General features: G+C 41.8%; 1 protein-coding gene across 1 annotated transcript; it reads right to left on the bottom strand.

The window, feature by feature from the left end:
- Positions 1 to 1,189: 1,189 nt before the first annotated feature.
- sult6b1 (sulfotransferase family, cytosolic, 6b, member 1) lies at positions 1,190 to 37,246 on the bottom strand. The gene is made up of 7 exons (XM_020477829.2): positions 36,324 to 37,246; positions 35,767 to 35,879; positions 34,976 to 35,065; positions 19,439 to 19,565; positions 17,822 to 17,916; positions 15,690 to 15,846; positions 1,190 to 1,847 (listed from the first exon to the last, which is right to left on the bottom strand). The coding sequence occupies exons 1-7, from the start codon at positions 36,514 to 36,516 to the stop codon at positions 1,720 to 1,722; spliced, it is 903 nt and encodes a 300-aa protein (XP_020333418.1). The 5' UTR covers positions 36,517 to 37,246; the 3' UTR covers positions 1,190 to 1,719.
- Between the last annotated feature and the right edge of the window lie 24,629 nt (positions 37,247 to 61,875).

Genomic DNA, 61,875 nt, shown 5'->3' with positions numbered 1-61,875 from the left:
CGCATGATCCGTTTTTGGGCTACTTCCCATATTTTGTATTTATTGCATGGAAAACCATGGTAGTTGAGCCTACTTTGTAGAGTAAAGTTTATTTGACTTCAGAATCACTTTCAGCATCAGTCTACAGCATTGCTAATCACAGTGCCATCCGTTTTGTCATCAAAGCCCCATATACCACCCACCACTACGACCTGTATGCTGTCATCAGCTGGCCCTCGCTACATATTCGTCGCCAGACCCACTGGCTCCAGGTCATCTACAAGTCTTTGCTAGGTAAAGCTCCGCCTTATCTCAACTCACTGGTCACTATAACAACACCCACCCATAGCACATGCACCAGCAGGTATATCTCACTGGTCATCCCCAAAGCCAACACCTCTTTGGGCACCTTTCCTTCCAGTTCTCTGCTGCCACTGACTGGAACGAATTGCAAACATCGCTGAAGTTGGAGACTTATATCTCCCTAAGCATCAGCTATCTGAGCTGCTTACCGATCGCTGCAGCTGTACTCATCCCATCTGTAAATAGCCCATCCAACTACCTACCTCATTCCCATATTGTTTTTATTTACTTGTTTTGCTCTTTTGCACACCAGTATTTCTACTTGCACATCATCATTGGCACATCTATCAAGACAGTGTTAATTTGCTAACTTGTAATTACTTCGCTACTATGGCCTATTTATTGCCTTACACATCCTTACGCCATTTGCACACACTGTATATCGACTTTTTCTATTGTGTTAATGACTGTACGTTTGTTTATTCCTTTGTAACTCTGTGTTGTTGTTTGTGTCGCACTGCTTTGCTTTATGTTGGCCATGTTGGCCTACCTGGTTAAATAAAGGTGAAATATATATTTTTTTTTAATGGTTAAGAGTGTTGGGATGCAGCCCATACATGTTCTTAGTGCAGTTGCATTAACACGATTCTCTGGATAAGAATAAAGCAACAGTCTATAAAGCTAGTCCCTTCTTTCATCCATTGCATAGCTACAGTTCCATTGGGTTATTACAGTCTGAAGTCAAACAAGCTAAATCAACATTTATGGAGACAGACATAGTTTCTGTAACACCCAACAAAATTAAGTTATGATTTATTCCAAAACTAACTAAATTATTATGAAATTCCTATCAATTTACTATTCATATTCTGGTCAAAATAGAAGAAAAACACTGCAAATACCGCTGGAAAATTTGGTTGGTTATTCTGTTTATGTTATTTTTCGACAACACAGACCTCAAAACAAATAAGGGGGAGAAAAATATATTAATTCAAAAATAACAAATCATAGTTGTTATGCTGGAAAGTGGATGGTTGATGTTCATTCTTCCCTGTTCTTGTTGTTTCTTCATTGAACAAAGAGACAGGATGTAGTTTATACCAAAACCTAGCCTGTGGTTAATAACCAATTAGAATTTGTTGCAGTAAAATTGTCCGAATACAAAGGATCCCGTTTCAGGCTTTAATGTGTAGATAGTTTGGACCAATGAACTTGCCACGTGTAGCTATGAGTCCAAACTGGAACCCCTACACAGATTCTAAACAGATGGTGAACTGAAAAACAACTAGTTGCATTGATCTCTAGTTATCTGCGTTATAAATGTATCTTTAAGTATTCTTACAGAAGGTTTAGGCCTACTGTAGACATGAGCAACATTTTTCTATTTCAATTTTCTGAATATGCTCATTCTGCATTGGATCTGGAAATTTCAACTCCCTACTTGCAGTAAATATCATATTTTAACTTAGCCCCCAGTTTAGTATGAGCCAGGTGCTTCTCAAACTTCTCGTCCATCTGTTTACTTTGGGCTTCACTTAGATGGTTCTTCCAATCTCCAACTTCACCTAGGCAGAAAGGCAAGGGGGACAAATCAAAGGCGAAGATCAACTTTTTGAACCTGTGAAAACATCAACAACTGACATCACCAATATCCTTGTATATTCATTTTGAAATGTTTTAAACAGCCTTTACTACAACCCTTTTCAGTTGTTGTTTGTTTTGGGTGGTTTCAGTCTCCTCTTCACCAATTGAAATGTTTCCTTGATATTACTAAGGGTGTCCTAAAGGGGTTGATTTTGGCCCTGTACTTTGACTTTTCTATAAATACAAACAACATTGGTTGGGTCTGCAGGTAATTGCAACTTCCACTTGTATGCAGATTATTTGGTTGTGCATTCTGTTGACAAGGCTGTCTTGGAGCTACAATCTGCCTTTTTGCTTTGCAGAAAGCCCTTGTTAAACTGAAATTGGTACCTGCAGGTAAAACTAAGCATATGTTATTTTCCAAAAAGCTCTGGTAATTTATGCATTTGTACCTCAGATGGTGCCCACATTTATTGTGTTCCCGCTAAAAATATCTGGGTATCTGGATTGACGAGAAGCTATCTATCAGAAAGCATATTGATGAATTAGTAAAAAAAGCGAATAATTAAAATGGGCTTCCTTTATAGGAGTAGGGCAAGCCTTTCATTAAATAGTAGAAAACAAATCATTCAATCAACATTCACATGGTCCCGTGTGGCTCTGTTGGTATAGCATGCCAGGGTTGTGGGTTTGATTCCTACGGAGGACCAGTATGAAGATGTACTCACTACTTTCAATTGCTCTGGAAAAAATAAAATAAAATGTAAAATACTGGTTATATTATATTATATATTTAAAACTATTTTTCCCAGAAAGGTGAGTTCCAGTTCTTTCTAGAACCTTGTAGCATTACTAGTAAAAGAGAATAAAGTAGATGGCGTGCGTCAAACGTCTGATTTATGACCCTATGTCTGGATGACGCATACATGCCCAAATATGGGCATCCGGCCAGGACATCCTTGCGGGAAGGTGTGACGTGGTTATGGCCATATAAGTGTATCCTGTTCCTGTTGTCACATGTTAGAGGGTGTGTTATTTTATTTCTATATTGCATCTATTCCTTTGAAGTTGTCATGATGATTGATGTGTAGGGACCTGGTTGACCTGGGGGGGGATGTGTTTGAACATTTCAAAGAGGATGGGGGCGGGATTGTGTTGGCGGCAGACACATTATAAATAAGACCCAGAACAACACATGCGGCCCCAGAACACTAAACAAGATTTAAAAATAAAACCCAGAACATTAAACAGATCATTATGTCTCCTAGGCCAATTCTCGGAGTGCTATGCGTCTCTTGTCACGAACCCAATGATAAAGGCATCGAGGACATTTTATGTGAGGCCCCTGACTGTTTTAAAAAGGAGTTTTGGATACGAGTGATGTACATATGGTTTACATATTCCAACCTGATGATTCAACTGTGAAGTTTTTCACAGACTGCGGTCCCAAATCCCTTTATCATGAAAAACCCAGGAGTTTTTCTCCTGCGCTGCGTATGAGAGAATGGCTTAAGATATGGCTAGCGCTCTGTCAAGTTGAACAGGCCCTGAGTGGTACAAACCTGCCTGGCTATGCATTGGAAGAGCTTGTGTCCGGGCACAGTGATTTGAAAGCCATAAGGATTTCTTCAGTGTCGTATAGCCCCGACTCCAAAGTGACAATTTTAGCATGTGAACAATTTGATAGTACAAATGTGACGAAGTCTGTCAGTTCATATGTATTTTCCAAAGCCTGCAAGGATGTAAACTTTTTTATGCCTGTGTTTATCTTTAAATGGATTGATTACCCTATATTCATAACCCTGATGAATAAGCTGGACAGTCTTTTCCAAAATCGTGAACAATTACGGTGCTGGCTGCTTCTATCATTAAGACATACCCAGGGTCTACATGCCAGACGTTTGATCTATCCCTGGAGTGAAAACTTACGGAGCCTTGACGGAGTTTGTGTGGGATATCCTGCGGGCAATAGAGTCTGTCTTGACGATGTTGAATTGGAAACTGACGGGTGTATAAACCTATAGACGGCCCCTTTATCTGTAATAAAGGAATAGTAAAAATGTTTAAATAATTATAGCATGTTTTAAAAAGGTCTGTACTAAATATGATGAATTAAATAAATGGTTTTAAAGAGGTATCTCACCTTTAACGAAGGGGCTCTGTCTTTTAGCTCTATCATCATGTATGTCCCGGAGAAAAAGGATTTCGGAAAGACGTGTGCGTGCGCGGGGGTGTGTGCGTGTGCGGGAATGTATGTGTGTGTGTTTCAAAACAAAAACGGGGGTGGGTGTGTGTGTCTCTGCATGGGGCGTTTGAAACCAAAAAGGTGTGTGAGGCTGTTTAGGATTTTGTGCGCGTTTCTTCAATAGGGCTTGGCACTTTCGATTAATTCAAATACGTATTTATCTCACCCCCAAGGACGTGGGAGGCTAAAAAGTCAAACAACCCTGGCAGAATATATCTTGTCGAGACAACCTCCTACGGTTTAACCTGGATAATACTCGCCAGTCTAGCTTCCCTGCCCCATCCACCGCTGCCCCCTGGACACTGATCACTTGGCTACATAGCTGATGCATGCTGGACTGTCCATTAATCACGGTACTCCATTCTGCTTGTTTATGTTTTATCTGTCGGCCCCAGCCGCACTCAGGCTCTGTGTGTAGTTAATCCGACCCTCCCTGCCTAGTCAACGCCATTTTACCTGCTGTTGTTGTGCTAGCTGATTAGCTGTTGTTGTCTCACCTACTGTTTTAGCTACTGTTTTAGCTAGCTCTCCCAATTCAACACCTGTAATTACTGTATGCCTCGCAGTATGTCTCTCTCAAATGTCAACATGCCTTGTATACTGTTGTTCAGGTTAGTTATCATTGTTTTAGTTTACAATGGAGCCCCTAGTTCCACCCTTCATACCCCTGATACCTCCTTTGTCCCACCTCCCACACATGCGGTGACCTCACCCATTACAACCAGCATGTCCAGTGATACAACCTCTCTCATCATCACCCAGTGCCTGGGCTTACCTCTGCTGTACCCGCACCCCACCATACCCCTGTCTGCGCATTATGCCCTGAATATATTCTACCATGCCCAGAAATCTGCTCCTTTTATTCTCTGTCCCCAACGCTCTAGGCGACCAGTTTTGATAGCCTTTAGCCGCACCCTCATTCTACTCCTCCTCTGTTCCGCGGGTGATGTGGAGGTAAACCCAGGCCCTGCATGTCCCCAGGCACCCTCATTTGTTGACTTCTGTGATCAAAAAAGCCTTGGTTTCATGGGGCGGAGCTGTCTGTCAATCTCCGCCTCTGTCAATCACCATATTCTTATCGGCAGACTCAGTAGCCTCGGTTTTTCAGATGACTGCCTTGCCTGGTTCACCAATTACTTTGCAGACAGAGACATTACTTTGCAGACAGAGACAGGCATGCTGTCCGGTCCTCTGGCAGTCTCTATGGGGGTGCCACAGGGTTCAATTCTCGGGCCGACTCTTTTCTCTGTATATATCAATGATGTTGCTCAGGCGATTCCCTGATCCACCTCTACGCAGACGACACCATTCTATATACTTCCGGCCCGTCCTTGGACACTGTGCTATCTAACCTCCAAACGAGCTTCAATGCCATACAACACTCCTTCCGTGGCCTCCAACTGCTCTTAAACGCTAGTAAAACCAAATGCATGCTTTTCAACCGTTCGCTGCCTGCACCCGCACGCCTGACCAGCATCACCACCCTGGATGGTTCCGACCTTGAATATGTGGACATCTATAAGTACCTAGGTGTCTGGCTAGACTGTAAACTCTCCTTCCAGACTCATATCAAACATCTCCAATCGAAAATCAAATCAAGAGTCGGCTTTCTATTCCGCAACAAAGCCTCCTTCACTCACGCCACCAAACTTACCCTAGTAAAACTGACTATCCTACCGAACCTCGACTTCGGCGATGTCATCTACAAAATTGCTTCCAACACTCTACTCAGCAAACTGGATGCGGTTTATCACAGTGCCATCCGTTTTGTCACTAAAGCACCTTATACCACCCACCACTGCGACTTGTATGCTCTAGTCGGCTGGCCCTCACTACATATTCGTCGCGAGACCCACTGGCTCCAGGTCATCTACAAGTCCATGCTAGGTAAAGCTCTGCCTTATCTCAGTTCACTGGTCACGATGGCAACACCCATCCGTAGCACGCGCTCCAGCAGGTGTATCTCACTGATCATCCCTAAAGCCAACACCTCATTTGGCCGCCTTTCGTTCCAGTTCTCTCCTGCCTGTGACTGGAACGAATTGCAAAAATCGCTGAAGTTGGAGACTTTTATCTCCCTCACCAACTTCAAACATCTGCTATCTGAGCAGCTAACAGATCACTGCAGCTGTACATAGTCTATCGGTAAATAGCCCGCCCATTTTTACCTACCTCATCCCCATACTGTTTTTATTTATTTACTTTTCTGCTCTTTTGCACACCAATATATCTACCTGTACATGACCATCTGATCATTTATCACTCCAGTGTTAATCTGCAAAATTATTCGCCTACCTCCTCATGCCTTTTGCACACAATGTATATAGACTCCCCTTTTTTCTACTGTGTTATTGACTTGTTAATTGTTTACTCCATGTGTAACTCTGTGTTGTCTGTTCACACTGCTATGCTTTATCTTGGCCAGGTCGCAGTTGCAAATGAGAACTTGTTCTCAACTAGCCTACCTGGTTAAATAAAGGTGAAAAAAAAAGAAAAAAAATAATATGTTATTTCTAATCAGTGCATATACAAATGGCCCCCACCCAGGTCTATACATTTATATTGGACACCCCCCAAACGGCTACCCATGAGGGTGTAGCAAATCAAAAGGAAATACCGGAAGACAGAATATGTCGAGACAACCACCTGTGGTTTTGGGGTCTCTAAACATTCACAGGTACTATACGGCCATTTTTTGCATACGGGATGCCGCCTGAAAAAATGGCACCCCCGCTCTGTAAGATCATTACAGAATATCTCTCCTTTGAGCCACGACCACGGAGCGAGTGACAACAGATACTATCCCCTCTGTACGAACGGCAAAAGCGCAACTCCAGACAAGGCCAGCAACCCAGAACAGCTAAAAGACCATCTGTGAATCCGTCCTAATGGAGCTTTCTGAAGGTGAGTTAGTGGAAATAATATATTAGATTTGAAGGCGTTAGGTATTGTATGAAAAGTATTGATATGATTGTAATATTAAACAGGAGTTATATGTTTTTTTAAACCGGGGACAACGATTTTGTAAGTAACATGTCAAATACGCGTATTCTTATAATTTAAAATGTATATATATTGTATAAATATATGTTAATATTATCTAACGTTTGTAGTGTATCCGTCCTTTACGCAGTTGCTCCAGGGAATAAATGATTTGGAACTGCCTTCGTTAGAAGTCGATTCCGCGGAGCTAAACACGTGCAGCCAGCCCCCATCACACTATTGTCGACGTAAATCCAATAATAAAATCCATAAGAATATTTATACATTAAAAACAAAAAGTGTGCGCCCTATATTAAAAGCTATTTTTGTGTTTACAGCTGACAGACCGCCACGAAGGATCACGGCTGCATTATGGACAAGGGATGAGTAGAAACAACTATAGTTCTCGGAAATTGTTTTCGTACAGGTTTATGTAGAGTAAAAGCATCCTGCTCTGCTAACCACTCATTCGCTTGTGCAGCGCTTAACTGGCTACCTGTTTCTCCGGCTATAGCTCCTTACCCCCATAAGATCCAGGTTTAGAGGGGGTAAAATAAATGTTTTTCAACATCTGCTCCACCATCCTTCTTGCCTCTCTGAGGTACAATAACGTTAATGAGCCACTTTCAAATAACGACAACATTTCATTTTCATTTTGAATTTTTATTTTTGCAAACATCAAGTATTACGTATACAGACAATTCAGGATTCGTTGCAGGATACTTGTCCCTGTTTTCTCAACGATCCATGCATGCAACACCTTGTATATTTGGTTAAGATTTACAGGCTTGTATTTGCTGAATTTTTAAAACACACATCCGCAATATAAGTATATAAACAACAAATATGATACATGGTACAATTAAACAGTGTTTCAAACAAATGAAGTAAAATCAAAGTTGTTTCTAGTTCTTCAGAATCATCCACAAGACGGGATACCCGTTGTGTCCATTGTAGACTCTTGCCCATATGTTGTACATGATTCATGATTTGCTCCATTTTTAGCACACACTCTAAATTTGCACAGGTTTTGTTTGTTGTGTAGAACGATACATTGTTCACTTTATTTTCAATAATTTGATGCATAACATTTGTAAGTTTTCTCAAAAGAAAATTTTTATTTATTCTCTCTAACATTGTATGCATATAGTTACCCATTGCTTTACATCTAATTAACAAATATGTATTGTCACTCGGCCTCTTGGGGTTTATTGAGCCAGAAAGTCATCACATCAGCCACCACCGCTTCCCTGTATTTGTTGTCGTCCACCAGGGTGTCTCGGATTTCTTTGAGTTTCTTGTGGATGTAGATCGCCTCCTTCAATTCATGTAGGAAAGCCTCCGTTACCCTGTAAACTCTGGGAATAGATGGCACAAGACCCATAGACTCCAGGGCTCTGACCAGCGAAGGTATAAACCTGCAGGACCAGTCTTTTCACCAGCTACTCAAAATGGTTGAAGAAGTAGTATCTTGGGGGCTCGTATAGGCACGGATGACTGCGCTGGCTGGGGTGATTGATCTCACAACCTATGCATTTTTCTCTTATATACTCTCCAATCACCACGTCTAAAAGTGTGGCTACAGAGGCCTTGATGATATCCACAAAAATAGTACTGACCACCCCATCAAACACATCCTCAGGCTGTGTACATGTTGGATGTTTCGGGGGTCTTGCCTGGGGGGAGTAGAATGGTGGGCTGCGTGGCATAGAGTCCTTAGGGTATGGCCCCCATGACGTATCAGAGTCCTGGTATGTTGTATGAATATCCATGGTATATGCTGAAATGATGACTTTATGGGCACTCCTTTTATTGGTGAACCAGTCCTTTGGGTATCAGTGTGTGGTTAATGCTGCCGCGTACTTAGTTTTCTTCAGGGGCTGACCCTTCTGAGGATGTACCTTCTTGGGGTTCCTTTGAATCATAATCCTCAGGATTCTTATTTATTATGCACTTCCTTAGCCGAAAAATGCTCTGCCGCTGTTGGCTCTGTACAGAAAGAGCGTCCAACAACTAACATTTTCAATTCCATTAGATCCCAACTTTATAAGGAATAAGCATGCGCAACCTAAAATGCCCAGTCAGGCCACCATCAAGAATGATTTTGTTGTGGGTTTCCTCGCTGCTGATATAGAACTCCACGCATCCACATGGAAGTCCATTCTTTCTTTGTATTTTCACCCTGAGGAGTCAGGGGTACCTTCCCAACGGGTCTATTAGCCCATGAACATGCTATACCCCTTTGTGATCACTTTCAGTTCGGGACACACAACCTTGTGAATAACCGTCCAGTCTTCAAGCCCGTAGTCCACTCCTAAAGTCTGGTCTGTATATTATTCTCCTTCGGCTACGGAATAGAGTTTTACTCTACAGGCCTGGTAATCAAACTGATACCCCCAATGCTGTCCATTAGACATCATCACTTGATCTTTCAGTGCAGTTGCGGGCATTATTTGGATTCTATACACACTTAGAAACCGCTTTTTTGGTGCATCATATATCGATGCTTTATACTTGGCCCTTTCTCTATGTTTCAGGCGCGGTCCTACTTCCGTTGTTACGGTCATCACTGCTTTGCCACTGATCACAAAATCCATGTTTATTTTTAAAATCTTGTTTAGTGTTCTGAGGCCGCATGTGTTGTTCTGGGTCTTATTTATAATGCGTCTGCTGCAAATACAATCCCCCTCCCCCCCCCCCCCCCGGACATTCCTGCTTCATAGACAGCAGCCCTAAGGGTAATAAAGTAGGTGGGGTGTGGGGCCAACCTCTTTGAAATGTTCAAACACATCCCCCCCAGTTCAACCAGGTCCCTACACATCAATCATCATGACAACTTCAAAGGAATAGATGCAATATAGATATAAAATAACACACCCTCTAACACGTTACAACAGAAACAGGATGCACTTATATGGCCATAACCACGTGACATCTTCCCGCAAGGATGTCCAGGCCGGATAACCATATTTGGGCATATACGGGTCATCCGGAGATAGGGTCAAAAATCAGATGTTTGACGTGCACCGTCTACTTTATTCTCTCTCTAGTAATTGTTTTTGGCCATCTCATCAAAAATAATTACTTTTGGGTCAGAGTATTTAGGTGGAAATCATACAAGCTAGCAGACCCGGTCTCAGGGAATTCTAATTTGGAGATCCCGTTGATCTTCACTGAGTTATAGTGTACTCTTGAGTATACCAAGCATTTGCAACACCTGAATACTTTTGGGTATGTCAATTTAGGTCAGAAATCTACATTTTTCTATTATCATTCAAGAGGTTAACCGGTCAATTGCAACTAACACAAGGTGATTTTTTGTCATGACATTAATATGTGCTAAAATCACCCACACTGCTAATCTCAATTGCAACCACTTTTGGCCACTGTATTAATGCTCACAAAAGTGTTACATTTTAGTCCTGGATGCTGCCAACATTTTTCAAGACTATTTGGCAGGTTTTATCTTTGGTATAAACTAAAGCTACTATTTGAGCAGACTAAGCAAAGACTTAACTATTGACAATCATTCCGTACAACTGAATTAAAGTATTTCCTTGTTTACCACAGATAATCTACATTAGCAATTTACTCTACACATTTTATGAATAGAAGCTCATGTTGGTGTACTTATTTTCTCATTTCCAATTAATGTAATCCATGAAGAACTAATACAGTACTGTCATTTCTTATTTAAAAAAATATATCTCTGAACTGTCCACATCTAAAATTGGTATCTAAATCAAGCCAGTCATGATTGAGTAACCTCTTGGAACACTAGGGGCAGTAATTCATTTTTGGATGAAAAAACGTTCCCGTTTTAAACAAGATATTTTGTCACGAAAAGATGCTCGACTATGCATATAATTGACAGCTTTGGAAAGAAAACACTCTGACGTTTCCATAACTGCAAAGATATTATCTGTGAGTGCCACAGAACTGATGCTACAGGCGAAACCAAGATGAAACTTCAAACAGGAAGTGAGCCAAATGTTTGAGGCGCTGTTTTCCATTGTCTCCTTATATGGCTGTGAATGCGCCCTGAACGAGCCTACACTTTCTGCCGTTTCCCCAAGGTGTCTGCAGCATTGTGACGTGTTTGTAGGCATATCATTGGAAGATTGGCCATAAGAGACTACATTTACCAGGTGTCCGCCCGGTGTCCTTTGTCGAAATTGGTGCGTAATCTTCAGCTGCAAGCATTCTTCCATGTGATTCAGAGGAGAGAGCAGACTTCCACGAACGATATATCATCGAAGAGATATGTGAAAACACCTTGAGGATTGATTCTAAACAACGTTTACCATGTTTCAGTCGATATTATGGAGTTAATTTGGAAAAAAGTTTGGCGTTTTGTTGACTGAATTTTCGTTTTTTTTTGGTAGCCAAACGTGACGAACAAAACGGAGCGATTTCTCCTACACAAAGAATCTTTCAGGAAAAACTGAACATTTGCTATCTAACTGAGAGTCTCCTCATTGAAAACATCCGAAGTTCTTCAAAGGTAAATGATTTTATTTGAATGCTTTTCTTGTTTTTGTGAAAATGTTGCCCGCTAAATGCTACGCTAAATGCTACGCTAGCTATCAATAATCTTACACAAATGCTTGTTTTGCTATGGTTGAAAAGCATATTTTGAAAATCTGAGATGACAGTGTTGTTAACAAAAGGCTAAGCTTGAGAGCTAGCATATTTATTTCATTTCATTTGCGATTTTCATGAATAGTTAACATTGCGTTATGCTAATGAGCTTGAGGCTGTATTCACGATCCCAGATCCGGGATGGCTAGAATCAAGAGGGTATTAATATAATCTGTTTTAATTCAATTATAGTTTAATCAACGTATTTCAAGTGACAAATTATATTGTAATGTTTCAAATTTATATTTTAATCATGTTTACATTTAAGATTAAACATTTGTATGAATGTTTAATCCTATATTCTTACAATAATCCGTTTATATCAATTACCTGCCTTGCAATTTCCAATGTTACTTATAGGTCAATATATCATTGGCAAGGACCCATGCCAAATATTTTTCCTGTAGTCCACAATCATCTCCTTTGTCTTGATCATGTTGAGTGAGAGGTTGTTGTCCTGGCACCACACGGCCAGGTCTCTGACCACCTCCCTATAGGCTGTCTCGTCGTTGTCGGTGAACTTAATAATGTTGTTGGAGCTGTGCCTGGCCATTCAGTCGTGGGTGAACAGGGAGTACAGGAGGGGACTGAGCATGCACGCCTGAGGGGCCCCTGTGTTAAGGATCAGCGTGGCGGATGTGATGTTACCTACCCTTACCACCTGGGAAGCCCAGGATCCAGTTGCAGAGGGAGGTGTTTAGTCCCAGGGTCCTTAGCTTAGTGATGAACTTTGAGGGCACCATGGTGTTGAATGCTGAGCTGTAGTCAATGAACAGCATTCTCACATAGGGTTTCCTTTTGTCTAGGTGAGACAGGTCCATGTGGAAGGCAATCGAGATTGCATGATCTGTTAGAGCGGTATGCAAATTGGAGTGGGTCTAGGGTTTCTGGGATAATGGTGTTGACGTGAGCCATGACCAGCCTTTCAAAGCACTTCTTGGCTACAGATTTGAGTGCTATGGGTCGGTGGTCATTTAGGCAGGTTACTTTAGTGTTCTTGGACACAGGCACTATGGTGGTCTCCTTAAAACATGTTGGTATTACAGACTCGGACAGGGAGAGGTTGAAAATGTCAGTGAAGACACTTGCCAGTTGGTCAACGCATGCTCGCAGTATACATCCTGGTAATCCGTCTGGCCCTGCGGCCTTGTGAATGTTGATCTGTTTAAATGTCTTACTCACATCTGCGGAGAGCGTGATCACACAGTCTTCCGGAACAGCTGGTGCTCTCATGCGTGTTATTTGCGTAGAAGTAGTTTAGCTCATCTGGTAGGCTAGTGTCACTGGGCAGCTCTCGGCAGTGCTTCCCTTTGTAGTCTGAAATGGTTTACAAGTCCTACTGGATTTAAGTTTCCCTGCATTAAAGTCCCCGGCTACTAGGAACGCCGCCTCTGGGTGAGAATTTTCTTGTTTGCTTATGGCAGAATAAAACTCATTCAATGCTATCTTAGTCCCAGGCTCCGTCTGTGGTGGTATGTAAACAGCTACAAAAAAATACAGATGAAAACTCTCTAGGTAGATAGTGTTGTCTACAGCTTATCGTGAGATACTCTAACTCACGCGAGCAATAGCTTGAGACTTCCTAAGATATCGTGCACCAGCTGTTATTTACAAAAATACATACTCTGCTGCCCCTTGTCTTACCAGACGCCGCTGTTTTATCCTGCCGGGACAGCGTATAACCAGCCTGCTGTATTTTAATAGTGTCATCGTTTAGCCACAACTCCGTGAAGTATAAGATATACAGTTTTGAATGTCCTGTTGGTAGTTTAATCTTCCGCGTAGGTCATCAATTTTGTTCTCCAAAGATTGCACGTTTGCTAGCAGAATAGAAGGAAGTGGGGGTTTATTCGATCGCCTACGAATTCTACAATTATGTGTGTTAACCTCTCTGAACCACCCATACCGGATCCGGGATAATTGTCATCAGCAACGCTGAATAGCATAGCGCCACAGTCAAATAATATTACTAGAAAATATTCATATTCATGAAATCACAAGTGCAATATTGCAAAACACAGCTTAGCCTTTTGTAATCCACCTGTCATCTCAGATTTTGAAATGATGCTTTACAGCGAAAGCAATACAAGCGTTTGTGTTAGTTTATCGATCGCTGGACAAAACAATAAGTACACTTAGCATCAGGTAACTTGGTCAGAAAAGCAATCAAATTAATCGTTTACCTTTGACGATCTTCGGATGTTTTCACTCACAAGACTCCCAAGTTAGACAACAAATGTTCCTTTTGTTCCATAAAGATATTTTTTATATCCAAATACCTCTGTTAGTTTGGTGCGTTATGCCCAGGAATCCACCGGAAAGAGCGGTCACGACAACGCAGACAAAAATTCCAAATGATATCCATAATGTCCACAGAAACATGTTAGAATTTTTTTACAATCAATACTCAGGGTGTTTTCCAAATATCTGTTCGATTATATATCAACCGGGACAGTTGGCTTTTCAATGGCCGCCTTTCTCTTTTGCGCACAATTCACTCTGAGAGCCCCCACCTATCCACTTACGCAATGTGGTCGTTCACGCTCATTCTTCAAAATAAAAGCCTGAAACTATGTCTGAAGACTGTTGGCACCTTGAGGAAGCGATAGGAAAAGGAATCTGGTTGATATCCCTTTAAATGGAGCAATGGGAGGCTATGGAACATGGAGTTTCCAAAATAGAAGCCACTTCCTGGTTTGATTTTTCTCAGGGTTTCACCTGCAATATCAGTACACTTCTTTTTGCCGAAGTTTACTAATACCTGTCAAATTCAATGGGTGTTGCACTTTCATAAATTCATATTTCATCTACTCTCTGGCACACTCTGAAATCAGAGTAGATAGCCAAAGTTAATTTAATTATGAATTTATGAACGCATCCGTTAATGAACAGAGCATTTGATCACCCTCACAGCAATCCACCAATCAAGGATTATGTAAATGTTGTCTTTCAAAAGTTCCTAGCTCACGTCTAAATTCTTAAAGTAAATGCATACTGCATTTCCAACTACTAATTTTGATTTTGATTTGATTTTAAGCCTCAAAGTACAACAACTTGCCTAGCTAACAGATAAATGTCTGTTTTTGTCTTTGTTACAAATTCTAATTCTATTTTTGAGGCGCCACATGTTGTCATGGAAAACATTAATGTTATTTTCAACAACCAATGAGCAACTCTGCCGTAAATCCAGCACATATTGAACATTGAGATTGCCTAAAGGCCAATCTCTTTGTCAATAACAAGGAGTGGCAAAGAGTGGAATTTTAGCTAAAGAGACTGGTACTCAGTCTAGAATGCAGTCAGGAGGCAAGATCAGGTGGGACCATTCTAGGCAATAAAGCTGCAATGTCACTTTTCGGGCGACCCAACACAATGCACATAATGGGAGTTATCGATCTGTCATTCTCATTGAAAATAAGTCTAAGAAGCGGTAGATCTTTTCTATTTGCGCTATTTCTATACTTCCAGTTCTTACATTTAGTTTTTGCGTCTTTTATTTTCAGTTTTTTTTTTACACGAGCTTCAAAAAGATGAAAATACAATATGTTAGGTTATGGAAAAGATATTTCACAGCGGTCTAGATGGTAAAATGATTCTCTACACAATGACGGCTTGTTTTGTCACATAAACTGAAATTAGGCAAACTATTAGAATTTTAGCAACCAGGAAATGGCGTAGCGATTTGACATTCTCATTGACCTCCATACAAAAACACAAACTGCTGGAAAGACAGAAAGACAGACAGCCCAAGTTATCCCTAACTTCACCTCTTCACTGGTGAGATTCAGTAAATTATTTCAGTAAATAACGGACTGAGACCATTCCACAATCCCCTACCCGATTTCATTGTGGGGGACAATAATGAGAAGAATAAAGTAAAGTTTCATCGTGGGGGACAATAATGAGAGGAATAAAATAAAGTGAATACAATTTATTTGAATTATTATGAACTTACCTTTTCGGAAAAACACATTGCCATGTTTTCCATGGGTGTTCTTGGAACTTTCCTTCATAGCATTGAAGGTGCTCTGCCCTGCAATTGTCTGGACTTGCTCTTCAGTCAATGGGAAATCAAAGAACTTGGATATCTGCTGCACCCCCTGACCTAGATTCTGAAGAATAAACAGAGTGGAGTTTAAACTTGTACATCCAACTTTGTGCATTCCACAACTCTCAAAAAATCCAGGAGGACATCAATATGATATATAATTGACAATAAGACAATGGTAAAAGTGAATATTAATGACATATAAATGTACATTACTCAGACATAATTAGGATTTTTTTTTTAACTCCCAGTTATTTACCACATGGGAAATGTTGGTAATTAAAATCCTTAGTGTCGATTGATGCACCCGTGAGTCAATTTAATTAACATAATACAAAAATCTGTCTATACTTGAATATTTTTATCAACGTCTTATTCCAATTATTTCTGGAACTCTTCCAACTATTGACTTCTCAGAACTGCCGACCGGTTCGGCCCAAAAACATTTACAGCAAAGATATATTGGCATAGTAAAATAAAATATAAAGGATATTCCATGCTGAAACCCTCTTGGTAAACAACAGTATTCAGTAAATTGATTGGTTAAATTTCGGATTATGTTATACAGCTTTGTGAATCAATTATTTTATATTAAAAACATTTCATTGTATTATTTATATCTTTAACATGTTATGAAAACTCAAAAAAATCTGTTAGTTAACTGGTACATTTCAAAAGTTAGGCCTAATATTTTCACGTCTACATCCGCTCCCACTCTCCGGCGCTCGACATGGCCGGTTTACTCATCACTGGTTCTGATTACCATCATTATGTACACCTGGCACCATCGTTACGCGCACCTGCGCCTCATCATGAGACACACCTGGACTCCATCACTTCACTTATTACCTTCCCTATATCTGTCACTCCCTTAGTTCCATTTCCCAGGCAGTATTAGTTATGTGTTTCATGTCTTGATGCCACTCTTGTTTTGTATTGAGCCAGCACACCAGTCCATTCAGCAGTCTGCCCAGGTCAGCGATGACAGTTTGTTTCTCCCGGACAAATATGACAGAACCCCATCTAAATGCAGTGGCTACCTACTCCAGTGCTCCCTCTATTTTGCACACCAGATGGGAATTCCCACCACTGAGAGGTCCATGGTTGCTACGGTTATTTCTCTGCTGACTGGGCGGGTGTGGGCTACGGCAGTCTGGGAGAGGGGAGAGGAGTCGCTGGCTTCGTATGAGGGGTTCATGGCTCTGTTCAGAGGTATCTTTGACCATACACTGGAGGACAGAGAGGGGAGTGAGCGCCTATTTCAACTACGGAAGGATGATCAGACTGCCGAGTAAGCGCTCACCTTCCGGACAGTAGCAGCATTCAGCAGATGGAATGAGCCTGCACTCCATACGCTATTCAGAAGAGGACTGCGTGAGGAGGTCCAGAAGAACTGGCATGTAGAGATGACAGCCTCTCCTTGGACGCACTCATCATGATGGCCATCCATCTGGCTAACCTACTTCGGGAGCGTTGGTACCCTCATCGCTTCTCTCCCTCCCTCAGTGACGACTCTGTAGCAGAGCCTGAACCAATGGAGGTGAAGGTCACATGCCTCCCCGCGGCTGAGCGACGCAGACAGAAACTGCTGGGGCTCTGTCCTTATTGTGGTCAAGGAGGCCCCCAATTTCAGCAGTGTCCGTTATGTTCCAACTCGGGATCCACAAGAGCAGAGGGACAGTCACATGATTTTCCACCTCCTGGGGAAGGTGTGAGTATCCAATCATCATAATTTTTTGCCAAACCCTTTTCAGTGTTGATCACACTAGCTGGCTGTCCCTCGTGTACTGTTTCTACAGTGCTAGTGGATTCCGGTGCCGTGGGGAACTTTATTGACTAGACCGTTGCCTCCTCTCTGAACATCACCTCATACCCGCTCTCCTCTCCGTTTCCTGTCCAAACACTTAATACATTGGCCACTAGGATCCAGAACCATCACACACAACTCACTGTAGAGTCCATTAAACTGAAAAACATTCCCTTCATTGGTGCATCAATATTCACTATTTTTGCAACACTATACATAATATGGGTTTTACCTCCTTCATTTGCTCATAAGTGACCATCAATATGTTAGGATTGTCCATTAGTTTCTCCCAGGCGAGGGCATGGTTGAAGTAAGAGCCCCAAGCCACTGTAAAAAAAAAAATATATATATAGCATAAGGTGAATCCATTCAGCAGTCATGTGACTGTACATAATGTTTTTGTAGTGCGCTGTATTGTACCATAACTATAGTGTGATTATCCATTTGTTAGTGCAATACTGTGGAAAGAATTTCATTTTCATTAATTGCATTTATCTGACAGGGATCTGACATTAGTGAAGACTTCTGTAAATGTGCCAGATGTAGCCAGCTAAAAAAAACATTTACACAGAGCAGCTCAAAGGTTTAAAAACTGAAATGTCTGTAAACATTGTGCTGATTGTCCTTCAGCCACACTCTGGGTTCAAATACATGTGTATTTAGATATTAGTATTTTTGTGGTAAAGCTAATTACTTCTATTTCAAAGTATTTCAAAAACCATTTCCTATAACTACTTTTTGAAACCTGTCTGCCAACAGCTAGTTTTCAGTTTTCTCCTAGCCACTCAGACCCAGTCATAGCTAAATTCGTGAGAATTATTTTCCAAACATTCTATGGATGTATGAAAATGTGAAAATGCTCACTTGTCAGAAAACGTAAAAACAAAAATGCATCACTCTTCCTGGGGGTGAATATGAACAAGATTTAATTTTGCTGAAATGAATTGTTACACAAGTGATTTGATATTCTTATAAAAACAGCTTCATTGAGCTTAAAGTTGGAATGTGAAGCTAACTGAAGCTAGCTAGCTTTAGAAAATCCCAAATAGATATAGCTAGTTTTGTAGTATACGTCTCAGCACTCAATGTTATTAATGTGCTTGTTGAAAGCAAGACCACTTTAGAACTCTTACATACTCTTATTAGGTGTGCTTGCAAAGCAAAGCACAATTCTAGATTTCTTTACATGATCATACTGTTATTTGATTTTAGTCAGCTTTAGAGCTAAACAATTTGCTAAACAAAACCCCTAGACAATACAAAAACTAGCATACCCACCCTCGTCACACCCTGACCTAACCAAAGTATAAAGAAAACAGAGATATTAAAGTTCAGAGCGTGACACAATCTAGCACCACACCATATTTTCTTCAGGAAATGTACTTTTCTAGTTATTATTATTTGATTTATTTGGCTGGCAATCTTTCCCTCTACCAATGTATTAAACCATAACCAGTCACTGCCATTACTACAGCGGTCACTACCACTATTAAAACTTATTTCACAACCATAAATAATTTAAGACCAGCTAGAAAGCACAGACATTTTATTTAAGAAATGTAATTTTCTAGTTGTGCTATTCATTACATCCAGCCTATCCAACATGACACTGCATTTCTTTCAAACAATACGAATGTGTTGAGTTGTTCTTTAAAACGGCAGGTAATCTAGGGGTATGATCATTGGACCTTGTCAGCTCGAATCTCTGAGCTGACAAGGTACAAATCTGTTCTGCCCCTGAACAAGAATGTTAACCCTCTGTTCCTAGGCCGTCATTGAAATAAGAATTTGTTATTCTCTGACTTGCCTAGTTAAATAAAGGTCAAATTAAATAAATAAAACATCTCACCTTCACCCTCCATGAAGTCTGTGAAAAATGAATCCCAGGATTTGGCATTAGGCAAAACAGGGTTTGTGTTCATGAAGTGGTAGTATGATACGACTGTATCTTTTGGGTTTCGGAACACAACCAGCATCTGAAAGTCAAAGTTACCACAGATAATTGTTATACTATTGGTGCAATTGAGTTGTAAAGTTTGATATAAAACCACAACATATTTCAGATGAACATGGACAGAATATTTTCAGGCATTTCACAGGAAAAATATTTTGCAGTGAACATGTTAGTTTAGTGAGTTGCCTACAATAGCAGATGAATAACATTATTAGCTTACTTATCTACCGTAAGTGCAGTCACTTGGAATCTGCATCCTAAGATGGAATTCGCAGTAGGGGAAAACAGCCACTGTCTGCCCCACCGAGGTGAGAAGCATTGTGTAACATGCAGTACATATTTTCTGTTCTATCACATGTGCAATGATGTTCGGAAAAAAATATACACTGCTCAAAAAAATAAAGGGAACACTAACATAACACATCCTAGATCTGAATGAACAAAATATTCTTATTAAATACTTTTGTCTTTACATAGTTGAATGTGCTGACAACAAAATCACACAAATATTATCAATGGAAATCAAATTTATCAAACCATGGAGTTCTGGATTTGGAGTCACACTCAAAATTAAAGTGGAAAACCACAGTACAGGCTGATCCAACTTTGATGTAATGTCCTTAAAACAAGTCAAAATGAGGCTCAGTAGTGTGTGTGGCCTCCACATGCCTGTATGACCTCCCTACAACGCCTGGGCATGCTCCTGATGAGGTCGCGGATGGTCTTCTGAGGGATCTCCTCCCAGACCTGGACTAAAGCATCCGCCAACTCCTGGACAGTCTGTGGTGCAATGTGGCGTTGGTGGATGGAGCGAGACATGATGTCCCAGATGTGCTCAATTGGATTCAGGTCTGGGGAACGGGCGGGCCAGTCCATAGCATCAATGCCTTCCTCTTGCAAGAACTGCTGACACACTCCAGCCACATGAGGTCTAGCATTGTCTTGCATTAGGAGGAACCCAGGGCCAACCGCACCAGCATATGGTCTCACAAGGGGTCTGAGGATCTCATCTCGGTACCTAATGGCAGTCAGGCTACCTCTGGCGAGCACATGGAGGGCTGTGCGGCCCCCCAAAGAAATGCCACCCCACACCATGACTGACCCACCGCCAAAACAGTCATGCTGGAGGATGTTGCAGGCAGCAGAACGTTCTCCACGGCGTCTCCAGACTCTGTCACGTCTGTCACATGTGCTCAGTGTGAACCTGCTTTCATCTGTGTTCTGTGGCAAATGCCAATCGTCCTGCATGGTGTTGGGCTGTAAGCACAACCCCCACCTGTGGACGTCGGGCCCTCATACCACCCTCATGGAGTCTGTTTCTGACCGTTTGAGCAGACACATGCACATTTGTGACCTGCTGGAGGTCATTTTGCAGGGCTCTGGCAGTGCTCCTCCTGCTCCTCTTTGCACAAAGGCGGAGGTAGCGGTCCTGCTGCTGGGTTGTTGCCCTCCTACGGCCTCCTCCACATCTCCTGATGTACTGGCCTGTCTCCTGGTAGCGCCTCCATGCTCTGGACACAACGCTGACAGACACAGCAAACCTTCTTGCCACAGCTCGTATTGATGTGCCATCCTGGATGAGCTGCACTACCTGAGCCACTTGTGTGGGTTGTAGCCTCCGTCTCATGCTACCACTAGAGTGAAAGCACCACCAGCATTCAAAAGTGACCAAAACATCAGCCAGGAAGCATAGGAACTGAGAAGTGGTCTGTGGTCACCACCTGCAGAACCACTCCTTTATTGGGGGTGTCTTGCTAATTGCCTATAATTTCCACCTGTTGTCTATTCCATTTGCACAACAGCATGTGAAATTTATTGTCAATCAGTGTTGCTTCCTAAGTGGACAGTTTGATTTCACAGAAGTGTGATTGACTTGGAGTTACATTGTGTTGTTTAATTGTTCCCATTTTTTTGAGCAGTGTATATATATATTTTTTTGCAGGAACTTCTTTGTTGTTGTAATATCGCAAATGGAAATGGCAGTTTCACCATTAAGGATTCCAGCTTTAACCTACAAATATGTGTTTAATTTTGAAGTCCAACACGCATAATACAAAAGTCAATTCAGATTCAGACACAAACTCCAGGGGATGTGTAATACCCCTGCCTGATTGGCTGGATTTATTCCACATTACTTTGAAGTATTTATTTTACACATCTCAGGATCATTTTGCCTATTTTTAGGAAAGCTCACTCTACCTTCCAAACTTTTATTTATTCTAGAATTGAGATAAATTGCTCTATAATTCCAACGCAAGACTTCAATTTCAATTGAAAGTTTCAACAGGATGTATAATTGACATCTGTATTGGAATAAGAGGAATACAATAGTTAAAATGAAAATGTGTCATTCATTCTACGCAGGGGCGCAACTTTGGTTTTAGAAGTAGGGGGAAAATATATTTTTTAATCCAGACCCATAAACACTCAACAGCCTACCCGACTGCTCGTAGGTGTCCGCATGGGCCTAAAGCACACCATTGCCTCATTTTGTATCACATGCCAATGATAAAACTGGGGGGTTGGGCAAAAATGCATTTTCAGAATGTGGGGGGACATATCCCCCATCTCCAGTGGAAGTTGCACCCCTGATTCTACACATCACAATACATTAATTAAACAAATTTGACATATTTCATAATTCCAAATACTATGTATCATGTGGTTCAAACATTTGATTTTAAAACTCATTATCCTATTAAAGGCCCAGTGCGCCATTTTTATCTCAATTTCAAATAATTTCTGGGTAACAATGCATGTATTTACTGTAACAGTTTTCCATAAAAAAAACACAAATAAAAAAAATATATTTCTCAAGCAAGAATTTTGCCCAAGACTGTCTGAGTCTTGGGCAAAGTAATGTGGGGGAGGGCACCTAAGCAGGCCATTACCATAGGTTGTGTTCAGCTGTTCAGATGCTGCATGCATCAACCAATGGTTGCATGTCACATCATCATCTGTGCCATCGGGTACCAGATTGCTATAACATATGATGTGGTAAAATACCTATCCAGGCATTTGTAATATATGGCATTCTTCCGCAACATCTGAGCAGAGGAACACGACTGTTGTGTGGATCAATCCACTAGACCGTAGGGGCATAATGAGAGGGATATGTAACCTGAAAACTAGCTGTTATTGGTAGAGGGGTTTAGAACTCTTTGTAATTGGTCTATAAAAAGGTCCAAAACAGATGTTTCTTTCAAATCATAATATCAAATCATTTCTGCTTAACATTGACCTTTTACTGCAGTGGGCTAAATCAGGGTCACAGAGTGTTTCTTGGTAAACACATCTACTTTGAAACAAAAGTATACACCTCACACACATGGTTATGGCCTTAAAAAAAACACCTGTACCGAGTTGAAATATAATCCATTTTGAGTTTGCATCCCAATATTACACTTTATATACAGTATCAGTCAAAAGTTTGGACACCTACTCATTCAAGGGATTTTCTTTATTTTTACTATTTCTACATTGTAGAATAATTAGTGAAGACAAACTGTGAAACAGCACATGTAGTAACTACAAAGGTGTTAAACAAATCAAACCATATTTTATATTTGAGATTCTTCAAAGTAGCCATCCTTTGCCCTGATGACAGCTTTACACACTCTGCATTCTCTCAACCAGTTTCATGAGCTAGTCACCTTGAATCTATTTCAATTAACAAGTGTGCTTTGTTAAGTTCATTTGTGGAATTTCTTTCCTTCTTAATGTGTTTGAGCCAATCAATTGTTGTGACAAGGAAGGGGTGGTAGCCCTATTTGGTAAAATACCAATTCCTTATTATGGCAAGAACAGCTCAAACAAGCAAGGAGAAACAACAGTCCATTATTACCTCAAGACAGGTCAGTCAATCAGGGAAATTTCAGGAATTTTTTAAGTTTCTTCAAGTGCAGTCGCAAAAACCATATAAGCGCTGATGAAACTGGCTGTCATAAGGACCGCCACAGGAATGGAGACCCAGAATAACCTCTGCTGTAGAGGATGTGTTCATTCGAGTTACCAGCCTCAGAAATTAAAGCCCAAATAAATGCTTCAGAGTTCAAATAACAGACACATCAACATCAAATGTTCAGAGGAGACTGAGTGAATCAGGCCTTCATGGTCAAATTGCTGAAAAGAAACCACTACTAAAAGGACACCAATAAGAAGATACTTAAAACACGAGCAATGGACATTAGACCGGTGGAAATCTGTCCTTTGGTCTGATGAGTCCAAATTTGAGATGAATGGTTCCAACGGCCATGTCTTTGTGAGATGCAGAGTAGGTGAACGGATTATCTCTGCATGTGTAGTTCCCACCGTGAAGTATGGAGGAGGAGGTGTGATGGTGTAGGGGTGCTTTGCTGGTGACATTGTCAATGAATGATTTAGAATTCAAGGCACACTTAACCAGCATGGCTACCACATCATTCTGCAGCAATACGCCATCACATCTGGTTTGTGCTTAGTGGGACTATCATTTGTTTTTCAACAGGATAATGACCCAACACACCGCTGGGCTATTTTATCAAGAATGAGAGTGATGGAGTGCTGCATCAGATGACCTGGCCTCCACAATCACCAGACCTAAACCCAATTGAGATGGTTTGGGATGAGTTGGACTGTTGGAAAAGCATTCCAGGTGAAGCTTCTACCCCCAAGCTATAAGACTGATGAGCAATTAATCAAATGGCTACCCGGACTATTAACATTGACCCCCCCTTTAATTTTACACTTCTGCTACTCACTGTTTATTATCTATGCATAATCACCTTACCCCAACCTACATGTACATACTACCTTGACAAACCGGTACCCCTGCACACTGACTCAGTACCGGTAACCCCTGTATACCGGTACCACCTGTACTCGGTATCGGTACACCCTGTGAGCCTACCAGATGAGGTAAATGCCTTTTATACTCGCGTCGAGGCAAGCAACACCAAAGCATGCACAAGAGCACCAGCTGTTCTGATTGACTGTGTGATAATGCTCTCGGTAGCCGAACAAAACCTTTAAACAGGTCAACATTCACAAAGCTGCTGGGCCAGACGGTTTACCGGGGCGTATACTCAAAGCATGCGTGGACCGACTGTCAAGGGTCTTCACTGACATTTTCAACCTCTCCCTGACCAAGTCTGTAATACCTACATGTTTCAAGTAGACCACCATAGTCCCTGTGCCCAAGGAAGTGAAGGTAACCTGCCCAAATGATTACTGCCCAGTGGCACTCAAGTTGGTAGACATAAAGTGCTTTGAAAGGCTGGTCATGACTCACATCAACAGCATCCTCTCGGACACTCTAGACCAGGGCTGCCCAACACTCTTCCAGGAGATCTACCATCCTGTGGGTTCAGTCCTACCCTAATTTAAATTAACATCTGATTATACTAATTAGCTGCTCAACAAGACCTTAACTAGCTTAATCAGATATGCTAAACTAGGGTTGGACTGAAAACCTAGTAGATCTCCAGGAAGAGGGTTGGGCAGCCCTGCCCTAGACCCACTCCAATTCACATACCACCCCAACAGATCCACAGATGACGCAATCTCAATCGCACTCCACACTGCCCTTTCTCACCTGGACAAAAGGAACATTATGTGAGAATTCTGTTCATTGACTACAGCTCAGCTTTCAACACCATAGTGCCTACTAAGATCATCACTAAGCTAAGGACTCTGGGACTAAACACTTCCCTCTGCAACTGGATCCTGGACTTCCTGACGGGCCGCCCCCAGTTGGTAAGAGTAGGCAACACCATCAAGTTTGCTGACGACACAACAGTGGTCACCGACAGCGATGAGACGGCCTATAGGGAGGGGGTCCGATAACTGGCCGTGTGGTGCCAGGACAACAACCTCTCCCTCAATGTGAGCATGACAAAGGAGCTGTTTGTGGACTACAGGAAAAGGCGGGCCGAACAGGCCTCCATTAACATTGATGGGGCTGTACTGTAGCAGCTCGAGAGTTTCATGTTCCTTGTTGTCTACATTACCAACAAACTATCATGGTCCAAACATACCAAGACAGTCGTGAAGAGGGCACGACAAAACCTTTTCCCCCTCAGGAGACTGAAAAGATTTGGCATGGGTCCCCAGATCCTCAAAAAGTTCTACAGTTGCATCATCGAGAGCATCCTGACCGGTATATCACTGCCTGGTATGGCAACTGCTCGTCATCTGACCGTAATGCGCTACAGAGGGTAGTGCGAACGGCCCAGTAAATCCCTGGGGCCAAGCTTCCTGCCATCCAGGACCTATCTAATAGGCGGTGCCAGATGAAAGCCCCCCCCCCCCCCCCACCACACTCAACTAACCTGTACCTCCACACACTGACTCGGTACCAGTGCCCCATTGTATATAGCCTCGTTATTCTTATTGTGTTACTTTTAATTATTACTTTTTATTTTAGTCTACTTGGTAAATATTTTCTTAACTCTTCTTGAACTGCAGTGTTAGGGCTTGTAAGTAGGCATTCCACAGTTAAGTCTACACTTGTTGTATAATCGGCACACGTTACAAATAAAGTTTGATTTGATATAGCCTCATTATTGTGATGTAATTTCATTGTGTTACTTTAAATTTTTTACTTTAGTTTATTTAGTAAATATTTTCTTAGCACCATTTCTTGAACTATATTGTTTTTGACGCTATCCATCCCCTTAGCGGGATAATTGTCATCAACAACTGCTAAATTGCATAGCGCCACATTCAAATAATATTACTAAAAATATTTATATTCATGAAATCACAAGTGCAATATAGCAAAACATAGCTTAGCCTTTTGTTAATCCACCTGTCGTGTCAGATTTAGAAAATATGCTTTACAACGAAAGCAATCCAAGCGTTTGTGTAAGTTTATTGATCGCTCGACAAAACATTATGTACACCTAGCATCAAGTAGCTTGGTCACAAATCAAAAAGCAATCAAATGAATCATTTACCTTTGATGATCTTCGGATGTTTTCACTCACGAGACTCCCAGTTACTCAATAAATGTTCCTTTTGTTCCATAAATATTATTTTTATATCCAAAATACCTCCGTTTGTTTGGCGCGTTATGTTCAGAAATCCACAGGAAAGAGCGGTCACGACAATCCAGACAAATTCCAAATAGTATCCATAATGTCCACAGAAACCTGTCAAACGTTTTTATAATCAACCCCATGTTGTTTTTAAAATATATAATCGATAATATATCATCCGCAACTGTCTTTCTCAGTAGGAGAGGGAAAGGTAATGGCTGCCCAAACTCTGTTGCGCCAAGCAAAATGCTGCTGGCACCCGGCCATACAATGATGCAATGTTGTCTTTCTCGCTCATTTTTCAAAATAAAAGCCTGAAACTATATCTAAAGACTTGACATCTTGAGGAAGTGATAGGAAAAGGAATCTGGTTGATATCCCTTTAAATGGAGCAATGGCAGGCTATGGAACATGGAGTTTTCAAAATAGATGCCACTTCCTGGTTTGATTTTCCTCAGGGTTTCGCCTGCAATATCAGTTCTGTTATACTCACAGACAATATTTTGACAGTTTTGGAAACTTTAGAGTGTTTTCTATCCTAATCTGTCAATTATATGCATATTCTAGCATCTGGTCCTGAGAAATAGGCCGTTTACTTTGGGAACATTATTTTTCCAAACCTAAAAATAGTGCCCCCTAGCTTCAAGAGGTTAATGGCTTGTATGTAAGTGGTTCACAGTAAGGGCTGTTGAATTCAGCGCATGTGACAAAAAACATTTGATTTGATTGAGAAAATGACAAGAGTGTGCAAAGCTGTCATCAAGGCAAAGGGTGGTTACTTTGAATATTCTAAAATATAAAGTATATTTTGATATGTTTAACACTTCTTTGGTTACTACATGATTCCATATGTGTAATTTCATAGTTTTGATGTCTCCACTATTATTCTACAATGTAGAAAATAGTAAAAATAAAGAAAAACCCTTGAATGAATTTGGCAATACATCCATCCTGCTTCACAAACACAGACCACGTGTAACCACCCCAGGCCAGGACCTCCACATGTGGCATCTTCACCTGCGGGATCATCTGAGACCAGCCACCCGGACAGCTGATAAAACTGAGGAGCATTTCTGTCTGTACTAAAGCCCTTTAGTGGGTAAAAACTCATTCTAATTGGCTTGGCCTGGCTCTCAAGTGGGTGGGCGTATGCTAGGCCCACCCATGGCTGCTCCCCTGCAGTGAAATACATGTGAAATCCATAGATTAGGGCCTAATGAATTTATTTCAATTGACTGATTTCAGTTGACTGATTTCCTTATATGAACTGTAGCTCGCTAAAATCATTGAAATTGTTGCATGTTGCATTTTTGTTCAGTATAATTACAAAATGATAAAACATATGAATAATATTCCATTAGGCCACTATGTCATTGTCTGCAGGAAAAGGCTATGTACCTTACTGTGATTGTTTTCAATTAAAATTGTCAAAAAGTGACAAAATAGCTTCTTAGTAAAGAACGATCTGGGAGTGTTCTGAGCGAGAGGCGTTATTGGACAAGTCTAATGGGAGGAATATCTAGTGGAAGAAAGAGAGAAGGTGATACTCGCAACTGGCGACTTGCTGGCGTGGGAGCACAACGTGATGACTCAATCATAGTTTATGACATTGTTTGGATGGCAGACCATTTGTAGGCTATCACAGTGATCAAACACATCTTATATGTGGCTTTCTCTGGGAAGGGACGTTCCCCCAGAACCCTGAGAGCATGGACACCGTTGGAGATGTGAAGACAGATGAAAATGTAATGAATGTTTCTGCGTGAATTACATTTATGTTTGGATTGTTTCAAGAGTTTATAAAGAGCTATACATTTTGACATGTTGTACTGTATGTTTATTGTATTGTAGGTTCTATGCATTTATTGTTACAGGGAAACAGTGTTATTTTGTTTGTCGGACGGTGGATAGTTCAAAGAGGAGCGACACAGGGGTCCGTTCCTGTCATTTGAATTGGAATGATTAGATTAGAATCTGGTTGTGTTTTCCTGTCTTTTGTTTTTACTAGCAAAGTGCAAATAAACTCAGCCAAAAAATAAATGTCCTCTCACTTTCAACTGCATTCACGTTCAGCAAACCTTCCATGTGTGAACATTTGTATGAACACAACAAGATTCATCAACTGAGACAAAAACTGAACAACTTCCACAGACACGTGACTAACAGAAATGGAATAATGTGTCCTTGAACAAAGGGGGCTCAAAATCAAAAGTGACAGTGAGTATCTGTTGTAGCCACCAGCTGCATTAAGTACTTTCTATCTTTTGGTGTTTTTCATAGTCAGTAGAAAGGCCTCTTTAGTGTCAAAAGTGTTCATAACTATGACCTTAATTGCCTACCGTCTGTATGCTGTTTGTGTCTTAACGACCGTTCCACAGGTGCATGTTCATTAATTGTTTATGGTCAATTGAAAAATCATGGGAAACAGTGTTTCAACCCTTTACAATGAAGATCTGTGAAGTTATTTGGATTTTTACGAATTCTCTTTGGAAGACAGGGTCCTGAAAAAGGGTTTAAATACTAATTCAGGTTGGGGACGAGTTTCTGCTTGAATTTGGTTAAAAGGGAAGCAGTGCATTGTTTTATACTTTTAGAACTTGCTACCAAGCTCCTGTGTGTACCACACACAACGTTTATCCTCTTAGAGATTATTCTGAACTGAAGACACATTACATGATACTGTGACAAGAGCCAAAAATAATCTACCCACTCCATCAAGAAATGGGGACAACAACACAGGGCATCCATGGGACCTCCTGGAACCATGGACCACACCTGCAGAAACTGGACAACAGGGGGAAGCAGAGGAGATACCTATCATAGACTTCTCCCAGCTGACACTTGACACGCCACATACCCCACCTCCAGTGGTAGAAACAACCACCTGGTATCATCAGGTAGAATCGGCCAACAGTAACACGGAAGCAGCAATGTGGGAGTTAGTATTACATGACCTAGATTTGGAATAGGAAGCTTCCGTTTAGACACAGGTCTAAGAGTACGTAATAGTGGTCTACCGTTTAGACAGCTCCAGAAACTTGCGAACTTCCCCTGTAAAAAGGTATATAAAGAGAGCAGAGATCATGAGAGAGCCATGATCCTCACTGACATATGAGACAGACTTCATATGGAGAATCATCATAGGTAAATTTACTATTGCACTATACGCTTTTTGTTAGACTAGAACAATGTTTGAGAACTGGATAATTTTGCCTACTTATTGGATCACTATCTGAAGCTACCTGGTTGTACTTTGTGAACCCGAAACTGAGTCTCCGAAACACAGGGGTCTAGACACCTCTTGATCACAGACAAAGCGGAAATCACACAGTGAGACATCAGGACCAGAAGTGATTAGCAATACAAGGAAACAGCCAAATACCAGTTACAATATATTGAGTCTATACATAGAGTTGGAAGTGTATTAAGATATTGGAATTCGGAATCTAGCGTTATTGCTGGGAGAATACCAATTACAGGAAAGTGACCAAGGGGCTGAGCATTTAAGGTAATTGAACTCTTTTAGCTATTTTAGTCAATATTGTTAGAAGTGTTAACGCATTTAAAGTTTTGCAATATTATCTGGCATAGCATTAAGGATTGATTGAGCATTATTGTTGTATTAAGAAACTGTATAACCATTGAATTGTAATAATGTGTATAAGACAAAAACAGAGTGACTTAATAAAAGCTTGAAACTTTGACAACTAGGCCAGATTAACGATCTGGAGAGCAAACGCCTTTGACACTCTCACTGAACAGAAAGTGACCCTGGTTATAGGTTAAAGTGATTGCACTAAAGAATATTTCATTGTGTGGACAATCATATATTTTTAGGAGAGTCAAAACATATACAAATACTAGTTTCCAAGTGACTACTAGCTGACGAGCATAATAACTAATAGAAGAAGTTATTAGGTATTGATATATACATAGGTAAATAAACTTGAAAGTAAGGAAATATAGGAGGAATCCATAACACTTAGAATATTTAAATAGGAGTATATCTATCCAAGACCTCATACTAGACCGGAAAATAAGGGAGTGACAACGTGAACGAAGGAACAAACTAAACTCACGCGATGGGCCATTGCGAATAAATAGAAGGGTTGGTAGGGCCGCACGGCTAGGTCCTTGTTATACCGAAGTAACTAAAATCCTAAAGTACTCTGCCCAGCCAGAGAACGGGGTAGAGGCTTTTGCTGCAAGTATTGGGCAAAAGTCAGCACCGTGACAATACATTACAGAATAACACAGACATGCAAAGATGCATCATGTATTTCATGTGCAATGTAATTGTTTGAGTGTCAATTATTTTGTGACTAATAAATTATATTAGTGGAATTGAGTAAATGCAATTCCTCGTTTTACAGAGTCATTATTCAATTGACTATACGTTTATAATTTAGTAGGTCTATTGGTAGTTGTCTATATGCTTGCCTCAATAAAATAATGCTAGAACATTGGTCGGCAGAATTAGCTATTTGTATCTAGTCTCTTAATAATTGCATTAAGGTGCAAGTTAGACACATTCATGTTCACAATCATACTGAGTGGTGATACAAAGTTCCCTACCTTGACTAGATTCCTCCAGAGACAGACAAAGCCTGTTGCATTTATTCACACAATATTAGAGTCAGATTGATGAATGCAGTTTATTGTTACAATGCCTTCCGAAAGTAGTCAAGTATTCCACATTTTGTTACGTTACAGCCTTATTCTAAAATGTATGAAATTAAAAAAAAATCTCAGCAATCTACACACAATACCCCATAATGACAAAGTGATTACAGGTTTTTGAATTTGAGCAAATTTACATATATTCAGACACTCTGCTATGAGACTCGAAATTGAGCTCAGGTGCATCCTGTTTCCATTGCTCATCCTTGAGATGTTTCTACAACTTGATTGGAGTCCACTTGTGGTAAATTCAATTGATTCGACATGATTTGTTAAGGCACACAACTATCTTTAAAAGGTCCCACAGTTGACAGTGCATGTCAGAGCAAAAACCAAGCCATGAGGTCGAAAGAATTGTCCGTAGAGCTCCGAAGACAGTATTGTGTCGAGGCACAGATATGGGGAAGGGTACCAAAACATTTCTGCAGCATTAAAGGTCCACAAGAACACAGTTGCCTCCATCATTCTTAAATGGAAGACGTTTGGAATCAGCAAGACTCTTCCTAGAGCTGGCCGACTGGCCAAACTGAGCAATCGGGGGGGAAGGAACTTGGTCAGGGAGGTGACCAAGAACCCGATGGTCACTCTGACAGAGCTCTAGAGTTCCTCTGTGGAGATGGGAGAACTTACCAGAAGGACAACCATCTCTGCAGCACTCCACCAATCAGGCCTTTATGTTAGAGTGGCCAGACAGTAGCCTTTATGGTAGAGTGACCAGACGGAAGCCACTCCTCAGTAAAAGGCACATGATAGCCCACTTGGAGTTTGCCAAAAGGCACCTAAAGGCTCTCAGACCATGAGAAACAAGATTCTCTGGTGTGATGAAACCAAGATTGAACTCTTTAGCCTGAATGCCAAGCATCACATCTGGAGGAAAATAGGCACCATCCATACGGTGAAGCATAGTGGTGGCAGCATCATGCTGTGGGGATATGGCAGGGACTTGGAGACTAGCCAGGATTGAGGGAAAGATGAACAGAGCAAAGTACAGAGAGATCCTTGATGAAAACCTGCTCCAGAACAAACAGGACCTCAGACTGTGGCGAAGGTTCACCTTCCAGCAGGATAAAGACCATAAGCACACAGCCAAGACACCGCAGGAGTTTGCTTCGAAGACAAGTCTCTGAATGGCCTTGAGTGGCCCAGCCAGACCCCCTACTTGAACCTGATCGAACATCTCTGGAGAGACCTGAAAATAGCTGTGCAGCGACTCTCCCCATCCAACCTGACAGAACTTGAGAGGATCTGCAGAGAAGAATGTGAGAAACTCCCCAAATACAGGTGTGCTAAGCTTGTAGCGTCATACCCAAGAAGGCCCGAGTCTGTAATTGCTGCCAAAGGTGCTTCAACAAAGTACTGAGTAAATTAACAAAAATGTCTAAAAAACAGTTTTTCTTTAGCATTATGGGGTGTTGTGTGTAGAGTGATGAGGTGAAAAAAAATAATACAATACATTTTAGAATAAGGTTGTAACGTAAACAAAATGTGGAAAAACTTAAGGGGTCTAAATACTTTCCGAATGCACTGTATATACAGTGCCTTGCGAAAGTATTCGGCCCCCTTGAACTTTGCGACCTTTTGCCACATTTCAGGCTTCAAACAAAGATATAAAACTGTATTTTTTTTGTGAAGAATCAACAACAAGTGGGACACAATCATGAAGTGGAACGACATTTATTGGATATTTCAAACTTTTTTAACAAATCAAAAACTGAAAAATTGGGCGTGCAAAATTATTCAGCCCCTTTACTTTCAGTGCAGCAAATTCTCTCCAGAAGTTCAGTGAGGATCTCTGAATGATCCAATGTTGACCTAAATGACTAATGATGATAAATACAATCCACCTGTGTGTAATCAAGTCTCCGTATAAATGCACCTGCACTGTGATAGTCTCAGAGGTCCTATAAAAGCGCAGAGAGCATCATGATGAACAAGCAACACACCAGGCAGGTCAGAGATACTGTTGTGAAGAAGTTTAAAGCCGGATTTGGATACAAAAAGATTTCCCAAGCTTTAAACATCCCAAGGAGCACTGTGCAAGCGATAATATTGAAATGGAAGGAGTATCAGACCACTGCAAATCTACCAAGACCTGGCCGTCCCTCTAAACTTTCAGCTCATACAAGGAGAAGACTGATCAGAGATGCAGCCAAGAGGCCCATGATCACTCTGGATGAACTGCAGAGATCTACAGCTGAGGTGGGAGACTCTGTCCATAGGACAACAATCAGTCGTATATTGCACAAATCTGGCCTTTATGGAAGAGTGGCAAGAAGAAAGCCATTTCTTAAAGATATCCATAAAAAGTGTTGTTTAAAGTTTGCCACAAGCCACCTGGGAGACACACCAAACATGTGGAAGAAGGTGCTCTGGTCAGATGAAACCAAAATTGAACTTTTTGGCAACAATGCAAAACGTTAAGTTTGGCGTAAAAGCAACACAGCTCATCACCCTGAACACACCCTCCCCACTGTCAAACATGGTGGTGGCAGCATCATGGTTTGGGCCTGCTTTTCTTCAGCAGGGACAGGGAAGATGGTTAAAATTGATGGGAAGATGGATGGATCCAAATACAGGACCATTCTGGAAGAAAACCTGATGGAGTCTGCAAAAGACCTGAGACTGGGACAGAGATTTGTCTTCCAACAAGACAATGATCCAAAACATAAAGCAAAATCTACAATGGAATGGTTCAAAAATAAACATATCCAGGTGTTAGAATGGCCAAGTCAAAGTCCAGACCTGAATTCAATCGAGAATCTGTGGAAAGAACTGAAAACTGCTGTTCACAAATGCTCTCCATCCAACCTCACTGAGCTCGAGCTGTTTTGCACGGAGGAATGGGAAAAAATGTCAGTCTCTCGATGTGCAAAACTGATAGAGACATACCCCAAGCGACTTACAGCTGTAATCGCAGCAAAAGGTGGCGCTACAAAGTATTAACTTAAGGAGGCTGAATAATTTTGCACGCCCAATTTTTCCGTTTTTGATTTGTTAAAAAAGTTTGAAATATCCAATAAATGTCGTTCCACTTCATGATTGTGTCCCACTTGTTGTTGATTCTTCACAAAAAAAATACAGTTTTATATCTTTATGTTTGAAGCCTGAAATGTGGCAAAAGGTCGCAAAGTTCAAAGTTTGACGCTCAAGAAGTAAGACATGTCGCCAAAAGTTTAAAAAGTATTATTTGAACTAGCATGCTGGAGTGTGCCTACTTGAGCCGAGGACCCACAGGACTAAGAACCCACTTGATACAGGCCGTTTTATGCGTTTTATATTAGATTTCGTAGTTTTTTTATCTGAACGTCGCCAGTACTTTCTGAAAACGTAAATAAAAATACAAATGGCAAGCTGTCGAAAGAGAGGCATTGCACAGCTGCTGGGAGTTGTAGTTCATGTGTGTAGTTGAAATTAAACAGTTGAAACTTTTCGGCTCTGTGCTTCTTCTTGGCCATCAAACACATTGAAAATGTAAATTCACCCATAAATATAAGTATACATTTTATATCTTAAATTACTGCGTTTTCATTGACGATTCAAATTTGAGGCTCATTCATAGTCTACAAAAAGATACTGAGGTGAAAATGATGTCACTTTCATATCATATTCATGTCCTGTTATTCTAAAAAGAAAAAGAAAAATTCCCAGACTGCATTAGATTGAGCACTCCACAATGGAAGGGAGGCTAGATTCAAGTTATTGTGACATGTTCTTTAGTAAAGTTATTAACACCGACCTTTGTTTTCTTCGCAATAAAAGTGCCAGGGATGTTATCAGGGTGCAAATGTGTGCCCAGTAACCGCGGAGAGGGCATTTCTCCCACCACCTTGAAAATAAACAGAGGGAAAGGACAAAGGTTTTAGTAGCTTATCATATGGCACACCAAAATGCAGCAGAAAACCACAAGGTACATCATTTGTAAAAAATTACATGAAATAAATGGTCATTTAACAGCCGATCTTATCCAGAGCGACTTACAGGAGCAATTAGGGTTAAGTGCCTTGCTCAGGGGCACATTGATAGATTCTTCACCTTGTAGGCTTGGTGATTCGAACCAGCGATCCTTTGGTTACTGAACTAATGCTCTTAACCAGTGGCAGAATGATAACAATCAAAGGCAGGAGCATGAGAAATACAAAAATAAAATGTTTGATTTGACTTGCCTAGTTAAATAAAAATTCCTTTGAACAGGTCAATTACAAATCATTTGAAATGCACTAAAGGCACTAGCGCATCCTATTGTAGGTTATTCTGAAAATGTTCAGTGTGTGTGGCGGGTAAAAACTAAAGGCTGATTTACCTCAATCGGTAGCGACAAAAGTAAATTCAAGAATTAACAATTCCAGTGAGCGAGTAATAAAACATTTAAAAATACCTTTTGGGTATGTCTATTAGGCAGAGTTTTTACATCACATTTAATTTAAAGATCTGTCAGTGTCATTGAAAGCAAGTTTGATAAAGAGAGCGATTTTGATTGACTAGGTATGGACTTAGTTCTGTTATTGGAAACTGTTACAGTATACATACCTTCTGCATGTCCGGAGAGAAAAACTCCATCAGTGGTGTTATTTGAGACAGTTCTTGTTGCCCAGAGGCTGCAGCCATGATTTTGCGTAGCACAGCAACCATCCAGTTGAACCCTGGAAAAGCACACTCAATTAGAGCTTTGCTGGCAAAAGCAGTATAGGACAGACTATACAATTTACACAAAAGTGTGTGTACAATGTGAGCCTGTGTCCAATGTACTCTATGTTTTTAAGGCTAACTAAATCGTTTGAGTATCTTCATGGGTGGCAGTTGGGACACATTGATTTTGCAAAGAATGCTCATGATGTGGTTTCAGGAGACATATTCCAATGCACATGCTCCTGTGGGCTCTTGATCCATTTGTTAATGTCCAACAACTAACTGCTGGCTTCTTAGATCTAGAAGGATTTTGTATTAAGTCCTATACACATGTTGTCATGCCCAGTACTATATAACAGCAGTACTGTGTCCGGCATTTTATTTGACGGCAAAAGATATTTCCACTATCTAATCCAGTTCACACTAACTACCACAACAGCAGGGATGGTTTCACTTACCACATTTTGGGTAGGCCACCAGTAAAATGTCATTGGGTCTGCCCTCCAGCTCCTTCAGGCCTTTAAGATTTTCTGGGGGACTCATGATTGTAGAGTAGAGGATCCCCTCGTGTAAGTACAGCTTATTCTCATCCTTCACATTCTTTGCCTCGTCCATTTTGGACATGCGTTGCGCAGACATTAGTTTGCTCATTTTGTATCCTTTGTGACTTAATGACAGCCTGTTTATGTATTCAGTCCACAATGGAGCTGCAAAAAAAAGGTGTTAGTATTTGTTTTCCCAGCCCATACAGTAAAACAGGACTTTCCAGTTCACTGGTGTGATATTGTTGAAGGGAGGGACTCCGCACAGTGACCTATGCACAGTGACTGATTTGGAGAGAGTCACTTGCTCATAAAATGGGTGAGAGTTCAACTCCAGTCTAGGTTAGATTTGTCTCAGTAAATTGGAACACTCTTGAAAGAAAAAGTAACACAGGACAACACACGTGGAATGTTAATGACGTACACACTAACACTGACTTACACTCATACTTGCTCTTAATCAAACAATGCATCAATGCTCAGCCAACTCACACATGCAAATAGCGTTGTCACTGTGACTACACTCTCTTTTGTTGAGGGTTATCTAAGTTGAAGCATATGGAGGTGTGCCCGTTGAAAGAGATTTTCAAAGATTACATTCCATTTTCCAGTCACAAATGTATGAAGCTTGTATCCTTCACATGACTACATCAGCTTGACAAAGCTTGTTCAATGCCAGATTCAAAAGATACTTAAAACATAAAAGTGTTTTCCATTCAAAATGTCTTCCTATTAAAAGGTCCTATGCCTAACTTTGCTTTCCTCTTGAGAAAGCTAGGCGAATTGCAGCAACATTAACAACTCTACCCCCTCCCCCTCATCCTATTTGACATAATGGCTATGGGATCTTGTGGAAGCAAGCGAAGAGCGCGCACCTAGATTATTTTACTTTCCGTTTGGTCGACCAGCTTCAAACAGCTGAAAATGTGATATTTGAGATGCACATTTTAGATGATTCTCTACCCTCTCAACTGCTTGCGACTTCTGTATGTTGGGGACATTGGGTTGGGAACTTGCCCAGTGCCATTGCTAGTTTTTGTATTTATTATGGATCCCCATTAGCTGCTGCCAAAGCAGCAGCTATTCTTCCTGGGGTCCAGCAAAATTAAGGTAGTTATACAATTTTAAAAACATTACAAAACATTCACAACAGATTTCATAACACATTAAGTGTGTGCCCTCAGGCCACTACTCTACTACCACATATCTACAACACAAAATCCAAGTGTATGTGTGTGTATAGCGCATATGTTATCGTGTGTGTGAATGCATGTGTCTGTGCCTGTGTTTGTGTCTCTTCACTGTCCTAGCTGTTCCATAAGGTTCTCTTTAAAATGTAATTTTACTGCTTGCATGAGTGACTTGATGTGGAATAGAGGTCCATGTTCATGGCTCTATGTAGTACTATGCGCCTCCCAAAGTCTGTTCTGGACTTGGGGACTGTGAAGAGACCTATAGGCTGTGTGCCAGTAGTTCAAACATACAGCTCGGTGCATTCAACATGTCAATACCTCTCACAAATACAAGTAGTGATGAAATCAATATCTCCTCCAATTTGAGCCAAGAGAGATTTACATGCATATTATTCATATTAGCTCTCTGTGTACATCCAAGGGCCAGCCGTGCTGCCCTCTTCTGAGCCAATTGCAATTTGTGGCACCTGACCACACGACTGAACAGTAGTCCAGGTGCGACAAAACTAGGGCCTGTTGGACCTGCCTTGTTGATAGTGCTGTTGAAAAGGCAGAGCAACACTTTATTTTGGACAGACTTCTGATCTTAGCTACTGTTGTATCAATATGCTTGACCAGTTTACAATTCAGGGTTACTCCAAGTAGTTTAGTCACATCAACTTGAATGATTTGTCCCAAATACATTGTTTTTCGTTTAGGAAATATTTAGGACTAACTTATTTCTTGCCACCCCTTCTGAAACTAACTGTAGCTATTTGTTGAGTGTTGCAGTCATTTCAGTTGCTGTTGTAGTTCACGTGTATAGTGCAGGAGTCATCCGCATACATAAACACACTTACTCAAAGCCAGTGGCATGTCGTTATTAAAGATTGAAAAAAGTAAAGGGCCTAGACAGTTGCCCTGAGTAATTCCTGATTCTACCTAGCCGATGTGAGCAAGACCTTTAAACAGGTCAACATTCACAGTCACGGGGCCAGACGGATTACCAGGACGTGTACTCAAAGCATGCGCGGACCAACTGGCAAGTGTCTTCACTGATATTTTCAACCTCTCCCAGACTATGTCTGTAATACAAATGTTTAAAGCAGACCAACATAGTCCCTGTGCCCAAGGAAGCGAAGGTAACCTGCCTAAATGATTATGCTCTGTAGCACTCATGTCGGTAGCCATGAAAGGAAAAGGAACACCTATGTGAGAATGCTGTTCATTGACTACAGCTCAGTGTTCAACACCATAGTGCCCACAAAGCTCATCACTAAGCTAAGGACCCTGAGACTAAACACCTCCCTCTGCAACTGGATCCGGGACTTCCTGATGTGCCGCCCCCAGGTGGTAAGGGTAGGTAACATCACGTCTGCCACACTGATCCTCAACACTGGGCCCCCACAGGGGTGTTTATTTAATCCCCTTCTGTACTCCTTGTTCACCCACAACTGCGTGGCCAAACACGACTCCAACACCATCATTACGTTTGCAGACAACAGTGGTAGGCCTGATCACCGACAATGATGAGACAGCCTATAGGGAGGAGGTCAGAGACCTGGCAGTGTGGTGTCAGGACAACAACCTCTCCTTCAATGGGAGCAAGACGTAGGAGCTGATCGTGGACAACAGGAAAGGGTGGGACGAACATGCCCCCATTAAAATCGACGGGGCTGTAGTGGAGTGGCTCGAGGGTTTCAAGTTCCTTGGTGTCCACATCACCAATGAACTATCATGGTCCAGACACACCAAGACAGTCATTAAGAGGGCACGACAACACCTTTTCCCCCTCAGGAGATTTGGCATTGGTCCCCAGATCCTCAAAAGGTTCTACAGCTGCACCATCAAAAACATTCTGACTCATTTCATCACCTCCTGATATGGCATCTGCTTAGCATCTGACCGTAAGGCGCTACAGAGGGTAGTGCTTACGGCCCAATACGTCACTGGGGCCAAGGTTCCTGCCATCCAGGACTTCAATAGCAGGCGGTGTCAGAGGAAGGGACAAAAAATTGCCAAGGACTCCAGCCACCCTAGTCATAGACTATTCTCTCTGCTACCACGCGGCAAGCGGTATCGGAGTGCCAAGTCTCGGTCAAAAAGGCTTCTTAACAGCTTCTACCTAAGCCATAAGACTCTTGAACAGATAATCAAATGGCTACCTGGACTATTTGCCCCCCCCCCCCATTTTTTACGCTGCTGCAACTCTCTGTTTATTATCCATGCATAGTCATTTTACCTCTACCTACATGTACATATTACCTAAATTACCTCAACTAAGCGGTGCCCCCACACATTGACTCTGTACCGGAACCCACTATATATAGCCTCACTATCTGTTATTTTATTGCTGCAACATAATTATTTGTGATATTTCTATATATTTTTTGTTTCATATTGTTGGTTAAGTAAGCAAGTAAGCATTTCACTGTATGGTCTACTACACCTTTTGTATTCGGCGCATGTTACAAATAAAATTAGATTTGATTGCTGTGCTTATAAATGGGTAAAAGATTGCCAAATAGTTCATCAATATTTTAAGCTAAATGATCAGGCTCATTGCTTTTAAAAGGTTTTTGATGCAAGTGGTTGTATTAATTTGGGATCAATTGTATCCCACAACTGTCCCAGAGTATGTTTGGAATAATTATTTTTTTGCACAAAAGGACAAGTTGACCAATGGAATAGGTCAACTTTTGTACTATGGGAGGTAGTAGATTGACATAGGCTAGTGCTTTTGCTGTTCGTTTGGCCTACTCATCTTGCTGGCAGATGAAAAGTAGCCTAAATGTGGGACAGTTCTAACATCTTAAATATGTGCACAGTTACGTCCCCGATGTCTGTCTTCATTCACTTGTAGCCTACTTCTTAGCTGAAATGCCTGTGAGAAGGACCCTATCACTTGAATGGCATTTGCTACATCTGAGAGAGCCATGCTGAGTGAGAGGTGCTTCGGAGCATGGCAGCCAGGAGAAGGGAATTATAATTAGCCTATTGTATTCAGGCCAAGCTGCCACTTTGGCCGCAAAAGACAAGGATTTCTTTATGTTTACTGACACCGACCATATTCAACGGGTGTTGAGCGTTCGTAAATTCATTGGTTTTATTCTGCGCTCTTGCACAATCAGATGAGAGTGCTCAAAAATCGGAGTAGATAGCCAGAGTGAATCTACGAATGCAACCTATTGACTTGATTATTCACGTCATTCTAGCTTAGTGTCACGACTTCTGCCGAAGTCGTTGCCTCTCCTTGTTCGGGCGGTGCTCGGCATTCGACGTCACCGGTCTTCTAGCCATCATTGATCCATTTTTCATTTTCCATTGGTTTTGTCTTGTCTTCCCACACACCTGTTTTCAATCCCATTCATTACCTGTTGTGTATTTAACCCTCTGTTTCCCCTCATGTCTTTGTCAGAGATTGTTTAATTGTCAGTGTTGTTATTTTTTGTGTTGGTGCGCGACGGGTCCTCGTACCCATGTTTTTTCATGTCTGAATGTTTTAGTGTTATGGAGCATGTTCTGTTGACATTTATTAAAAGACTTCATTTACACTTCATTTTGACTCTCCTGTGCCTGACTTCCCTGCCACCTATACACATGACGCTGACACTTAGCTAAGTGGTATAGTCATTGTGCATTCTTAATATACATTGTTAATGAAGTCGCAAGATGTCTAGCTATTCATTTGTTATGCTAACAAGCTAGCAAGAAGTTGCATAGCAACAGCATCAACTTCCGGTGGACATGCAAAGTACTAGTATACTCAACTGAAAGTATACCGTTCATTTACAGTATTCTAAAATTAACTAATAGTATGTAGTATATAGTCTCATTAAGTATGTTAGTATGGGTATTCAAAAACAACAATAGCCCAACGTTTGTATCACAACTAAAGTTGCATAAATAACTCAATTAAGCATATAGGAGGAACAGTTTATTTGTTAATCCCTCTACACAGAATAGCCGCATGTACGCACTTCCTTTGAAATAGTTTGGAGAAAATATCCTTTCAATTTTATTGAGCTATGTTCAATTGTATTCTTCATAATATAAGAAAATATATATATGCCACGGAATTCTAATCAAATCTTGTCTGCTAAATAAATGAGTGTAGTCCACAGTATATGGCATATGTCACGCCTTGGTCTTAGTGTTTTGTGTTTTCGTTATATATTTGGTCAGGCCAGGGTGTGACAGGGGTTTATGTTGTTGTAATTCGTATTGGGGTTTGTAGTATTTGGGATCGCGGCTGATTAGGGGTGTTGTATAGGCTTGGCTGCCTGAGGCGGTTCTCAATCAGCAGTCAGGTGATTCTCGTTGCCTCTGATTGGGAACCGTATTTAGGTAGCCTGAGTTTCACTTTGTATTTCGTGGGTGATTGTTCCTGTCTCTGTGTAGTGTTCACCAGATAGGCTGTATTAGGTTTCACGTTCCGTTTGTTGTTTTCGTATTTATTTAGTTATTTCATGTATCGCCGTTTTCTTTATTAAAGATCATGATTAACCACCACGCTGCATTTCGGTCCGACTCTCTCTCAACAAACGAAGAACACCGTTACAGCATAGCTGTATCAGGGCCTAACATAAGAACAACTCAGAGTATGCTATTCTGTTCTTCTGAAATACACTACATTTTCTTCATATCATCTTTCTTTATTTAGACCTGTCTAAAATAGTTAATGGATTGGTTGTGATGGGGTAGGCTACATTAAATTGATTTATTAGTCTTTTGTAAATGTAGAGGTTCCATTGGTCTGCATCAGTGGCTATGCGTGGAAGCCAGGAGATTCTAAAACGTATTTATGCTAATTATGTATTTGTGTATTTATCCTAATTAAAAGGTAATTTACCGTGAGACTGGCAGTTATTTGCTTGACATTCACCAGCTGACAAAATTGTATGATCTATACACAGTTCCTAGAAGCTGAAAATGTCCCAGTTCTTCCATTGCCTACATACTCACCTGTCACACCCTGACCGTAGAGATCCTTTTAATTCTCTATTTGGTTAGGTCAGGGTGTGACTAGGGTGGGCAATCTATGTTTTCTATTTCTTTGCTGGCCTGGTATGGTTCCCAATCAGAGGCAGCTGTCTATAGTTGTCTCTGATTGGGGATCATATTTAGCAGCCTTTTCCCACCTGTTGTTTGTGGGATCTTGTTTTTGTGTAGCTGCCTGTGAGCAGCCCAGCCCACAACATCACGTTTCATTTTCTTCGGTTTGTTTTTGGTGAGTTGCATATTTATTAAACATGTGGAACTCTAAGTATGCTGTGCCTTGGTCCATTCATTCAGACGATCGTGACATCACCAGACATGTCACTCATTGAGCATGCCTGGGATGCTTTAAAGTATCTGTGACCAACAGATGGATATCTGTGTTCCCAGTCATGTGAAATCCATAGATTTGGGTCTTTTGAATTTATTTATTTTGACTGATTTTCTTATATGATTTGCAACTGTAAGGGGTGCGTCACTGGTGGCAGCGAAGTCAGACGTAGGAGAGCAGAACTGGGTAATAACCGGAGCAGTTTAATATATATATAAAACCACCGGCATCCAGAATAATAAAGAATGGGTACAAAACCCGTCGCCCACCAGACAACAATGTGCACAAGCACTTACAACAAACAATACCACACAAAGACATGGGGGGAACAGAGGGTTAAATACAGAACACATAATGAGGGAATGAAAACCAGGTGTGTAGGAAAACAAGACAAAACAAATGGAAAATGACAAATGGATTGGCGATGGATAGAATACCGGTGACGTCTACCTCCGAACACCGCCCGAACAAGGAGAGGAACCGACTTCGGGAGAAGTCGTGACAGTAACATATTTGAAATTGTTTACATGTTGGGTTTTTATTATTGTTCAGTATTTTAATGATATGTGTACGCTACTGTCTGTAATATTTGACTCAATATACACACAGTGGTCAGTTATTAGGTATACCACCCCATTCAAGAAAATATTTAGCTCCTGCAGACAGTGAGTTCCGTGACCGTGGCTTGCTATATAAAGCAGGTATAGAGGCATTTAGTTACTGTTCGATTGAACATTAGACTGGGCAAAACGAGTGACTTAAGCGATGTTGAGTGTGGTATGATCGGCGGTGCCAGGCGCGCCAGTTCCATTATCTCAGAAACAGCGGGCCTCCTGGGCTTTTCACGCATGACAGTGTCTAGGGTTTACCGAGAATGGTGTGACATCTGGTCAGTGGTAGTCCTGTGGGTGAAAACAGCTTATTGATGAGAGAAGTCGAAGGAGAATGGCAAGAATCGTGCAAGCTAACTGGTGGGCCAAAACAGACAAATAACGGCACAGAGTGACATCTCGGGAACGCATAACTTGTCAGTCCTTGACATATGTATGAGCTATTGCAGCAGACAACCACACCGGGTTCCACTTGTATCAGCTAAAAACAAGAAGCTGCTCCAGAGGGCACGTGGTCACCACCACTGGCCCGAGGAGTGTAAAAACATTGCCTGGTCCGACAAATCCCGATTCTTGATGTGTCCTCCTGATGGCTGTCAGGATTTAGCATACGCATCATGAGTCCATGGCCTTATTCTGCCTGGTGTCAATGGTACAGGTTGGTGGCAGTGGTGTAATGATGCAGGGAATGTTTTCCTGGCACTAGTTAGGTCCCTTAATACCATTTGAGCAGTGTTTGAATTTCACACCTTGTAGAATCCATGCCTCAAAGAATTCAGGCTGTTCTGAATCCAGGTACTAGATGGGTGTCCCTAATAAACTGGTCACTGAATGTTTTTCATGATGGGTAACGTGCGCAATGATTTAGTGAATTATTATAGGGTAAGTATTAGAAAAAGACACCTCAATATGTGTAGCCATATGTGAAAAGACTCTGTAGTCAACTTGGATAAAGTCAGCTTTTTCAGCTTCAAAGCACGCAAACTTCCTGTCAGAGTTTCAGTGCCTGTGCCAGGAGTGATAAACCATGGTTGAGAGCAATGACAGTTTTGCAGACCCAGTTTTGGCCTTGATCAAAGCTTTTGATCAAATCAAAGACAATTCTTCAAAACTAACATCAGCAATGCATGTTTTGACTGATATGGCACTTCAACTGTGACAGACAAAATTAGAAAAAAAACAGAAAATCACATTGTAGGATTTTTAAATGAATTTATTTGCAAATTATGGACAGTCTGTGGTACAACGTGGCGTTGGTGGATGGAGCGAGACATGATGTCCCAGATGTGCTCAATTGGATTCAGGTCTGGGGAACGGGCGGGCCAGTCCATAGCATCAATGCCTTCCTCTTGCAGGAACTGCTGACACACTCCAACCACATGAGGTCTAGCATTGTCATGCATTAGGAGGAACCCAGGGCCAACCGCACCAGCATATGGTCTCACAAGGGGTCTGAGGATCTCATCTCGGTACCTAATGGCAGTCAGGCTACCTCTGGCGAGCACATGGAGGGCTGTGCGGCCCCCCAAAGAAATGCCACCCCACACCATGACTGACCCATCGCCAAACCGGTTATGCTGGAGGATGTTGCAGGCAGCAGAATGTTCTCCACGGTGTCTCCAGACTGTCACGTCTGTCACATGTGCTCAGTGTGAACCTGCTTTCATCTGTGAAGAGCACAGGGCACCAGTGGCGAATTTGCCAAACTTGGTGTTCTCTGGCAAATACCAAGCGTCCTGCACGGTGTTGGGCTGTAAGCACAACCCCCACCTGTGGACGTCGGGCCCTCATACCACCCTGCTGGAGTCTGTTTCTGACCGTTTGAGCAGACACATGCAATTTGTGGCCTGCTGGAGGTCATTTTTCAGGGCTCTGGCAGTGCTCCTCCTGCTCCTCCTTGCACAAAGGCGGAGGTAGCGGTACTGCTGCTGGGTTGTTGCCCTCCTACGGCCTCCTCCACGTCTCCTGATGTACTGGCTTGTCTCCTGGTAGCGCCTCCATGCTCTGGACACTACGCTGACAGACACAGCAAACCTTCTTGCCACAGCTCGCATTGATGTGCCATCCTGGATGAGCTGCAATACCTGAGCCACTTGTGTGGGTTGTAGACTCCGTCTCATGCTACCACTAGAGTGAAAGCACCGCCAGCATTCAAAAGTGACCAGAACATCAGCCAGGAAGAATTGGAACTGAGAAGTGGTCTGTGGTCACCACCTGCAGAACCACTCCTTTATTGGGGGTGTCTTGCTAACACCTATAATTTCCACCTGTTGCCGATTCCATTTGCACAACAGCATGTGACATTTATTGTCAATCAGTGTTGCTTCCTAAGTGGACAGTTTGATTTCACAGAAGTGTGATTGACTTGGAGTTACATTGTGTTGTTTAAGTGTTCCCTTTATTTTTTTGAGCAGTGTACTTTTTTGGTGCAGCAGTAACACGTGTTTGTTTTTGTCCCATGTAAATATTGTCTATCATTTTTTAAGTATACATTTCAATATATTTAAATTTATTTTTTCCATGTTTGAATTAAATATTCCTTCCTGCAACCCGCCTCACCCAATGTGGTACGGATCTTCAATTTTTTTTAGACCATATAATTGGAATCTACATCAACAGCTAGACAGCTAATTAGCTACTTGCTATTTAGTTATTGTTAGCCACTGCTAACGGTCTTTACCTTTAGCTCAGACACCAGACGCTTTAGCCCGGATAGCCTGGATAACCTACTACCTACCTCATCCCCATATTTGTTTTGGTTTTTCTGCTCTTTTGCACACCAGTACTTCTACTTGCCCATCCTCATCTGTACATATATTACTCCAGTGTAAATTGCTAAATTATAATTACTCCTTACTATATTTGCACACACTGTATACAGATTTTTCTATTGTGTTATTGACTGTACGTTTGTTTAGCCCATGTGTAACTCTGTTGTTTTTGTCGCACTGCCTTGCTTTATCTTAGCCAGGTCACAGTTGTAAATGAGAACTTGTTCTAAAGGTAAAATAAATAAAATAGCAAGCCACCCCGGGCGGCGTAAACGGCATACAGCAATTTACCGCGTGCTAGTGAACACAAGCTGTAATCTTACATCTGATATCTAATCTTAAACATAAACATTAGCGACTAGTTAGGGGTTTTCTGGGACAAGCCACCACAAAAAATCTGCCACGTATGTTTTATGGCTACTTTTATGATACGATCTGTAAAACAAATGTATATTTTGACCACACATTCATCCAGTCACAATTTACGACTTTGAGGAGGAAACGGCAACGGTGTTTGAATCCGAAAGTGTGGCAAGTTGAAGTGTGTGATAATGAATGTAACATAGTGAAATCAAAGAACGGAACAAAACAAGGGAAAGTTGTAGTAGAAGACACGGACTAGTCCGAATAATGCATTTCTTCTTGGGCTGTGTTTTTTGTCAAGGAGATTAATTTGGGAAATCCATTTGTAATATCGAGGACTTGAAGAAAGCATCGGGAAACTAGAAGAGGCGTTATTTTGGTTAAATATATCGATGAAGAACAGAAGAAGCGTGCACTGGATCTGGCAAAATTGTCCATGTCACAAGTAACATTTATTGATCTTTGGAACAGGCAAAGGAGTTAAAGCTGGAGTTTCGTTGGATATAGATAATGAGTACCTTAGTCAGAAAATCTCAGGAGTGGTCCGTGTACGTTGCCTGACCTGTATGGTAAATGGAAGGAAGGTATTATATTATTTTTGAGGAGACTCCTGAATATGTGAAGCGTGGATGTGTGAGGGATGCGGTGAGAGCATGTGTCCAAAACATTACAGTAATGAATGGTAAATTATATGGTCACTTGTCAAATGTTTGCAGATGGGAGAAGTATGATATTGAAGTATGTATGAATGGAAAATGTTACAACTATAGTGGGGCTCATACTCTGGACCTTGAGTGCCCTCTTAGGGTGAAGGAGGTTGAGATGTCAAGGATCGGGGTTGCGCAGCTGATCTCCTATGTTGAGGTGGCGAAGAGAGTCGAAGGGGCAAGAGGCAACCATCTTGAAGATATGGAAGTGGATGCATTGCAACCAGTTGCTAGTGTTTTAAGTCAATTGGGTGATCTGGAAACACTCGTGATGGATTTTGTTGCATTTATAGGCACATTGATTAATTTTACAGCACAAGTGTCTAAGAAGTCCAATAAGCTGGATATCATTATATCTGCTGGTGGGAAGTTTTTGGGAAAGACTTCATGGCAAAAGCACTACAAGGACTTTTGTTGCTCGACCTCACAGGATACTTCTGAGCTTGTTTAGGGACCTGATTAGAATATGTTTTACAGAAAAGCAGGTTGATTTTGTTTAATTTATTTATTTTTTGGTAGTTTGTACGAATCTTTTATTTAGTTTTAGCCAAATGTTTTCCTTTTTTGGGATCCTTATATCCACCTGCACAGTTGGTGGTGGAATGCACATTTACATTTTGAGAATGGCATTATACCATAGAAGAAGAAGATTAGCAACTCCCAGAATGCATGCACTTTCCACCACATGCAGGTAGAGCAGAGCAGAGCCGTCATGGCGGAGGTGCAATCAGCCAACCAAACACCCTAGCAACAGTGAAAATGCAATTACCCGATACAGCCATGTTCGACAAGAGTATTTAGTGCACTGCAACATTCCAGGCACAAATTGACGACCACTACGTCTACTACTAGTACTGGCAGCAACATTTTGACAGTGACCAGAAAGTTATTCAGATGGGGTGGAAATCAATGTAAGTTGCCATTTAGCTAGCTTGTCACGCCTGCTCCAGCTCTCCCCTGGTGCTCGAGGGGGCCAGGTTGCACAGCATTACACACTCCTGCCACCATCATTACGAACAACCTGTCATGCGCATCAGCAATTATTGGTCTCACCTCGACTAAATCACTTCTGTCATTACACTTCATTGTCAGTTCCCCAGCTCTGTTCCCCGCTGCTGCATTGTTTGTCGTCTGTCCTTATGTTACCTGATGCTGTTGATTGTTTGTTCCATGTCTGCTCCAATTAAATGTTGACTCTTCTTACAGAATGCAGCAGCCATCAAATGAGACATTGGGAAGTGCTGGCATTTCGGTTGGTGGTGGTGACTTCGGGTCCGGGGGCTGAAACCGATGGAACTGGGGGTGCCTTAGCTGGATCAAATCAAATCAAACCGTTATTTGTGACATGCGGCGAATACAACAGGCCTTGCAGTGAAATGCTTTCTTACGAGCCACTAACCAACCGTGCAGTTTAAAAAATATAGAGAGTGGCAGTTATGTGGAAAAGGGGGGCAATGCGAATAGTCTGGGTAGCCATTTGACAAGACGTTCATGAGCTTTATGGCTTGGGGGAAGAAGTTGCTTTTAGAAGCCTCTTGGTCCTAGACTTGGCGCGCCGGTACTGCTTGCCGTGTGGTAGCAGAGAGAACAGTTTATGATTAGGGTGGCTGAAGTCTCTGACAATTTGTAGGGCCTTTCTCTGACACTGCCTGGTATAAAGGTCCTGGATGGCAGGAAGCTTGGCCTCAGTGATGTACTGGGCCATTCGCACTACCCTCTGTAGTGCCTTGCAGTCAGAGGCTGAGCAGTTGCCATACCAGGCAGTGATGCAACCAGTGCTCTCGATGGTGCAGCTGTAGAACCTTTTGAGGATCTGAGGACCCATGCCAAATATTTTCAGTCTACTGAGGGGGAATAGGTTTTGTCATGCCTGCTTCATGACTGTCACGGTGTGCTTCGACCATGTTAGTTTGTTGGTGATGTGGATACCAAGGAACTTGAGCGCTCAACCTGCCCCATGCAGCCCCATCGATGAGAATGGCGGTGTGCTCGGTCCTCTTTTTACTGTAGTCCACAATCATCTCCTTTGTCTTCATCACATTGATGGAGAGGTTGTTGTCCTTGCACCACACGGCCAGGTCTCTGACCTCCTCCCTATAGGCTGTGTCGTTGTTGTCGGTGATCAGGCCTACCACTGTTGTGTCATAGGCAAATTTAATGATAGTGTTGGAGTCGTGCCTGGTAGTGCAGTCATGAGTGAACAGGGAGTACAGGAGAGGGCTGAGCACGCACCCGAGGGGCCCATGTTGAGGATCAGCGTGGCGGGTGTGTTGTTACCTACCCTTTCCACCTGGAGGTGGCCCGTCAGGAGGTCCAGGATCCAGTTGCAGAGGGAGGTGTTAAGTCCCCGAGTCCTTAGCTTAGTGATGAGCTTTGAGGGCACTATGGTGTTGAACACTGAGCTGTAGTCAATTAACAGCATTCTCACATAGGTGTTCCTTTTGTCCATGTGGGAAAGGGCAGTGTGGAGTGCAATAGAGACTGCATCGTCTGTGGATCTGTTGGGGCAAATTGGAGTGAGTCTAGGGTTTCTGGGATGATGGTGTTGATGTGAGCCATGACCAACCTTTCAAAGCACTTTATGGCTACAGACGTGAGTGCTACAAGTCGGTAGTCATTTAGGAAAGTTAGCTTAGTGTTCTTGGGCACAGGCACTTTGGTGGTCTGCTTAAAACTTCTTTGGGATAGGGGGTGTGCCCAAAAGCGTGCCCAAAATAAACTGCCTGTCATTCAGGCCCAGAAGCTAGGATATGCATATAATTGGTATATTTAGATAGAAAACATTCCAAAGTTTCTAAAACTGTTAAAATTATGTCTGTGAGTATAACATAACTGATGTGGCAGGCAACACCCCGAGGACAAACCATCCCCCCCAAAAAAACAATTTCACCTTACCACTGTTTTCAATGGCTAGTACTATAATTATAAGGCCAAGTTCTACAAAATTGCAGTTCCTAGGGCTTCCACTAGATGTCAACAGTCTTTAGAAAGAGTTTCAGGCTGTTTTAAAAAAATAATTACGCAGAAATTGTAGTTTTTGTAGGTGGCTCCCATTTTGGCTGTAGTGTTTCCAAGCGAGTGGTGGAAAGAGCGTTCTTTCTTATTTATCTTCGGTGTCATGGAGTTGCCCTCTTTGGGTACAGCGAGTACCATCCCCCTCTCTCTGTCTCCTACAACTAGGCTGCTGTGGTCAGAGAGGTCGTAAATTCCGGGAGGAGATTATCTCCGCATGGCCACAGTATAGAGACATAGTGAATTTTCATAGAGAACAAAGGAATTTCTTCCACTTCATAGAACTTCAGGTCCGAACCACATTCATGTTCTGGAGAAGGTATAAAAGATCGGTGTAGAATCCAGCTACGAACTGGTCCGTTTGGTGTAATTTTGGGGAGCTCATGGAAGACGGTGCGGCCACATTACCATAACGCTGTTTATATAATAGGCTCAGATATGAGGTTTACATCTAATTGTTGTATAAGATGAATGAGTGAGGATGATAGTGTTTGTAAAATTGTGTAATATGATTTTGGACTGTTTAATGAAGGAAGCTCCAATTCCCTTTTGAGGTTAACTAAATCAGAGGACCGCCAATGAGCCCAGTTAGGGCCGGGCATCCTGGGACAGGCCCTTTTCTGCAGCCCCCGAATAAAACCCCAACTTTGAGAATTTCTCAACAGACCATGTTTCCCTCAATTACGAGAGGACAAAGGTTGCAGACCAGACTGCTGAATCTTTGAACCATACCATGTGGTTAAACTCTTAGTCTATCGATATCGACAGAATAAGAACAAGTCTTTGATATTAATTACTAGTCTACAGCTAGGAATTTGGTATCATTGAACGCAAAGAACGACAACCGCCTAAACATCTATCCATAACGACATGAATGAATGTCACTCTGAACTATCTATTCTAACCAGAGAGAGAGATGGACAATTCTACAAAAGAAACATACTTTTCAGCAGAGATCCCAATGACACACTGAGCGTAATTATATATATTGATTGCAATTGTTCCCAAATAAGTGAGCGTTCATGTGCAAAGGATTAGCATTTCAATGGTTATAATTATCAACTGTGTGTTGTCTTATCTCAGTCGACCCCCACTTCCCTTTTGCCTAACAAGCCGCCATGCCGGTTTAGCCCAATAGGGCACATTTTCCTATCATTTCTTGCAACCATATTTACTTTGTTTGTGTGTGCACTTCTGTGATTGTTTAGTTAGTTAATAAATCATTTAAGAAAATTGATGTATGGCTGACTCATAGTGAAGACTGGGTTTGTGCACATAACCAACAATTGACGACGTTTGGAATGAGACTAATGTGAGGTAAAATAAATAAATCATTAATTCAGAAGACTATTGATCAGATATGAAAATATCTGAAAAGTTATATTAGGAAAATTATAACTTTGTAATCAGAATATTTTCCTTGGTGCCCCGACTTCCTAGTTAATTAGTTACATGAATACTAATTACAGAGAATCTTTGATAAAAACTAAAAGTCTTCAGTTAATGATAAAGACACGACACCGGTATCATTTATTTGCGTATTAGGATACCTAAAATTTGATGATAAACGTTGTTTGACTTGTTTGGAAAGGTGTATTAGTAACGTTTGTGATTCATTTGGTATGCATTTTGAGGGAGGAAACTGGATGGATTATTGACTGATGCATGCAAGCTAAACTGATTTTTATTATTGAACAAAATGACCATTTGTGATGTAACTGGGACTGGGACTGAGTTTCTTGTCGCACCTGCCTGGTTGAAATATGTTTTTTATGTGTTGGTATGTGGGGCGCTGTCCTCAGATAATCGCATGATTTGCTTTCGCCGTAAAGCCTTTTTGAAATGTGACATGGCGGCTGGAATAACAACAATTTAAGCTTTATTTTGATGTATCGAACTTGTATTTTCATGAATGCTAAATATGTATAGTAAATTCATTTGAATTTGGCTCTCTGCAATTTCACTGAATGTTGTTGAGTTGTTCCGCTATTACAGACTCGGACAGGGAGAGGTTGAAAATGTCAGTGAAGACACTTGCAAGTTGGTCAGCTCATGCTCACAGTACATGCTAAAATGTTAATTGTAACTCCATATTCATTCTGAAATAAATCACCCACTCACCCTCTGTGTTTGTGCTTTGTGTATTCCAAAACAAATATTCCAACAGAGATGAAGTGATATAAAGTTGATTATAAACTGGGTGGTACTAGCCCTTAATGCTGATTGGCAGACACCAGTGGTATATCAGACCGTATACCACAGAAATGACCAAACATTTATTTTTACTGCTCTTTACGTTCAACAGAACAGTATGCAGTCTAGGCCAAATGTAAGGCCCTGGCCCAGAGCTAAGTACAGTCCAATGTTATCCACTGACTGGGTTGGAACCAATCCTTTGTGTGTGTGTGTTGTAGTCCGCCTCCACTTCCACCCAGCATTTCAGAACTATGTCAAAGTCAGCCATGATCTAAGGAAAGTGAGGGACGCTGAGGAGTTACATGACATACAGTACAAGGCTGGCGTTGTAAATAACAAATCCTCAAAATAAATAAAATTATCTATTTCAATGACTTAAATAAACTGAGAAGTAGAAGCTATTTATTCCCAAAGTTTTTCAATGTCTTTGAAATGGAAATTTGCCTTCAATTCAAATTGACCCCAGCCCTGTTTCAAATGCTTACTGTAGGAAAGCTAGTATTTTCTTTGCCAAGCATTCAGAGTGGGTTAGTAAGACGGACTCAAGCTGAGTAGAGAACAGATAAATAATCATTTCAAACAGAACCAATGAAGCAGGCAAAAACATGGGAAATGATATGGTGTTAATTTACATTATAATGCTAATTCAGTAATACATTCATCTAATCTAACATATGACAAGTCTACTCAGCAAAACACTATAGAAACTGTCAGCCATAAAGCTTAGTAGTGAAAGGGTAGTGTAGGGATTGCATGCTATCAGAGGACATAAGTGTTAGGAGTGTTTTAGGGGAGAGTTGAACTAACCGACTGAAGACAGTGAGTCAGCAGCGCCACATCAGTGGAGCCAAAGCAATATAGAAACAAGAGGATACAGTACAGTAGCTTGGTTTGCTTACTGGGTTAGATAATACATTGCATGCACCATTGACATGTTGAACTTGCCAATACTGTAATAAAATATTAAATTCCAATGTTTTTATCCATTAAAAATGATATTTTCAAAGGAAATATTGTAGTAACTAAGCGAAAGGTCCTTTGCCAATAGCTTTTCATAGACCTTGTCCTCATAGGATTGTATACCCACAGGTCATAAATGGTCAGTCCACACATAGTAGTCAGCCATAAAATAAAGGCCCTCCACACAGCCTTTTAGAGCTAATCACCTCTCTACTCTCAACAAGATAGCGTAAGATAGAGGCATCAAACTGATATATTGAGTTGTAGTCTCAGGATGTGTTCCCATTGTAGGTTCAGAGCACGGTAAGTCCACCTGTTGTTGCGTTGTGCTCGCATAGCCTATAGACCAGGGATATTCAAATCTTACCCTACGAGTTTTGGAGGCTGCAGGTTTTCTGTTCTACCGGATAATGAATTCCACCCACCTGGTGTCCCAAGTCAAAATAAGTCCCTGATTAGAGGGGAACAATGAACAAATGTAGTTGAACTTGGTTTGAGGTCCAGAGTGTAGTTTGTGAGCTCTGGACTATGGGCCTTCTGTGTACATGTACATGTTGGTTTCTCTTTAATTGTGTCATCTTCAGCTTGACTGTCAGTATATTTGATACAGGTCAAATAGTTGACAGAAAATAATTTTGGGTTACAGCAAACTCTCACTGATGATGAGAGTACTCTGTGCTTTTGCAGCCTTAACAGTAATTATGTTAACAGAGTGAGACTCTCTGCACTGTCTCGTCTACTGAAACTCAATTGAATGAAGAAGCTGTACAGAGTCCATTACGAAAGAAACTCTGACTCTGTAAAAAAACTGAGATACGAAGCTATACTATCCTATCATTGGTACTGGATCTGGAAGTGTACGGCGCTACATTATATTGAATGATCCCTGTCTACTGTGCTACATAGTTTTGCCTGGTCTCTTTCAGAGAGTCACGGAGCTAGAACCAGTTGCAGTGCATCACGAGCTAATATATGTTGACAAGGCAGGTTTGGAAAACAAGGTGCATTGACAAAAACATAATCTGACACCATGTCATCATCAATGTCCCGCGATAACATGGTGGCAACATAATGTGTGTGGCTATTAGTTAAAATGGCATCCTTCACCATCATGGAATCTTAAACCCTAACAATGGGTAATGAAGAAATCTTTTCTGTATGGTGTTGGAAGGTGTACGATTGCCAGCCCCACCAACACATGCCCCTTCTACAGGCAATAGAGGAGGCTTGTGTAGATATTGATGTAATGCCAGGGCTGGATATGACACTTCAGGTGATATTTTCCACGCTGCCTCGCTCAAGACATCGCATGTGACGTGATGAAGTCTTCTTGTCGGACTGACAAAGGTGGCGAGATGTATGAAAAGATATGTAACTTTTTTTTTTTGTCACAAATGTTTTGGTTTTGTCCTATTGCGGTTGTGTTTTAGGATTGTTAGAACACTGGGGAAATTATTGGTATTGAGTGTGTTATGTTTGGAATACACATCCATAATTTACACATTTTGATACCGGTGTTTATGTCGGTTTGCAACATGTATTACAAAACTTCCTTTCAAACTGCTATGCCCTGCAAACAGGAAAAACCTGTGTTTGTCATTTATATGATCAGTGCGTAGGTGGCGCTTTGTGTGCTGATTCAAACGATGGTTTGTGTTTACTGTATGGATGCAAAATCACTTTTTTTGTGAAGAGGTTGAAGAGTTTAGCAAGAATGGATTGTTTTAGCAAGAGATGTATAATGTTTAGGTTGTTAGTGTGTAGAGATGAAAAAAGAAATAGCCTATAGTTTCAAAGATTGTGCCTGAGCAAGCCAGAAAAGAAAAAGGAAATATACTGTTTAGCAAGAGTGATGAGGAAGCTTAATATGCAAGCACTTGTGGTTACGTTTGAGTGAATATTTCCCTAGATATTAATGTGCTGCAGTTAACTGACGTCATAAATCTCGGTCAATCATTCAGGTGTAAGTGAAACTGCAAAGTCAATTTATTTGGTGGGAAGAAGTATATTAATTCCAATGTATAGCTCTGATCAAGTACAAACATGGGTAATCAGCTCATAGTGAAGTTGACAGACTGTAAACGTTAATCTTAATAGCAGTGTCGGAAGGGCAAGTTATGTTAAAATGTGTATCAATGTAATTTGAAGTATACATTTGTTTATGTAATATACTTTTGCAACTACATTAATATTGACTGCATTAACGTGTCATTTATCCTTCATGTAGTATATTGACACTAGCATGTGACTGATTTTTGGGTAACACTCCACTTGCTACACCAAAGCCTACTGTGAACCTCTTGTACCCACATATCAATTGTTAGGCAGTTTGAAGACTGTTAAAGTGCCTTGTTGGCACGGTCAGTATTATGATCTATCATAAATTAGGCAACTGTGTTTTAAAGGCCATTATAGGCACAAGTTATAGTTCAGGCTACTTGAATATAAGCCATGTCAAGCTTATATGAAGTAGTGAGTAAATAAGAATGATAAATACATGAAAGGTCACATTGGGCTCAGGCTATTTCAAAAGCCTATAACTTACCATACTGGGATAAAGTTACCCAGTGAAGTGTGCTGGTTGTTGAGAAGCCATTTTATGAAGAAGTGTACTTGTGAAGTTACGTCCAGGTCTTTCAGGCAAATTACTTGCAGGTGTTCACACCACTGTGTGTAGTTGTGTGAATAGATTAGAAATGGTAATCTGGTTGGGTGAAAAAGGATGCTATCAGGTGTTCACTGACTGGACTGTAAAAGTAAAGGCTAAATCTTAACTGAGCTTTCAAGCATTTGCGCTCTAGAGCTGCATTTACACAGACAGGGTAAAATGTCCCCCCACCCCACTAATTGGTATTGTCTTCAATCAGCTCAGGTTTGTATTAATGCCATATTGAGGTTTTCAGGTGGTGTCCTACAATGACGGTGATGGTTTTCTTCCTGAAACTTGACAATGCTCTAAAATGTCACAGATACATTAGAAGAAAATATGTAACTAATGTGTAGCTCCAAAATACTACTCATGAGTCATTGGGAAATAGAATTTCAACCAAAAGAGGCAACTGTTTCAGGCTGGCAGGTGTTCACCATGTTGAGGTAATGAATGTGAAATGGTAGGTTAATTATGCTTAGAAAAGGTGTATATGTGATGGTGTGTAAACAGAAAAGTATTCCATCAAATGTGAAAGGAAAGTAAAGGTGTGTTAGCCTACTATTTTCTAAGCATTTGTTCGGTTCCCCAGGTAGGATAGGATGGGAAATCTTCTATGAGAGTTTTATGGGGATGGTGAGAAGTAATTTAAGTTGGTATACGGTGGTTATTTGTCATGGGGAATTATTTCAAGTGATTGAAGGCAGATCAGGTTAAGGGTAGTAAACTCTCCCATCCTGGGGATCTCCCTACTCTTGCTGTAACCATTATAGAAAATAAATGGGGTATTGATGTCTCAATAATATTTGGTGGCATTGATCTGTAGCTTAGTAGTGTAGAGTCAATAAAATATTTTACGAAACATCAAGGTATTCTCAAACAGACAAAGGGAGATGTAGCCATTTTATGTAGTATAATCAGACAGTACTACTTACAACAGCATCTAGGGTTAGATGTTAACTAGGCATTAGCAAGAGCACTAGGACATGGGTAGAAAGTTAAACATTCAGTGTGTAAATAGCAAAAAAGGTAGGTTTTAATGGCCCCAAAACCAAAAAGTAACTAGTAAGAGAAAATGTCAGGGGTATGAAATGGTTAACCCAAGAGATTGGGAGGCAACAGAATGTGAAGCTCTACCTGATAATTAATTACACCCACCTGTTGTGTCACACCTAAATGATTCCATGATTAGAGAGGGATAATGAGCAAATGCAGGTGAAACGGGTTGGTGTTCCAGAGGTGAGTTACAGGGGTATTGGGTAGGAGTTAGTGAAAGGATGAACTAATCCATGGGAGACATACGTGTTGAAAAAGGAAAATACATAATCCCACTGCCAAGGAATCTATGTAGTCTAGTAGAGGTGTCTTTGGTGGATGGTGTAGCTCAGAAGTGGTTCCACCTGTAGAAGAAGTCATGACCGGGTGTTAAATCATATGCATAGAGGAGTTAGAAAAGCGGCACGTACTTTGAGCTCAGCTCGTCTGTCTGTGAACAGGACGAGATAGGCTTTTGTGCCCTTCTCTCTCGCAGTCCTTCCTCGCTTGACTCCGCAGCGTGACTCGTGCCGGTCTTTGTGTCTGTGGGTCTTTGTGTCTGTGGGTCTTTGTGTCTGTGGGTCTTTGTGTCTGTGGGTCTTTGTGTCTGTGGGTCTTTGTGTCTGTGGGTCTTTGTGTCTGTGGGTCTTTGTGTCTGTGGGTCTTTGTGTCTGTGGGTCTTTGTGTCTGTGGGTCTTTGTGTCTGTGGGTCTTTGTGTCTGTGGGTCTTTGTGTCTGTGGGTCTTGGTGTCTGTGGGTCTTGGTGTCTGTGGGTCTTGGTGTCTGGCTGTGCGGCCGGCGCTATGGAGGCTGGCGCCCCATGTGCTTGTTCGCCCTGATATAGGCCGAGAGAGAGAGAGAGAGAGCGATTTGGAGGCTCTTCTTCTCCTCCTCCTCCCCCCCCCCTCTTGTACAGGTGGAACGGCTAGTTTCAATCGGTGACGTCACTTGCTCGGAGACTGTTCTTCATGTGTGCAGAGGGTCCCTGCTACGGCCTAAAGTGATACAGGCTCCAGTCATTGGACTCCCCCTCACTGTGTTCTACTGGCATGCACACATTCCTACCCTGTTCATGTCAGCATCCTTTATCCCCCCCCCTCCCCACAATTGGACACATGTCCTCCACACACACACACACACACACATGGATTTGCTTTTTTCACTGACAGGGTGGGTGGCTCTTAAAAGAGCCTTTGGGTTACTACAGCACTCCAAATGCGCTGTTTATTTGGAGCTGGTGTACTTGGTCACGGCCTTGGTGCCCTCGGACACTGCGTGCTTGGCCAGCTCTCCGGGGAGCAGCCTGGATCTCCCTGGAGGTGATGGTGGAACGCTTGTTGTAGTGGGCCAGGCGAGACGACTCTCCGGCGATACGCTCGAAGATGTCGTTCACGAACGAGTTCATGATTCCCATGGCCTTGGAGGAGATGCCGGTATCGGGGTGGACCTGCTTCAGGACTTTGTACACGTAAATGGCGTAGCTCTCCTTCCTCGACTTTCGGCGTTTCTTGCCGCCTTTCCCTGCGGTCTTGGTGACGGCTTTCTTGGAGCCCTTCTTGGGCGCGGACTTTGCTGGCTCGGGCATGATGCTGGTGTCTCGTTGCTTCTCACAAACGAATGAGGGGGTGGAGAGCCCTTTCCGTCTTATGAAGACGAAGCTAAGCTAATTCGCCGGCCGTGGACACACCCCTGCTTTCTCATAGGCGCCCCTGCCATTTGCCCAGTGGAGCTGAGCGCGCATAAGAGCCTTCCACTCAGAGGCTTGCTTCCCTAACAAAGACCTGTCCCCCCCCCCCCCCCCCCCCCCCTTATTCCATAGCCTATGCTCTGTCACTGGTGGGGAATGGTGTGTTTCAAAAAAAGATCCATGCAATGGCCAGACATAAGGCACCCCTTTTTGGACTTGGTGGGGATTTCCCAGGCGTGGTGCCTTTATTTCAGGTGTCTCGTAATACGACTGTACGCAAAGCCTGCACTGAACATAGCCTCCTGTCATGAACACTCCCTCCCCGTCCACTCAGAGTGGCTCATGGTTTAATACGACTGTACTGAACATAGCCTCCTGTCATTTAACACTCCCTCCCTGTCCACTCAAGAGTGGCTCATGGTTTCCTACAATGGATTTGGCCCTTTTGAAGCGGATGTGGGTGGCTCTTAAAAGAGCCTTTGGGTTCAAGTCGGGATGTTGACGTTCCGAAAAGAGTGCGTTTAACCGCCGAAACCGTACAGGGTGCGTCCCTGGCGTTTCAGAGCGTAGACCACGTCCATGGCCGTAACGGTCTTCCTCTTGGCGTGCTCGGTGTAGGTGACGGCGTCACGGATCACGTTCTCAAGGAACACCTTCAGGACACCGCGGGTCTCCTCGTAGATCAGGCCGGAGATACGCTTCACGCCGCCACGGCGAGCCAGACGGCGAATGGCGGGCTTGGTGATTCCCTGGATGTTATCGCGGAGAACCTTACGGTGACGCTTGGCGCCTCCTTTTCCGAGTCCCTTGCCGCCTTTACCTCTTCCAGACATCGTGTAGTTCGCTAGCTGAGTTCAAGTGAATGAATGACGCAATTTTTGGGGCTTGGTGCTCTTATTATCTGCGTTTGGTGGACCTGATTGAAGCCAGTGGCACAGAAAGCACGCGCTTTTGCCTGGCCTCTGCTGCAAAGGGGAGGGCGTTCGTTCTAGGGAACTATGGAGGAAGAAGAAATGAAAGCTACTTACATGCGCGGGAAACACACTCAAATACTGAGCTATGTTGAACACAAGGCCCAACTGTGACAACTGGGGGATCCACTACTAATCTGTGTCCCACTCTTCACATTGATTGGTGTTGTTCTTCTTGTTGTTGTTGTTGTTGTTGTTGCACCTGATTCAACTCTTTCAATCAGCTGTGCCTCTCCAGCGCTACAACAAAAATGGCTACTCTACCCCTGCCTGGAGTTGGGAAACACTGAACTAGTAGGATTCAACCCACTGCAGTTGCCAGTCACACCTAATAGAGATAGGCGTTAAAACCTCAAATAGTGTCACAAGTACAAAGGAGAAACGAAGTGGAACATATACGGGAAACAAATACACAAGGAACGCTACACATCCTAAGGGGTCCGTAATGTCACCTCAGCAGTCATGTAGCTCTTTAAGGCCATGTAATAACATCATTCTTCTTTTTCTTCCCAAGACAGGATCCAGGTGGCCATGGGAAGGGTGGTGACACCTCTGCAAGCTGAAACGCTGTAAAACATTCCTCAGACACCCACCCAACACACACACACAATAAAGGGATCGTTTTCCTATGCGTACAGAGGTGATAGGGATGTGCAAATATTGTATGGTACTTTTTTCAAAAACCAATAACATAGCCTTATATTATGGAAATAGTGGTATGAGGTGGATCCTTTATAGGCCAGATAGCCTCAGATGTTGCATCGAATGATCTCAACAGGTCATTGCAAAGGGGACAAATGAGGCCCAAGGACACATACTGGCGATTTATCAATCGGTGCAGTTGATTCACATCTCAGATGTGACTAGGTTTCATCTTACAACTTATTGTTGCCATAATTGTCTCTTACCTGTACTTAGTGGCTGCCGAGAACGCCTGACAAGCGTTCAACTAGCTGGGATGCAGCTAGTGTCATCAAAGCACAAAGCATAGCAAGTTAGAAGAAATAGGTTAAGGTTACGAAAAGGCTTAGGCTTACCCCAAATGTCACCTCCGTTCGTAGCTGTACTCCGTCCGTGTAGGCGCACAACAAGTCATCACACAGAGAGCACACTTGAAGCACAACTGCGCTGCCTGGAAGGCCGCAACGGACTGAATTGGAATCCCTCAAACAGCACACTAACTACATTCCGCTTTATGATGTCACAGTCAGCCCCTCGGAACACTGGTCCTCAACAATCTCAAACACCTTGGATACCAAAGCCAAACATTCTCGAATCACTCACATTCACAAATCAACCAGGGAGAAGAAGGCTGCCATGAATTGAATGCTGAAAAGCTAACCTCCTTCACAGAGCAACATCATAGGACTGGGAGTTTGTGTTCAACAGCAGGTTAGACTCTGCCACTTGTTCCCTTCAACTGCTTGCGTTCCCCTATTATCAAGGGCTTAGTTCCTCTATAGGCTACAGTGCAGATACTTCACATGCAGAGTACAACAACAAATAACAGAGGGCCTGTTACCACACCCTATAGGCTAGGAGTTGAACTTGGACCACAATGACATTGGTAGTAATTAGCCTGCAGCATAAATGACAGTGGAAATGGAAGTGCGACACATAGAGGAAAAGTCCTAATCCTAATCAAATAGACACATTTTTTTATTTATTTTTTTATTTCACCTTTATTTAACCAGGTAGGCAAGTTGAGAACAACTTCTCATTTACAATTGCGACCTAGCCAAGATAAAGCAAAGCAGTTTGACACATACAACGACACAGACTTACACATGGAGTAAAACAAACATACAGTCAATAATACAGTATAAACAAGTCTATATACCATGTGAGCAAATGAGGTGAGATAAGGGAGGTAAAGGTCAAAAAAAGGCCATGGTGGCAAAGTAAATACAATATAGCAAGTCAAACACTGGAATGGTAGATTTGCAAATGGAACAAATGTCCAAAGTAGCAATAAAAATAATGGGGTGCAAAGGAGCTAAATTAATT

Source organism: Oncorhynchus kisutch, linkage group LG1 (genome assembly GCF_002021735.2).
Source record: "Oncorhynchus kisutch isolate 150728-3 linkage group LG1, Okis_V2, whole genome shotgun sequence".
Taxonomy (NCBI): domain Eukaryota; kingdom Metazoa; phylum Chordata; class Actinopteri; order Salmoniformes; family Salmonidae; genus Oncorhynchus; species Oncorhynchus kisutch.
This window is presented reverse-complemented; position numbering and strand designations above follow the sequence as displayed.

Coding starts and splice junctions, on each gene's coding strand:
- sult6b1 (XM_020477829.2), bottom strand. CDS start 36,516: ATGAGCAAACTAATGTCTGCGCAACGCATGTCCAAAATGGACGAGGCA. Junction 15,847..17,821: donor CTTATGAGCAAATGAAGGAG/GTAAAACCCATA, acceptor TTTATTCTTCAG/AATCTAGGTCAGGGGGTGCA. Junction 1,848..15,689: donor CAATGTGTTTTTCCGAAAAG/GTAAGTTCATAA, acceptor CTTTCTGCCTAG/GTGAAGTTGGAGATTGGAAG.